General features: G+C 30.9%; 15 protein-coding genes across 15 annotated transcripts; 11 read left to right on the top strand and 4 right to left on the bottom strand.

The window, feature by feature from the left end:
• Positions 1-5,636: 5,636 nt before the first annotated feature.
• EAE97_012140 (uncharacterized protein) lies at positions 5,637-7,151 on the top strand (the record flags this gene model as incomplete). Its single annotated transcript, XM_038882654.1, has 5 exons — positions 5,637-6,191; positions 6,249-6,292; positions 6,340-6,392; positions 6,449-6,764; positions 6,824-7,151. The coding sequence occupies 5 exons, from the start codon at positions 5,637-5,639 to the stop codon at positions 7,149-7,151; spliced, it is 1,296 nt and encodes a 431-aa protein (XP_038726519.1).
• A 316-nt stretch (positions 7,152-7,467) lies between these two features.
• Positions 7,468-10,758, top strand: EAE97_012139 (uncharacterized protein). Its single transcript, XM_038882653.1, has 6 exons — positions 7,468-8,736; positions 8,800-9,594; positions 9,643-9,690; positions 9,739-10,018; positions 10,075-10,209; positions 10,276-10,758. Exons 1-6 carry the CDS (start codon positions 8,458-8,460, stop codon positions 10,407-10,409), a joined length of 1,671 nt encoding a protein of 556 aa, XP_038726518.1. The 5' UTR covers positions 7,468-8,457; the 3' UTR covers positions 10,410-10,758.
• A 366-nt stretch (positions 10,759-11,124) lies between these two features.
• On the top strand, positions 11,125-12,317 carry EAE97_012138 (uncharacterized protein; the record flags this gene model as incomplete). Its single annotated transcript, XM_038882652.1, has 2 exons — positions 11,125-11,370; positions 11,436-12,317. The coding sequence occupies 2 exons, from the start codon at positions 11,125-11,127 to the stop codon at positions 12,132-12,134; spliced, it is 945 nt and encodes a 314-aa protein (XP_038726517.1). The 3' UTR covers positions 12,135-12,317.
• Positions 12,318-14,916: 2,599 nt separating this feature from the next.
• EAE97_012137 (uncharacterized protein) lies at positions 14,917-15,429 on the top strand (the record flags this gene model as incomplete). The annotated part of the gene is made up of 1 exon (XM_038882651.1): positions 14,917-15,429. The coding sequence occupies one exon, from the start codon at positions 14,917-14,919 to the stop codon at positions 15,427-15,429; it is 513 nt and encodes a 170-aa protein (XP_038726516.1).
• Positions 15,430-16,095: 666 nt separating this feature from the next.
• EAE97_012136 (uncharacterized protein) lies at positions 16,096-18,474 on the top strand (the record flags this gene model as incomplete). Its single annotated transcript, XM_038882650.1, has 10 exons — positions 16,096-16,164; positions 16,232-16,255; positions 16,305-16,420; positions 16,469-16,683; positions 16,741-16,941; positions 16,991-17,292; positions 17,343-17,553; positions 17,721-17,776; positions 17,840-18,090; positions 18,141-18,474. The coding sequence occupies 10 exons, from the start codon at positions 16,096-16,098 to the stop codon at positions 18,472-18,474; spliced, it is 1,779 nt and encodes a 592-aa protein (XP_038726515.1).
• Positions 18,475-19,295: 821 nt separating this feature from the next.
• On the top strand, positions 19,296-21,234 carry EAE97_012135 (uncharacterized protein; the record flags this gene model as incomplete). Its single annotated transcript, XM_038882649.1, has 5 exons — positions 19,296-19,336; positions 19,388-19,416; positions 19,761-20,265; positions 20,344-20,908; positions 21,127-21,234. 5 exons carry the CDS (start codon positions 19,296-19,298, stop codon positions 21,232-21,234), a joined length of 1,248 nt encoding a protein of 415 aa, XP_038726514.1.
• Positions 21,235-39,019: 17,785 nt separating this feature from the next.
• On the top strand, positions 39,020-41,255 carry EAE97_012134 (uncharacterized protein; the record flags this gene model as incomplete). Its single annotated transcript, XM_038882648.1, has 7 exons — positions 39,020-39,217; positions 39,287-39,712; positions 39,774-39,821; positions 39,871-40,097; positions 40,224-40,779; positions 40,844-40,967; positions 41,026-41,255. The coding sequence occupies 7 exons, from the start codon at positions 39,020-39,022 to the stop codon at positions 41,253-41,255; spliced, it is 1,809 nt and encodes a 602-aa protein (XP_038726513.1).
• Positions 41,256-41,794: 539 nt separating this feature from the next.
• On the bottom strand, positions 41,795-44,029 carry EAE97_012133 (uncharacterized protein; the record flags this gene model as incomplete). The annotated part of the gene is made up of 8 exons (XM_038882647.1): positions 41,795-41,988; positions 42,052-42,235; positions 42,328-42,567; positions 42,619-42,762; positions 42,814-43,017; positions 43,070-43,245; positions 43,298-43,653; positions 43,710-44,029. 8 exons carry the CDS (start codon positions 44,027-44,029, stop codon positions 41,795-41,797), a joined length of 1,818 nt encoding a protein of 605 aa, XP_038726512.1.
• A 2,890-nt stretch (positions 44,030-46,919) lies between these two features.
• Positions 46,920-47,237, top strand: EAE97_012132 (uncharacterized protein; the record flags this gene model as incomplete). The annotated part of the gene is made up of 2 exons (XM_038882646.1): positions 46,920-47,069; positions 47,142-47,237. The coding sequence occupies 2 exons, from the start codon at positions 46,920-46,922 to the stop codon at positions 47,235-47,237; spliced, it is 246 nt and encodes an 81-aa protein (XP_038726511.1).
• A 767-nt stretch (positions 47,238-48,004) lies between these two features.
• EAE97_012131 (uncharacterized protein) lies at positions 48,005-49,110 on the bottom strand (the record flags this gene model as incomplete). The annotated part of the gene is made up of 5 exons (XM_038882645.1): positions 48,005-48,112; positions 48,183-48,487; positions 48,545-48,714; positions 48,794-48,932; positions 48,987-49,110. The coding sequence occupies 5 exons, from the start codon at positions 49,108-49,110 to the stop codon at positions 48,005-48,007; spliced, it is 846 nt and encodes a 281-aa protein (XP_038726510.1).
• Positions 49,111-51,172: 2,062 nt separating this feature from the next.
• EAE97_012130 (uncharacterized protein) lies at positions 51,173-51,676 on the bottom strand (the record flags this gene model as incomplete). Its single annotated transcript, XM_038882644.1, has 1 exon — positions 51,173-51,676. One exon carries the CDS (start codon positions 51,674-51,676, stop codon positions 51,173-51,175), a length of 504 nt encoding a protein of 167 aa, XP_038726509.1.
• Positions 51,677-53,355: 1,679 nt separating this feature from the next.
• On the top strand, positions 53,356-54,552 carry EAE97_012129 (uncharacterized protein). The gene is made up of 2 exons (XM_038882643.1): positions 53,356-53,476; positions 53,530-54,552. The coding sequence occupies exons 1-2, from the start codon at positions 53,474-53,476 to the stop codon at positions 54,268-54,270; spliced, it is 744 nt and encodes a 247-aa protein (XP_038726508.1). The 5' UTR covers positions 53,356-53,473; the 3' UTR covers positions 54,271-54,552.
• A 224-nt stretch (positions 54,553-54,776) lies between these two features.
• EAE97_012128 (uncharacterized protein) lies at positions 54,777-55,225 on the bottom strand (the record flags this gene model as incomplete). Its single annotated transcript, XM_038882642.1, has 2 exons — positions 54,777-55,112; positions 55,160-55,225. The coding sequence occupies 2 exons, from the start codon at positions 55,223-55,225 to the stop codon at positions 54,777-54,779; spliced, it is 402 nt and encodes a 133-aa protein (XP_038726507.1).
• A 1,052-nt stretch (positions 55,226-56,277) lies between these two features.
• On the top strand, positions 56,278-58,549 carry EAE97_012127 (uncharacterized protein; the record flags this gene model as incomplete). Its single annotated transcript, XM_038882641.1, has 5 exons — positions 56,278-56,413; positions 56,857-57,012; positions 57,083-57,253; positions 57,329-57,341; positions 57,400-58,549. The coding sequence occupies 5 exons, from the start codon at positions 56,278-56,280 to the stop codon at positions 58,547-58,549; spliced, it is 1,626 nt and encodes a 541-aa protein (XP_038726506.1).
• A 958-nt stretch (positions 58,550-59,507) lies between these two features.
• Positions 59,508-61,149, top strand: EAE97_012126 (uncharacterized protein; the record flags this gene model as incomplete). Its single annotated transcript, XM_038882640.1, has 5 exons — positions 59,508-59,652; positions 59,825-60,324; positions 60,390-60,529; positions 60,585-60,601; positions 60,818-61,149. The coding sequence occupies 5 exons, from the start codon at positions 59,508-59,510 to the stop codon at positions 61,147-61,149; spliced, it is 1,134 nt and encodes a 377-aa protein (XP_038726505.1).
• Positions 61,150-72,089: the final 10,940 nt, after the last annotated feature.

Below are 72,089 nucleotides of genomic sequence, written 5' to 3'. Positions count from 1 at the left end.
AATTTTATAAAAATAATATTTTGTTATAAATAATTTAGAAATTCATTAATAAAAAGTAATAAAAATTATTTTTTTTATAATTCAATTTAATTTTTAATAATCAATATATAATTGATAACCTCCTTTCTTTTTAGATATAAATATAATTGAAATATCTATTAAACTAATTAATCTTTTAATTCATTTTTTTTCTAATATTTTTTGAGGTATTCCTATAATATTAGAGATTTCTTTTTTAATAAGAAATAAATAGAATTCCAAAAAGGAATTAAATTAGATTTAAGGTTAATATAATATTCTATTGAATAGTAATTGAATAAAAGACTATTTTTATTCTTTGAGAATATTATTTTATATATTTTGAATTTCTTTAATATAATAAATAATTCTAATACAAATATTATATAATTCTATATTTTTAATTAATAGAATATACTATTATCTAGAAATATTATAAAAACTTAATTATTTTATTTTATTTTTTAATAAAATTTCTTTATCAGAATTATCTCAAAATTACTAAAACTAAAATAATATTAAAGAGATATTGATTTTCAATTAATATCCAAATTTATTATTTATAATTAAAATAGATCTAGAATAATATCTATCTTTAATAAATCTAATATAATAAAAATAAAGTTATAGATATAAATCCTTTTCTTCTCTTTATCATTCTTTATTTTTATAATAAATTTGTAATTCTTATATAAAGTAATAATAATATTATTTGCAAATATAAATAAAGTATTCTTTTTATTTAATATTTAATTCTATTTAATATATTTGCTTTATTAAATAATATTAGCTTATATTTCTGAATCAATAAGATATTGGAAAGCCACTAGTTTCTTATTTATATTGAAAAACATAATAATTATATAAATTACTTTCCCTTTTTTTTATAGGCCTAATATTAGAGAAATACTTATTATAATAACTAAATCTAAATGTTTTTTGAATAAAGAGTATTAGATATATTATTTAAATAAATAGAATCTTTATACTTTTCTTTATAATACCTATATATAATAAGATTTTGATATATAATAATATAATATTTTTTTTATTAATATTTATAACAAATAATATTTCAAATGTAATTTGTATATAATATTTTAGTAAAAGACTTTTCCAATTTAATTATTAAATCTTTTATTAATTGATCTAATTTTTGATTTTAAAAAGTAATATTTATAAATATATTATTTTATATATAAAAATGTTTTAAAAAGAAATCTAATTATAAAAAGGAATAAATATATTTGTATATTTATTATAATTTTCTAGTATTTCTATTTGAATATAATTTATTAATATTTTTTAATTTATAAATATACTTAATAAATTTGAAATAAAATTTAGATTGTTAAAATGACTTGAATATTCTTCAAATTAAACTAAATAGAAGATTTATTAATAATTTTTTTTTTTAAATATTATTCAGTTTTTATTTAATATTTTCTTTGAAATCTCTTAAATATATTATAAAGATATTTATAGTTTCATTTTTCTTTTATTTTATATATATAATTTTTTGAATTATTTATTATTACTAATTTCTTTTATTTATAATTATATTATATATATATTCTTTAAAATTTTCTTATTTTATTATTTTATTAAATAATTTGCTTTTATATTAATATTAGATTATTAATAATTATTTTTTAAAATATTAAATAATATACTTTATTTTTTTCTTATTTATTAGGAAATGATATTTATTATTATTTTGAAATATAATTTCTATTTAAAAGAAAAAGTCTTTAGTTTTATTAATATTTTTTTCTTTATATTATTTTAATCTTTATAATTTAAAAGACTTTTTTTAATTTGGAATAATAATTCTAGGAATTGTATATATTATAATTATAGAGTTATTATAATTAATTAGAATAATTATATATAATAAATAATTTATTATTACTTTATAACTTTTCTTATAATAATTATTTCTCTTTTTATTTCTTAAAATTATTAAATTAATAATAGATTCTTATTATTAGAAAATTATTATAATTAGATTATTTATATATCAATATTAATTTCCTTAAGAAATGAATTAATATTTCTATTCAATTGATTTAAGATTATATTATATAAATTATAATCTTTAGGTATTCTTTTTATAAAGATTATATTAATATCAATAGCTTTTCAATAAATATTAATCAATAAATTATTTTATTAAAAAATAAAAAGAATTATTAAAATGAATATTAATAATAAATCAATTAGGTGAAATATAATATAAAGATTTTTTATTAATTCTTTTAAACTTATGAAAACTATATAATTTATATATATATGCGGACTCCTTTCGGTATATGATAGGCCCGAGGGCTTACTATTACATGCCTAATGGAGCCCTTTAGTCCATGACCGTGATAAAAAGCTTTTAATATTAATTTTATATATTATTAAATCAGAAAAAATAATAGAGTATCTTCTTATTATATAAGAAAAAAATTCTTTATTTAAAAAAAAAATGAATATATAGTTTTTTTTAAAAATATTCTAATATTGGAATTAAGAAGTAATATTAAATCGATTTTATATAAATTTTAGATATTATATTTAATATTTTTAAAAAATAATTCCGGAATCTCATAATTTCTAAAATCAAGATTATTAAATTGATTAAGAAATAGAATATAAATAAAATAAATATAATAAAAAATTAGAAACTTAATGGATTAATAGTAGAAAGTATTAATTAAAGATTTATTCAAAAAAAGCAATCTGGATCTCAAATTTGAATCTTTTTTATAAAATATATTTTAATTAATAAAAAAAGTATTACTTCCCTTATAATATATAAGGAAAAATTAATTTAATAATAATAATTTCTAATCAATTTGATTTTATTTAAGGATTGGAATTTTATTACTACAAAAAATAAATGGATTATAAATACTATAACTTTAAAATAACTAAAAAGGATTTATATCTCTTAAACTATTTCTATTTAACTGGAAAATTTAAGATTTTTATTTTAAATAAATATAGAAATTATAAAATTATAATATTTATATTAAAGTATTTCAATAATAATATATATCTCTTATTTCTTTTATTATATATATTATATATATTATAATTACTCGATTTATCTTTATTTTTATTTTAAAAAGTATAGATCAAATTGAATTTAATAAATCAAATCTGTTATTCGATTTCTTATCAATTAAAAAATACAATTTCCTTTTTGCTATCAAAAGATTAGAATAGAAGATTTAATTATTTAAAATATTAAGTTTAAATAATAAATTAATAATCTTTAATTCAAAAATATAATTAAATCTTTTATAAATCAATTTTTATTTGAAAATAATAATAAAAAGGTTTTATTATTTAATCCTAAATTTAATAATAATTTTATTTTTTAATAGAATATATATTTATTATTTATTTAATAAAAAAATATAAAAAAGAATTAATATTAAAAATATAAAAATATAATAATTTAAAAAAAAAGATTGATTTATTAATATAAAATATTATTTTATAAAATTATAAAAACATATAATATTAAGAATTATAAACTTTCGAAATAAAAATAAAATTAAAAAGCTAGAATATTAATTAAATAAAGTATTATTTAAAAAAAAAAGATTATAATATTTTTAAATTTAAAATTTATAAAGATTAGAATTATAAGATATATACAAATTGAAATAAAAAATTATAAAATTAAAAAAGATAATAATTTTAATACTATAGAAAGTGATTTTACAAACGATTTATTGAAGTTCAATAGTTATTGAATTATTAAAGTTTTAAATATAGATAGTTAATATGATTTTTTTAGGTGGTTGGAAACAGGGGTGGTCGGAAAGTGGGGTAGTTGACTTAAGGGAAAATATAGTCACCTTTTGCTCCATGTAATATAGTATGTTCGACACCAAATCAATGATTTGTCTGTCATGTCAAGGTATGATAGCCTCCTGCTTGGGGTTTAACAAGCTTATAACCTGTCGAAGTATATGATCCATGCTTTTGAGCTTGTTGGATAGAGGCATGATTGAAATTGACTTGGCGAAAATCTAAGAAATGGGATGTATTGTATTGTAGAGGGGATGGATGTCGAGAGGAGGAAGTTTAGCTTTTATATTCTGAGATATGACTTGGTATGACGTAGGGTTAAATACCAGAATAAGCCATCTATAGCTAAACCCATAGTCAATCATGTAACAATATATCATTTCGTGATTGTACTAGTTATCTTGGGTAATCTTACCTTTGTAACTGCATGATCTCTCTATTCGTATCTTCTGTCTCTTGCCTGCTTATTTTTCTCCAGATAACATCCCATCTCTGATATTTAATTATTTCGCCAAGTAGATGTTCGAGCTTGTATTTTATAATATAAGATACAGTTGGTATAACAGATAGACTTTAGCCTGCGCTAATGTCAAATCAACCATCAACGACCATACACTCAACGCCTCAATGTCATTCTACGGTTTTGCTTTCAACTTTGACAGGAGGAAGCCCTCATCGGCATTCTGATAAATGCGAGAACCAACACGGAGCAACTTCGGTGAGAGCAAGCTCTGTGATAAATGTGAGATTGATGTGAAGGAATTTAGAATGAGTCATGTACGTGGCAGACAAGCTTATTGGACCTTTATCCTCATAGATTTTCTGTCGTTGAGAATCGAGAATATGAAATATCGGAATAAAATTTAGTTCGTGTAAAGATCTACGAGACTAACAAAAATCGTTGATGCCAAGGTCTAACCGATTACCACGTGATTAGCCACCCTTCATTTCCATTTACACTCTTCATTTCTATTCCCACTTATTATTCAATTGAAGCTATTTACAAATGAGTTCATGGAAAGTAAATACAATTCATCAATTTCATTAAGAGTAGGTTCAATTTCGTTGATTTAATCAAAGTAAGTGATTTAGATGAGGGTAAGATTTCGAGAGCCTTTTTTAATTCGCTCGTCTTCTCCTTTCCCCTTTCATTTTATTCGATATTTGATTCAATCTATATAGCATATATTCGATTCAGGTGACAGTGATAACGAAGTTTTCCAATCAATCTGCGGATTATTGAAGGTATAACCTATTGCACGGACCACCCAAGCGTCAACAGCAATACAGAATTTTGCTACCGTAGGGAATACACAAAGAGCGATAACTCCACTTGTCCACTTCCACACAAAACTTATCCCCGGCACCCAGGCCACTTCTCGCTCGGTCTTCGGCTGCCCGTAAAACCGAGCTATAATGCGACTTCTAGTATGCATACAACACGTACTCAACATTTTATAGTCATATATAAAATTTTACCTCGAAGCACTGGCCATTTGAACGTGGAGGATTAGATAATACGGGGCAATATGCAGTGAGGATGATTTGTAATGGTTCGAGGTCTCGCTCCGGACAATCGATAGAGATACCTCCGGATTCCGTTTACATGAATAGATCTCCAGTCGCCGGCCTTATATATATGAGCGAGAACCGGCATCGTACCGCTAGCTTGGATGGAAAAGTTGTAGTGTATGTGAAGGAAGATGATCCAGAGGTAAATGCAATAAATTCAAGCTTCCCTATCGATTCTCATTGTCCAGATTCGGAGTTTCCTTATTTTTCATCATCACATCCCACTACATCTCAACATGGGCTTCAAAGTTCTACAAGGCGGAACCGTCATCTCCTTTGACGATACGACGCAACGCGTTGTTGTTCTCCCCAATACTTCAATCTTCATTCAAGATGACCGCATCCATGCTATGACCCCAACCGACTCCACGGAGCTCCCACATGATGCCGAAATTATCGACGTTACTGGAAAGATACTCTGCCCAGGCTTCATCAATACGCACGTGCATATGTGGGAGACTGTCTATCGCACTCTTGGGCCTGATGTCGTTCTTTCGCGCTACTTCAGCGACTGGCTATGGCAAAATTTAAAAAAAACTGCTGAGGTATTCAGGCCGAATGATGTATATGTGAGTTGTTTGGAAGGGTATCTAGAAGGATTGAACGGGGGTGTCATATCTTTTTTGGACCATGCCCATAACAATTGGCACAAAGATGTGGTGAAACCGAGTTTTGATGCAGCAGTGGATAGCGGAGCGAGGGTTTGGTGGTGTTATGATGTTGCAGACCGAGAAAGTTTCCCTATGAATGAACAATGGGATGAATTAAGTGACATTTCCTCAAAGACGAGCGTGAGTGATCTGGTCCAAACTGGCACTTCACTCGATACTGTGTCATGGTAATTCCAGAAAGATAGTGGAACTGGGTTAGAGTATACACGAGAGATGATTAGGTATGTCTCATCACCTGATCCTTATACAAAGTGCTGACTTCTCGTAGAAAATTAAAGCTCAAGGCTCTGACTGTACACCACTTGGGCGGGCCGTGGCCAGGTAAGTTGCCTCCCTTCCCTAACAATATATCTACACGTTCTAAAACATCCTGCCAGCTGCAAACACATCTCCTGCAGAATTGTGTAGACTCAAATTGCACAGTGATGAATGTCCAATAATATTCTCACACGCACCGCTTATGACCGAGGAAGAGCAACACGCACTGCGAGAACATGATTCATTCATCTCCATTACGCCAGAATCCGAGTTCCATTTCGGCCACGGCCAGAAGACTGGCCATCTCGTCTCAGAGCAAGCTTCTCTTGGACTTGACACTAATTGGACATTTTCGGGCGATATGTTGTCGCAAGCGCGTTTATGGCTCCAAACAGTTCGATTGAACAAGTTCCACAGAACCCTGGAAGAGGGCAAGTTACCAAGAGAGAGTCCGTTCAGCGTTAAACAAGGGTTTCTCATGGCTACTCGTCAAGGAGTCTTGCAATGAAGCGGCGCGACATTGGTGTGCTTCAGGTTGGCGCTAAAGCCGACATTCTGGTTTTCAATGGAGATTCTCCAAATATGCTTGGCTGGAGCAACGCCGTAGCCGCGGTGATGCTTCATGCTAATATTGGAGACATCGAGCGTGTACTTGTCGATGGGAAATTCCGGAAACGAGATTTCAGGTTGGTTAATCTGAAGACCGAGTGGAGTGAGGTGAAGGATAGCTTTCTAGAAGCCTCGATACGCATACAACAGCTTGTTTCCGTACCGCCACCGATGCCCGAAAAGCTTTGGGCCAGGGGGAATCTGGGGATGTAGAAATCGTCACTACAATTAAGCCTAAATTCTAATACACTCCCTAATAAAGTTTGTAAAGATTATATATCACAACTACTTTCCACTTGAACATCTCCTAGGCTGCTACATACTATTTGCAATAAGTAGTGAAGTATAAAAGCAACCCAAAAAAGAATCCTTAGTTAGATGAAAACATGGTTCATTAATACAGGATGACTAATGACCAAATATTTCATTCTAACCCAATTAATACGGTATTGTTTTCATCCCATGATGAAAGTATTTCATTATCTATTCTTGCAGGATGTTGGTTCGAGAAATGCCGAGCCAATATTCTGCCTTAAGTAGAAGATTCGAACAGTATTTCTCGAGTGATGAGTCAAGATCGAGGATTAAAGCATTTTGGCATACTTGTAAAGTGACTGGTAATAATGATCTAATCTCTCGGATGAGGAAGTTTGGAAATCAAGCTACTGATTGATGATGGTTAATCTGAGGTATCCAGAACCGCACCTACTTATGCATATCAATTCAACTGTGTGGAAGGTTCAACACCTTGTGATACCAAGGAACTGCTGTTGAGTTCCATTACCTATGGCACTACCGGTAGATTGAGATTCACCGGATTATTTTTGGTAAAATCGAGTGGACATTGAAACTATGGCCTTTCCACCGCATTATCGGATGAAGCAACTCGGCTCTAAGAACTTCCAATTCGAAGTTGCATAAAAACCACAGGGAATGACTCAATGGATTCCCATCAAATTTGTCGTATCTCAGGGGCCTCAAGTTTCCCCACTAGGCTTGATTACCAATAGTCGCAAGATGAATGTTTGAACTAACCCATTTTTGATTAGTCGAATTAAGGTTTAAACTAACCTCGAGGCACTCCCGCCGCATCGTCGGACTAAATAATCTCGACTTTGTATATCTCTAATTCGAAGTTGTGCAAACGTATATATTTGAAGATTTTGTAGAATCCTATTGAACTTATTAGATGTCGGCAACTCGAGCTTCCGTAATGGCTCTATTTTGTACATCGCGTCAGGTTTATCAGTATGCCGCTTCTCAGTTATCGAAACCGGCATTGCACCATATCTGCTTTGTATACGGAGTGGTCGAAATGTCCGCGAACGTATTGATTAAACTTCGAGCACTTTCGGGCGAATCGAGCTGATATTGACTAACTCAACCATGATGCTTCTTGCGTTGTTGGGGTATAAATAGCCCAACTCCTGTTTTTGATTGCTGGCAGCTGAACTATCTCACTTCGCATATCTTTATATCATCCAGAAAATTCCAATCATCAAAAATCATTCATAGCAAAATGGCCGGAAGCCTTACAAACTGGAAAGCTATCGGGGATTCCAAACGCGGTACTCTGCTGTCGCTCATTCCAGAAGAATGGCGGATTGAACTTCCACTTCCGCCTCCAGCAATACTACCTGACGTTACAGGCCATATCCGCCAGTACATCTCTTCGAAGGAGGTAGAAAGCACGGAGACAGACGCAGTCAATATTGTTAGAAAAACTTCTAGCGGAGACTGGACATGCCGCGCAGTTACCGAAGCGTTCTGCCGTAGGGCAGCGTTGGCTCATCAGATGGTAGATAACCCCCTATTCCTTTCTTCAATGTCATGAAGGTTGATGGAGCTTATATGTAAATAGATCAATTGTCTTCACGAAATCATGTTTGCATCTGCCCTCCAGCGTGCCTCGGAGCTCGATGATTACTTTGCGAAACACAAAGAGCCAATGGGTCCATTACATGGTCTTCCCGTCAGTCTTAAAGATGCAATCCACGTGAAAGGTGTAGATACAAGCTCGGGCTATATTGGCTGGCTGGGAAAATCTCGAGCAGAAAAAGAAAGTCAAATCATCACTGATCTTCGCTCCCTTGGTGCAATCATTTACGTAAAGACTAGCGTTCCTCAGGGGTTCTCGTCTATCGATACACGTAACAATATTATTGGTTATTCACCTAATCCTCTTAATCGTCAGCTCACGGTGGGAGGAAGTTCGGGCGGTGAAGGAGGTCTATTAGGTCTGCGAGGAAGTTCTGTCGGACTCGGAACGGATGTCGGCGGTTCGATTCGTGTCCCCGCAGGTTGGAATGGCTGCTACGGGCTTCGTCCATCAACCGGAAGATTGCCGTACGAAGGGATTGCATCGACGATAGATGGGACTTTGCTCCCGTTCGTTGTTGGGCCCATGGCGACTCGGGTAAGTGGATTAGAATTGATGATGAGGAGCTTGTTGCAAACTGAGCCATGGAGGAGGGATCCCATGGTCCTTGAACTCCCTTGGAAAGAGGATAAATTTCTTGATATACGTGAAGGAATAAGTGGCAAGGAAAAAATGGCATTTGGAATCATGATGAGTGATGGGTATGTGAACCCACAACCACCTGTACAGAGAGCCATGAAAAAGGTCGCGGACACAATCAAGGCACTAGGTCACGAGGTATACATCTTCACTTCCAGGTGCCAAAGTTTCTGCTAAAATCATTAGGTCATTGAATGGAACCCGCCGAGTCACTCGGCTGGTAACGATTCATTTGTTTATGATCTCCGCCTTCTTTGTAGAACATGATTAACCCTCGTTTAGTTCAAAATTTGCTTTGCTGACAGTGGCAACGCTCACCACTCAGCAATTGCGATGTCTGGAGAGCCTTCAATTGAACCTATCTTCGGGTCAGAGCCGTTTCCAGATGTCAACGCCCTCCAAATCATCGAAGCAAATATTGCAGTCAAAAATTATCGGAAGAAATATCTTGACTACTGGAACAGCACCTCGGAGCTTACCGGAACAGGGAGGCCAGTAGACGCATTTATCATGCCACTTGCACCGTTTCCACCTCCAAAGGTGGGGCAAGCGCGATATGTCGGTATGAATTCCAAATCAAAGCAAAGATTGAAGTAAAGGCTGACAGTACTTCTCAAGGCTACACAACCATTATCAATGCCCTGGACTATACTTCATGTGCTATCCCGGTGACAGAAGTTAAAAAAGATATTGATCAATACCCGGTGGAATATTCCAGTCTAAATGAGGTTGACCAAGCTATTCATGATAATTGTAAGGAGACTCCCCCTTGATATTACTCCATTGTTTAAGATGCATAATCCTGTGCTAATTTTATAGATAATCCCGAACTATCACACGGTGCACCCGTAGCTGTGCAAATCGTTGGTGGGAGATTGCAGGAAGAGACGGTTCTCGCATTGGCAACAGGAATAGTCAACGGCTCAAGAGATGAGACTAGCATTTTGTTGTAGTCGCAGGATAACGCTAGAAAGCTATTATTGGAATACATGAATTACAAGCCATGTTACATATCGCTGTTTAAAGGAATACAGCATGGACGCAATCTCTATACACAGCGTAGGATGGGGACTCATGTATTATAGCATTTGTTCTCTATCTGAAGAGTTTTGATAGAATGTAATAATGACTTATCTCTTCTTTGTTTGCTACCTCCACTGCCCCTGATAGCTACAAGTACGTTGCCTCTTCTTAGCCTGGGCATAATCGGAGCAAGAAAGGCATAGTGAACAGTAGCAAAGAACTATAAAGAGGGAAAAACAAGGATAGGTAATGGAAAGGGATGTCAGTGAGGAGAAGAAAAGGGAGCTGTGTTCGAAGTAGAAAGCCTGCTTCGAAATTTCGATTCAATGCAATGCAATCTACACCTATTCTCCAATGTATTGAATTCTTTTGGCAAATAATACCTTTCAAATAAGAAACATGTCTTCCCAACTCCCTCAATGTACTTTTTTCGATTTATTTTCACATATTTTGTCAAAATCAAAAAAGCGTGTCCGAGCACCGGCGGAATCGGCGGAAGGATCTGCATTAGCGCCATGGGGGAGACAACGTCATAACATATAGATATCCTGCCCTATTTTCATAGCTTTCATATCAAACCACAAGCATTCTTCTTTTCAAGATCAGACCACCTCCGCCTCATCTTCAAGCATAATTTCAAACACAATGGCTCCTACAATTTTGATTGTTGGTGCCACAGGCAACACTGGCCGAAGTGTTGTGGAGACCCTTTCAGAATCAATCAACAACAACAAAACACTTGCAGGGTATCAAATCATTGCCCTAACACGAAATACGGACAGCCCTACTGCCCAAAATCTTGGCAAACTTTCAAACGTCACAATTGAAGAAAAGAATTGGGTTGATATTAGCCCTGAGTGGTTGAAGGAACGCAATGTTGTCAAGGCATTTGTATGAGCGCTAAACATGGTCCAAAGACTTCAACTTTGTGAAAAGTATGCTAATTCCGACTTTAGATTGCTTCCCATAATGAGCCCTCTCATTTTGCAGACGAATCAACCTTCCATGTTGCTTTACTTAATGCTGGCGTCAAATACGTTGTGCGCATCTCCACCACGGCTGCCAATATCCATCCCAACTTCCCAGTATACTATCCACGCCAACATTGGGCTGTCGAAGCCTTATTGAGCTCTCCTGAGTTTGAAAATCTTCAATGGACCTCACTTCAGCCAAATGTCTTCCACAGCTTCGCTCTTGGACCTGCCTTGGAGTTCATCAAACAATATCGCAAAGATGGAAAGCAAAATACACTCCGCTTGATGGCTGATGGTGATGCACCTCTTGGATGTATTCACTCTGACGAAATCGGTCGCTTTGCCGCTGTACTTCTGGCTCAGGAGGATCACTCCATCCACAACAAGAAAAAGTACGAACTTAACGGACCAGTGGATATCAACGGAAAGCAGATTGTCAAACTGGTGGAGCAATATATTGGAACAGAAGTCAAGGATGTCAAGTTCAGAGACATGACTTTCGTTGACACATGGGCTGATTCGGTCGAAGCTCACAAAACTCTCATTCGATCCATCAAGGGTGCTCCTACTACAGGCTGGGAAGGGAAGTGCTCGACTGCAACGACGAGTAAGGAGTTCTTGGAGTTATCTCCACCAAAGATTACACCCGCAATGTGGTTGAAATCTGCTCTTGAGGAATAAAGGGACGAATCGATCGAGCGGCACTATTAATAAAATGCTCATTTCGAATCTTTTTGTAGCACTCTAAATGATCCGAGATATGTGAAGTAGAACTCAGCTATAAAAGTTCTTGAGCTTTGTGACAAGTATTGACTGAAGAGTAGTATTATTTTTGATATATCGACCGCTATGATACCCTTTTTCAGATTTTTACAATTCGTGAGATCATTAACTCACTAAAAGTATCTATTTGGTTACCATTTCTCAGCCGTTTGGTTCAAATCTTTTCTGAGAGTTTAAATTGTTATAAACCAACGCTAGTATGACCTGCTCGTTGAGAAACCACGTCATACTATCATTCATTTCAAGATTATGAAAGTGGATTGATAACAGATAGGCTCTATGTAAGCAAAAAACAGGCGAAGATTAACCTTTCGAAGCTTATCTCAGTATCACTTGTTCACTGAATTATTGACTCCATTGTAAATAGATTTTACAATTCGACAAGACGAGACGAGACCTTGAATCTTTCTTATTGTTTAGTAGTAAATTAATAATGATTTCAGTTTTATCAATTCTATCAATTTTGTAAAGATAAGTAGTTCAAAGTAAGTTTAGGCCTTGAAAGCCCTCTTTCCCTTTCCATTCGCTTGCTTCTCTCCTTCCCCCTTTATTTCATTCAATATTTTAACCAATTCACAGTCTTCAGTCTTTGGTGACAATAATATGTGAAACTAATTCTTCCTCTCCTTCGAAAGGATTAGAAGAGCTAATAACAGAGCTAGGAAACGAACGAGAGATTCAATCGGGAGAGAATTGTGCTTAGTCATCCATATTGTATACAACGAGATCTCAGTGTACTGTATACGAGGACTTTATGCTGACTAAGGGGAACAATCTCTTTAACAAGTACAGGAATAAATACGGGAAAACCCCCCGTATCCAAGACCCGTATATTATGTATGATACTTCTGGTTTTGTAGGGATGTCACCCATCACCCTCACTCCACCACCTCTCACCAGTCGTGGGGCTGGCCGGGTGGAGAGCCAATATCACGTGATGATAAGTATCCGACCCACTGTGCGGAGCTCTATCATGACTAAGCCCAGGCATTGAGCCCAAGGTAATGGCTCCTGTCGTAAAATATGTCATGTGCTACTTCGGACTTCTTGTAAATGGGGGAACTACGACTGGTGGAACATCTGCTTGGAGCGAAAGGTACCACATTAATGTCATTGAGTGTTCTCCCTTCGCTCAAGCATAGCCCATCACAGTCTACTTAGCGCGCTATTGGTGCACGGACCTCTGCAGCGGGTCATAGCGAGCTCCGTTGGTGGACTGATGTCGGCAAAACCATTACAAGATTTTTGATGTCTAGAACGATCTCGGCGGCTCGAAAAGGCAGATGGATGAGGGAAGTGAAGAATTGAGAAGTTCCCGTGAAGCATTGACTCGATGGGAATTTGTCCTATCTATCTTGAGGGTATACTCAGTTGTGATGTTGAGATTGAGTCACTTACCATGAAACTCTGGCATAACAATCCCTACTGAGAATAATCTCCGGGGCGACAGCTCACTTTGCAATACCCTTCAAGTTCCAACATTCCGCAGATGAGGCTTATAGATTAGGATAGGCGGGGTTTAGAGAAAGCTTAAATTTTAAGGTTAAGCATCAAATTTAGAGATTGAACTTTAATTGTTTGATCGCATTACTTTCCAGAATTTCTTATATAATAGGCAGGTAAATGCGCAAATATACTTTCCAAGGGTATCTCGTATAACTATTAGGTTCGCGGTACATTATATTTACTCATTTCTAAGGTATAAAGAAAACTATTTCTTGACATAATATACGTATTAATGAACCTTTTTATACTCTTATTTATGCATTGTGTATACTTAATCGTAATCGTGTGCATGTCGAACCAATCTAATTAGCTGGAAAAGGCTCAGACTATAGGAATTGTTTAGTAAGACTACCGTAATCGCGTGATAATCAATCCATAGATCAATTTATATTGTAGAAATTTTGTAGTAGTATTTGTGCATTTTTCCTACAGTGAAAAATTTAGTACTTTACAAAAGCAGGTTAGACCTCTTTTTTTAAGAGGTTTAAATCACTCCACAAATATAACCTCGAAAAATTCACTACAGGTTTTATTTCTCCAAGCCATTAGTATTGTTATTAGACATTGATGAAGACTATATCATTGATAACAGCGTCTGTACTCTGTAGTCTCATTAACAAATTGGATTCCGAGCAATAGAAAAAGTCAGATCCTCACTTGCCTATGTTCATTTAAAATTCTGATGATGCATTATCGTTATGTGGGCTTTGTTCGACTAGTACATTGTAATGCGGTAGAACAGATTCAAGGTTAAGTAAGCGAGTTAAATGCAATTCTTCGGTTATTCTTCTGCTTGACAGAGGACAACAGATGATCTATTAGCCTATCATCAGAGAACATGATCATCAGAAGCTCAATTAGAAATCTTTCGTCGCTAAATTAGGAGGGGGGGACAGTATGTGCAAAGTTGAGAGTTTTGTGGATATCATAATTATACGAGCAATCTTTAGTTCAGTGTTTGCGGACTTACACCGGAGACAGTATCTTTGTGTGAAGCAGATATGTCCTTCGAGACGGTGACAGAAGACTATATAACAGTGGCTTCGTCCCATCTAAAGCAAGAACAACAGACACTTCTAATTATTCAATAATCTCTCTTACTTTGACAAACCACTATCATCTTTACACTTCCACCGTCTCTTCTACACACACCTCAAACCACACAACAACCAACATGTTTGCCTCCATTCAGAAGCTCGCCATTCTGGCTCTCTTCTTCGGTCTTTCCGCTGCTGCACCGGCTCCTGCCACAGCTTCTGATGCTATACCCCAAGTTTCCACCGAAGCTTTGACGGCCTTCGGCCTCACTGAGGATATGGTCACCGCCGCCAACATCACCAGCCGCGACGTTCTTGAAGCTCGCACCGTCCTCGCAGCTCGCGTCGCTTCGTGCGATCCTCCATTCATGCCCCACGACGCCACTTACGGTGCATGCGCCCTTCCTTTGGTCGAGGCGGCCCGCGAGGGGAACACCATTTACATGCTAGTTCTAGCAGAATACTTAACCAAGCATATGGCTTGCCCAACGGATGGCATTTGGGGCGGGGCTGCGCGTCCAGTCACCAAAATCCTTGCTCATCGCTGTGGGGGCCCAGGCCCGGAGTATGTTGATCAGGGAGCGCAAGGGTGGTCTATCAATAGTTCTTTCAACGAGGAGCCTTGTCTTCCAGGTGACAAATGCGCTTAGTGAGTTACTTGCCATGTTTGATTCTGGCATGCGAAGCTAACGAATTCTATAGGATGCAGCGCCTGTCTTAAGCAGTAACACAAGTCTCGATTGCGAGTCTTTGAGTGAGGCACTGAAGCACTGAGCGCATAAATGCATTCGAGTTATTTATTCGTGTTTCTTTTGTCTCGGCACCACTCACTACTCGCTAATAACGTGTTTTTAATGTTTTGGAAAGGTTACTACAGGTTGTGAGATGACTGCTTGATACAGCCTTTTGAAAGCTGGAGTTGATTTGAATCTGTTCATGCTCTGGCTTTCCCGTGGGCTTAGAGAGGGCTGATAAGTTAAAATACATACTTTACTTTATTTTAAAACATAATTCAAGTCCATCCATGAGATACTATATATAAATATGAGAGCTTCATCATTAATTGACTAATGACCTACTGATATTATGATTTATTAATGAGTCAAGATAATGTAACGTGATGAATTTTGGGCATACACTAAAAGGGTCACGTGCCAATCTAACAACGAAGCATCACCTCAGGCCTCAGGCCACAAAAGCCGGCTTTTCGGGGTCCGCGGAGCACCGTGGACTGTTATATAAATACGCGCATATATGCTGTCGATAGACTGCCTTGTGCGCTACCTAGTGTTAGAATTGTCGACGAAAACTTTATTATGGAAGCCACCACGGAGCCACAGACTTCGCAGTCTCTTGGTCATACCGCTACGCATCAGTCTCGCGCTGTGAGTTTTACGACGCTATTAAAACCTGGTAACCTTAGAGACTGCCAATCGTTGTTCTATATTTCAGTGTGAACAGTGTCATCGAAGAAAGGTAAATCAAGAGATTGAACATGTCACATGGCCGATTGCTGATCATTCAGATTCGTTGCGACAGACGATTTCCTTGTTCGAACTGCCAAACAGCCAATCTATCATGTCGAACTTTGACCCGGCGGCTTGTGTTGGCCCAGGCGAGACCAAGCACTAGAAATAACGAGTAAGTTGATTTCTGTTTTGTGGATACCCAGAGTAACGAACCTTTCAGAGACATCAGATTTACCCGGCTTGAGGAGCAGCTTTCCGATATTCAACAGACTTTGTCAATGCTACAAAATAGTCTCGTGGAGCTAAAATTACCCGGTCATCCTTCCAATTCAGCAGAAATGAGAGAGAAACTCGAGACCACGGGTAAGCAGCATACTGCAGTAGTCATGAAAGACGGCTTAAGCTTGCCGTCTCCAGAGATGATCGCCTATGAAGGTGCATCATCTCTGAGTGTTCAGTCGCATCTTGCAAGCGAGATATTTTGAGACCTAGTCAAAGGGAACCCAAACGAAAATTCGACCCCAGATATCAGCATGGAGTACTCGCAACTCGACAAAGCTTTGAATCGTAATGACCCACAGTCACTTCTTTACGACAAATCCTTCCCAGAGATAAAAACACAGGAGAAGTCTGCAGGGAATATCGTAATGCCCCCCTTAACAGATATTGTGCTGCTCTTGAAATGGACCAAAGGTGACTATATATACGAGATCAATCTAATACTCTCGCTAATTTAATACAGGCCCCACAAATCCGACTTTGTTGTCGTTTCTTCCCCTTGTCTCGATTTCTGAGCTTGACAGCCTCTGCAAGAAGGCTTACTTCGAAATGGAAGAATGCACCACCTCCGACTTGATTATTATCAATGCGTGTTTACTATTCTTTATGCCAGAATACTGTATTTCACAGAGTAAGGATGACTCTGTAACAGCAAGGTGCCGTCTCAATAGCCTTCTTTGCCAGAAAAATCTGGAACTGGCCATGAGTCGTTTAAATTTATTCATGAATTTGTCATTAGATAATACAAAAGCTTTGATATTGGCCGTGAGCAGCAACACATTCCCTACGTTTTATGATTCCGCTGATCAGGATAGTCAATGTACGCCGTAGGTACGCATTCCCTTGGTATGGCTTGGACATTGATTTCCACTGCAGCCAGACTCTGTCAAAGTCTGGGTTATAATCAATTGACCGTCCGAAAGATCACGGGTAGCAGTGATGAGAATGCGAAGATGGCGTTGTTTAGATATGTCTACAATCTAGATCAAACGCTTTCCTTGAGACTTGGCCAGCCATCAAGTCTCCGTGAGTGCGACCTCGCAACAGACGCCCTTCCTAACATTTCGACTTCTGGCCTACAGGTATGGGACATTATTTGGTCCCTGTAGATAGAGGCAGCCCAGCTTCGTGCTTGGACATTCGAACGCCTCTATAGTCCTGAGCCATGGAGCTATCACAAAGTGTGCGTACAGAAGCTATGAAAAATCTTGCTTTCCTCACTCTTACTGCGAAATCTAAAAACTCCAAGGTAACTTCACATCTTCATAAATGCTTTGATGATTATGCTACTACGGTCACTGATCTTCCACAGCTCGAAGGTCAGTTCTGTAAATCTGGGGCTAGTCAACATCAATACCTTGGTTTTGTCCAGCATGCGAACGATGTAGTTTTTCTGTCTCTTCTGACGCTAATTTACCGATCAATCCCAAGCGAAAGCTCTGATACATTGTCTCCATTCAACCAACAATGTCTCGAAGCGGCTCAGGCAGCACTCGCAGCACATCATTCCTGCTATCTGAACTACATGCATAAGCACAAATATATATGGACGATATATCTGCAGTGGTTTTTGAATTCCAAGCTGCCCAGAAATGACTGACAATGGATTTAAGGACCGGTCTTGCATGCCCAATCATACCATTTCTCGTCATGTTCTGTCATGCTGTCACAACCCTTTCTCTTGAGACCATGGAAGATCTAGAAAAGTTCGTCACCTCCCTCCAGCCGGTCAATCAAGCCTATATTGCCGGCTACAAAGCTCATGCACTGTGTCAACGGTTCTATGAAGCTGGAAAATCCTACGTTGAGACGCAGCTGCAGCGGAAGAGGGAAGCAAACATGGCGGACACGTGTCGAGATCTTGGTGCGAGCATTTTTACCGATATCATACCTGAGTTCTGGCATGCCCTGATGGTACCAATTACGATTCGAGCAATTATGAACTGAACGCTCCAGGAAGGCAACAGATGCAATTGAGGCAAGAACTCATGTCAGAAGAAGATGCTTGGTTTTTCGGAGATCCAACCATTTTGGGACTTGCTGACGATATTTACCATAATCTCGATAACAGGTCGGTGTAGTGTGATCTAAAGAAGTAGACTGCGCCATAGATACGTAAGAAGATAACAGGCCTTGTAAAAAACCTTAGATTTCCGTCTGCATAGTAGATGATCGAGAAATCCACTTAAATAGTTGCTTGGAAATTCTAAAACCAAAAATAATCTACGCTTGAAGTTATGTTAATATTACGTTACCTTGTAAAGCACAGAATAGCTCTCATAACGAGTTTAAGAGGCAAATAGAAGCTTCGATGGCTTACCAATAGAATGGACAACCTGCAGGGTACCCATAAGCATCGGTGTTTCTTGCGCGGCCCGTAAAGAAATTAAAGATGATTCGATGGCTGTCTACAGACGTCTCTAGATGTTTTGTGCTTGTCTTGGTGTAACGGACTTCCGCGGCATCTAGAATCGAAGTGGAGCACAATCCAAATTTATATGGACCGAGCCCGGGATTTTATTATCCACGGTGTCCCATTGTCCGCGGTAGTCCGATGCACAGCTAGCGTTCAATCCCGTTCTTTGGTGTCTCTTGGGTTCAGACGAAGATGGCTGGTGGATTGTTTGCTTGTACGCAATTTCTCATGTGGGTCTGGTTGTTCTTATGAGACGATTTGGTCGGAAATATAAAGTGCGAAGCTTTCCCACCGACGTTCACTTCTCATGTCTATTGTGGAACTTTACTTTCAATGCAAAAAAGTGGCCAGCATGACCCAATATCAGAGTGTTGATCAAAAGAAGAATAGGGAGTATGCAGCGCCCGCCATAAAACGGTTGTTCACTTGCTAATTATCTCTTAGGATCTCAAACCTGGGAAGAAAGGACGGGGGTATGAACGAGCGTCAAGAGGGAATCATCTCCAAGAAAGTGGCCCGGCGTCCTCATCATGCAGCACCATACAAGATGCGATAATCGATGATCGCTCGGTGAATTACGAGTTCGGTGGCCCCTGGGGAACGGGCGCAATGATGGTAGGCTTCCCACTGCTGATGTATTACATGTGGATCGGTGCGACATTTTATGGCGGCTCGTTTCCGCTTCCCTCAGCAGGGCAGTCTCTGACCCACTTTATCATCTCCCTCATTCAACTGATTTATAAAGAAGCATTCCCGTCATTATACGCTTGTAAGATATATTGGACGTTCATCATCTTCCAAGCTGTGTGCTAGGTAGTTCTTCCTGGAGCTTGGAGCTATGGAAAGCCACTACATCACCTTGGTGGCAAAAAATTACGATACTATTGCAGCGGTCTGTGGTCTCTTTGGGTATCCATCATCGTCGCAGGGGCGCTGCATTACAGTGGTATTTTCAAGCTCTACGAGCTCTTGGACGAGTTTGGGCCGCTGATGTCCGTTGCGATTATTTCCGGTATCGAAATTGCGACCTGGGCGTATCTCTTGGCGTTTTTGCGAAGAGCTCAGCATAGAATGAGCGGTAATCTCATCTACGATTTTTTCATGGGTGCAGAACTCAATCCGCGCGTGGGAATTCTTGATCTCAAGATGTTCTTTATGATAAGACTACCGTGGAACGTCCTGCTTGCACTTGCTTGTGCCACAGCCGCCAGGCAGTATGAGTTGTATGGTTATGTTGGCGCGGAGGTGTGGTTCCTGATCCTGGCACATTTCCTGTATACCAATGCGTGCGCCAAGGGAGAGGAGTGCACGACGACTACATGGTGAGTAATCTTCGAGCTAGCCAAATTATCGATATACAGTAGATGATTTTTGGAAGTGTGCTGATAAGTTGATAACAGGGATATATACCACGAGAAATGGGGCTTTATGCTAATCTTCTGGAACATCGCAGGTGTGCCCTTTAGCTATTGCCATGCTATTCTCTACTGTGCCAATCATCTTTCCACTCTAACTGAATGGACCTATCCGTCCCTCCGGATGCCCTCACTTGTCCTTCTCTTCACATCTTACCTCTTTATCTACTGGGTCTGGGACACGATTGGTAGCCAAAAGAACAACTTTCGCGCCCAAGAGCGCGGCACTTTTACAGGCCGTAACGCATTCCCGCAGCTACCCTGGCGCACAATCGACAATCCGAAAGTGATCAAGACGGCAACAGATGACAGTATCCTTATTGATGGTTGGTATCGATACGGTCGCAAAATCCACTACACTTGCGATATTTACTTTGCGATTGCATGGGCGCTGGTGGCCGGCTTCGAGAGTCCTTTTCCCTGGCTCTATCCGGTGTTCTTTACCTTCATGATTCTTCATCGTGTTCATAGAGATATTCGACGTTGTAAGGCAAAGTATGGACGTAGTTGTTGGGAATATGAGAAAGCAGTCCCGTATATTTTTATTCCGGTAAGTTTCATTCGCCACATCCTGAGGATTAAATTTAACAGTTGGCAGTACATCTTTTGAGGTAAGTGCTTCGAACCGTGGGAGTTTATGTTGTAAGAACAAGAGATATCACGGTTAGATATGGGATATTATTTGGAAGATAATGAGCAAACAAGGGATAGAAGATGCGGATAGAGGGATTATGCAGTTACAAAAGGAAGATTACTAAGTCTTTATAGACTAAAGATTTTGTGGAAGGTGGGAATCTCGATCAGACCATTCGTCTTAAACCCCTCAAAAAAAGTCATTCGGGTCATCATGCTAGTCTTTGGGCGGACGATCGTTGATCGGCACATTTCCTTCTTATAAACAAGTTTTGAGGGATTGAATTACTGACATATTCAAATCGGCTGATTGTTTTATTTGTCTCACAAGTGTTTCATAATCGATAATAAGTTTTCATAAATAGAACCGGTGGTGTTGATCGGGAAGTTCATCCAGACAGCCTGATTTTATCAAGAGCGGAAGTTTGTGAAAGGCACTTGATTAGTTGCATTGGAATATAAAAGTTACATTCGACCTTGCAACGGCGTAATGAATGAGGAAGAAAAAAGTGGAGCGAGAAAAAAAAAAGAAAAAGATGGAGAGAGATGTCTCTTTCATATTCGAGAAACAAGTTCAGTGTGGTTGCTCAACGCGCTGACTCTTTCTATTCCTATTCGGGTTAGACAATCCCCCATTTTTAAAGTCCGGGGTAATAGATGGAGTTCATGCCTCACCCAAAAAAGGGGGAAGACCAATGCAAGTCTTCTTTGCACAAAATATGCGCACGGTATAGTCACCATGCACTTCTATTAGCCGAAACTCTACAAAACGCATTTTTTCATGCGTTATACTCCCACAATTATATTTTATTATTTTAATTATGCTTTCAATTTATAATATACAATATATTAAAAATACACAAAATAATCCTTATAAATATTTTATTCCATATATATATAACAAAATAATTAATAAAATAAAAAAAAGGCCTCAATTCCTATTGAATTATAAAGAGCCTTAGATTATTTTATAGAATTATACAATATATTCTTTTATAAGATCTAATATATAATAATAATATATACCTATTATATATTAATTAATCTAAATTATATATTAAATAAAACAAACAAATACTATTATAATATATACAATTATTTTCAAGAGTTATATATAAATAGATTATTCAAAAGGTTAGATTTGATTATAGTATTAGAATTATCAAGAGGATTTTAACCAAATATAGTATAATCAATTGAAAATATAAAAAGAAATTAGAACTTATATTAATATATATTGCTAAATAATTTAAATAATATCTAGCTTATAGAGAATTGATAATTAAAGAATAGAATCTAATTATATAATCAGATGAATATTCTATAAAACAAAAAAAAGAAAAAAGATTAGAATAATATTTTTATACTAATTTTCAGAAACAGAATTCAGAAATGATTGAAATATATAATATAAATAAAAATATAAAGATTATATATTAAAAAAGCTTTTGGAATATTAAAAAAAGTAATTTATATATAATGAATAAAGATTTTGAGAATATAAAATATAAATATAATGCTAAATCTTATTTCGAGATTCTTGAAATTAGAGTAGATTCTATTTTCGAAAAGTTTAATTTAAGATATAAATTTATATAGAATAATATTTTTATTTATTATATCTATAAAATACAAAATTGATTTCAAAAAAAAAAAGATTCCTTTATTAAAGAATTAATCTTCTTATTCTTTTGATTTCAATCCTATAGAGTATATATAATGAATTCTAAAAATAAAAATATATAAAATATTTTCTGATATTGTTATTAATAAAAACAAATCAGAATATATTTATTAAAGGTTAGAGAATTGTTTACAAATAATTTGGAATATATTAAATAAAGAATTATTTAATAATTTGGAAGCTAATATATATTCTAGAATTGAGGCTTATATTATAGTGAATAATTGATATACTAAATATTGATAGATTGAAAATCAATAACAAAATAATTTTTATATATATCAATAATATAAGAATGCATTATTCATTTATTCAAATTTAATAATTTTATAATTCTTGATTGATTTAATATTTAATATTGAAAAAGGGTGGTACAATATGTAACATCATAAAATAAGCGGGGGGGCGGAGATAAGTGGCCTAGTACTGTATGATTTATGCCTTGTTCGTCTTTATTGAGTTTGGCAGTAGGAACAAGAAGGAGAATCTAATCACAGGCTTTCGCTTTTTTCTACAGAAGTGAGAATGGTGGTAATTCACTTCTGAGTAACAGTTTCCCCTCTCAAACACCGGAACCGGAGCGGAAGATGCCAATGAGATTCACCTATCAGAAGGCAATGGAAATATACGCCGCAACTATCAAGCCATGCCCAGGTGCGCGTCAATATCCCGATTGAGAAGGCATTTGCTGGGATAATGTTTCTTGATTCGCTACATTCTAATAAAGCTATACTCCTCCCGAGGTTTCGCTCAGTTTCAAATATCCGCTTCAAACTCATGTACAGTGCTTCTACCCCGCTCTCGATGCCTAGACTTCAATCCAAGTAGGGAAGTATGTCCCGTCACGCGCACATCCTATGCTGTTCTTCCACTCCCGCTATTCACTTCCCCACTCCCCTTAGCCGACATCGCTAAGCAATATCTAGCTACATAAGAGTCCATATCTCCCCGTATATTCTACCAATTTCAAATCGTTACAACGTCAATGTCATAAGAGAGGATTCTGTAACCACAGCGAAGAGTCTTTTCGCATCACCAAAGGTTATGATGAATGCCACCACCAGATTAAAGAATCGAAAGTGTAGACACAGACTATCTGAATCACTTGACTTGAAGTCAACTACTGCTTTGGATCCCACAAATGAAGAAGGTCAATCTTTCGGTGCTAATGAACACTCATTAGAAGGAGATAGTTGTGCTAATCATAAACGACGGAAGCTAGGTTGATGCTATTCAGCCGATCGGAGTTAAAAAAAATTATTCACTAATTTCTTTTCAAAAAGATTCTTCTTTTTAGTCTTTTATGGGGAATTTCAGTTGTGTTTGGGTTCGACGAAGGGGAAGGGTATAGATTGAGAGAAAATGAGATGAGATAAATCACTCAACATAAGACTTAGTTTAATTTATTTTCCAGTTTCTCAATCCTGCATTCAAGAAATCCTTTTTCTTTCGTAGCTGCACTATAATTTTTAAGGACGAGACAGTTACAAACATGAAGACCTTTGCCTTCAAATTATGCGTCGTAACACTCATTTACTTTCTTTCCTCGTTTGTTGCATATTCTGTTCTAAAATATTTAGTTCGGTCATTCGCTTCATGACCCTATCAGTGAATCCAGTTAGTAACAAGTTTGAAAACCGCACCGATGTTGACCATTTCCCAAAATATATCCAGTGACATGGATCATCAGTAAGTCTTTGGACACTTAATGTGCTCACTTGACCGTATCACTGCTACCTGCATTTTTACCACCCCTGTCTTTTCGAACCTCTTTGATGGCATTATAAATGAAGTTGGATGTTATTGCATCATTAAGGATGGTTTGGCTACGAGATGATATTCATATGAATGTAAGATTTCCGAAATTATTTAATAGGAATGACTGTGTAAGAAAGTTGTAAGCTTTGTGTCCATGTGTGCTCAACATGATAAAGGAAATTGACAGTAATAACTTTAATTTAGTCAATGATCAAGTGCTTCTGCCTCTGGGCACCCAACCCGTCCCTCACTTGAAGACGGAAAGATAAATGCTCCGCTGTTATGCCAGCATAGGCATTTGTAAAGAAACCAAATTTACTTTTTCTTGAGTGTTCCGAAGATTTCTATCGAAGAAATACTGTAGGGTTAGAATATGAGCACTTCATTCCAACAAAGTCAGCTCGAGGGTTCGGATGATATCATCAACCAACAAATGCTTGATTACGGCTGCGAACTATTCGCTTAAGAAGCGAAGTGAGTTTGGTGTCGTTTGTTGTCGTTCACTAGAGTGTGAGGGGTGCAGGTTTTGGAAAGTCAAGATGATTTGTCAATTCTACACAACCAGTATAATAAAATGTCTAAATCGGTGTTGCAAATAAATCTAATAGCTTCGAAAATACTGAGCAGGTAGCCTTGCATATGGAATGCTCATATTGAGTATAAGATAATTCTAAGTCATTTATTGACAAAAGTGATGGCTTAAGTACGTGAATATAAGAACGTCGGGTTTCGTATGTAATTTCAATCTAGGAAACTTGATGTAGCCCATAGCCAAGATGCCCTTCCCAATTTGAGTATTAATACCATGATTGTTCAATATTTCAAGGATTTTTGACTCCTTTCGATCATCCTCAGTAGCGCGATGCGCCTTAGAATTTCTATAGAATAATCTGGAAGTCATTTGCCTGATTTAACGACACTCAAAGCAGCAGGGGAGTGCAACTTGGGTATCTAGAAGAATTTAAATCAGAGAGGGATATCCAAATTGGCCCTTCCCTTTAATCGCGATTGAATGAATCTTGGTTCTGATGAGGTGATTTCGATACTTTATCTGATGACCATAGTATTTATACCAATATAAGATAGTATAATAATGACGCAAATTAAGCTTTCTATATAATATTTCGTCTATATATAAAAGGGGATTATATCACTTTTGTTAGAAACATATCGGAATATTGAAATTGGATTTAGAATCCGGATTTCAAGTTCAAAATGAATTAGAAAGTTATGAATATCGCTTAGAATTATTATCTTAAATCTCTTTAAAAATAAGCATTTTAGATTGAATCTTATATTCCTATATCTTTAGTAATTTATAGATTGAAATCATCTATATAAGTATTTTCTGATAAATAAATATATATTACATTACTATACGAACTAATATACGAAATAAGAGTAATACTAGTAAGAATACTAGATGATCGAGGCGCTGAGTCCTTGTCGTGGTACGGGTAAAGACTTATATTATATCATAAGGGTAGAAGAGCTATGGAAAAGTAAGATCCTACTTATAAGAAATAGGATATACTAATAATCTATATTTAAAACACAAAGACAACTATAGAATATATAATTGATATTATAATAATATCCTTTACTTAAAGTAATTAATTTATAATTATAATCAAAATACTCTAATTTCTATTATTAAATTAAAATAAATTTTTTTAGAAATAATAATTAATTAATAAATTTTTTTAGATTTGCTTTAATTTTGTTTTAAAAATATATTTAGTATATTTGATATAAGTATTAATAAAGAATTAATAGAATTAGAAATAATAAATCTTTTAAAATTTATTTAAATTAATGGATTTGGTTTATTTAGATTTATTAAATAAAAAAAAATAATTATATTTTCTTAGTTATAAAGGTTTTCAATAGATTATTAAAATATTAAATGATATTTTTATTTGATTTGATAATAAAATCTGTTTTTGTTATAATAATTAAGGATTTTTTTGAATTCTTATTATTCAATTTCTTTATTTATTTTATTATTCTTTTTGAAGATTTAATCTTTATTTCTATATAATTTAATAATATTAATAATATCTTAGTCTAATAATTCTAATAAGTAATAAAATAATTAAAATAATAAATTATGAAATATTAAAAAAATCTTGAAATTAATTAAAAGTTAGAATAGATAGATATATTTATAAATCTTAAAAACTTTATAGAAACTATTCTATTTATTATTATTCTTTTTTATTAAATAATTAATTTTTATATTCTTTATATTTATTTATATTTATTATTTTTTTTATATAAAAAAATATTGATATAGATTTTATTAATATAATTTTTATATTTCTAAATTAATTAATTTACAAATACTTTTAATTTAATTAAAATAAAATTAAATTGATTTATAATCTTATTGATTTTAAGAAATTCTTATTTTTTTTAATATAATAAATTTAATGAAATAAATATAAATAGTTTAATACTGAAATATAAGTAGAAATTATAATTAATAAAAAATAGGGATATATTAATAATTTCTAATATAATATTATTTAATATAAATTCTATAAATAGAAATTAATTAAATTAATTATTTTAATAAAAGTTTATAAAAATATAAAGATATTATTTAACTATAATATTAATTCTTTTTATTTGATTATTGAATTTGGGGTAGAATAAGGAAAATTGTTTCAAAATAATTAATAAATATTTAAATAAATATTTCCAAAATTTAGAAATGAATTATAAACTTTTATCGAATATAACATTATTAGATATATTATATAAATAATAAATGTTTTTAATAAATCAATTTACAAACTTTTTTGTAAATAGCTTTATAATTAATATAAAATATTACATTTTAATTAGATAATAGATAATTATACTAATAATTAATACTTTTTTTATAGTATTTGCTAATTAATTAGAGTATAATAGAATTAATAAAGATATTAAATTAAAAATGAAATAATATTAATAATAATTTAAAGAATTTAGATATAATGAGATAAAAAGCTTTATTCAAAAACAAAATTAATAAGTTTATATAAATATTTTAATCTCCTTTACATAGTTAAATTATCATATATAACAAAAAACAAACTCAATAGTTTTAATATATTGAGAATATTCCATAATATAATCTATATACAAGTTTAATAAAAAAAAGAAATAAAAAAGTTAGTTATAATAAAAATCTTGTTATTTATTAATTTATGATTTTATAAAACTATTTAAAGATTTTTTTGGATTTTCTAATAATTAATAACAAATAAAAAGACTTCTAAGTATTATATAATAATAATAATTAATTTGAATGATTTATATACTTTATTAATAAAATTATTAATTGATTTATCAATATTTAAGAATAATTATATTTATTAAGATTATAATTAGATTTAAATCAGTATTTACTTATTAAATAATATCTTTAAATATAATAGTATCAATACTTTTTTAGAAGAATTATTTATAAACAATTTTTGATTTAATTATTATTAAAATCGATATATACTAAACAATCTTTTATTTTGTAATTCAAAATATTAAAATGAATAGCTTTATAATTGAATTAATATATAATATAAGAATTAAATTCTAATAAAAATTTAGTTTATTTAATTTATTATTAATTCAATATTTTTATTAATATAAAATATTTGAGATTTTTATAATCAATAATAATCTCAAATAATTTCTAAACCCTATATAATTCTAATTTTTATTTTTTTAATAATTTTATAATAATTAATAATTCTTTATTATAAATCTTATAATTATATTCAATAATATTATATTTTAATAAAAAATATACTATTAGATATAAATATTCTTTATTATTATATTATAAAAGAATATTCCCTATAATTTAATTAGAAATATTAATCTTTATAATTATATAATAACAATAATCAAATATAATAAAAATTTAAATAAAGAAAAAAGTAATTTTCAATATCTTAAAAGCATTTTTTTAATTAAAAATCCAATTCTATATCTCTTCCTTTTTTAAAAAGTAATTAAGAGATTTTGTAATCTTGAAAAAATTATAAATAAAATATTAATAAAAATTAATAAAAATTAATAAAGCTAAGAAAATATTGAAGATTTTTGAATTTAATTAATAATTTTTAGTTGAATATAATATTAATTTTTTCAAATTTATTTTTATTTCTTCTAAAGTAATAATCAAATTAAAATACTTAGTTTTTTTATTTCGAATTTATATTTATTGATATCAATTTATAATCTAATATTAATTAATTATTAAACTATCTTACAAATATATTTTCTATAATTTGTAATATTTTTAGAATAAATAAGAATATTATCCAAATATACTATATAAATTCTATTTAAAAAATTAAAAAGAATATAATTAATATAATTCTGAAATAAGATAAATATATTACAAAATCCAAAAGATATTATTAATAATTCAAATAAATCAAAACAAATAATAAAAACAGTTTTTTATTTATAATCTTCCACAATCCATAGTTTATTGAAAATAATAATAATATCAAGCTTAATATAGATTTTTGTATAATATAAAGTATTAAGAGTTTTTTTAATTAATAATAAAAGATATTAATTCTTAATAATAACATTATTTAAATCTTAATAATCTTAACAAATTCGAATACCTCCTTCAGATTTAATAATTAGAAAAAGTAAAATAGTCAATTTGAAATAAAACTCTTAAATGAATCCTTTGTTTAAATTATTATCAAATTATTTACAAATTATTTAAAATTCGATTAAGAATATTGAATAGTTTTTATTATATAATAATTCTTTATTTAATATAATCTCAATCTTATAATTCCAAAAGCATTACAATAAAAACTTATTAATTAAAAAAGATAGAAATCCTGAATATAGATTATAAAATCAAAGAAATAACTTATCTTAAATTTCTATTATAAAAAGAATAAATCGATTTGTTTTTTCTACAAATTTATTAATATTATTATTTACTAAACTATAATACAATTAAATAATATCTTCTATTACTATATAATATAGCTTATAAACTCTATTCAATTTATTCCAAAATACTTTTATAATATAAACATTTTGGTTTTTATAGAATTATATAAAGTTATTAATTATAAAAAATTTTATATTCTATATTTCGGATTGAATATTTCATAAAATATTAAATAATTTATTTAAAAAACCTAATAATAATAATAATAATAAAAATAGAGTATTTTTACTCCATAATAGTTTTTTATATATTCTAAAATTAATAATTATTTAAACTAAAATTAATTTCAAAGTTAATTAATTTGGAATTATTTTAACTCAAATATCCATTTTATTATTAATATAATAAATATAATATAAATTTGATTCAAATAATACTTTAAGATTAATAATATTAGAATTTCTTTGAATATTTGAAATCTTAATAAATTCAAGGATTGTAAATTAATTTTGGAATAATAACAAAATATTTTCAAAGTTTTTATTAATAATTTCTTTTATAAAAATTAATTTTGAAATAAACTTTTATAAAAGTAATTTAAAATCAATTAATATAATTTTGTTATTTTTTAATAAAGTTATTTTTTGATTATTAATTATATTAAAAACAATAATTATTATAGAATTAATAAAATAATAATACTTTAAATAATATATAAATATAAACTTGAATATTATTATTAATTAATTAATAATAAAATTATAATATTAAAGCTATAAAAAACCAAGAATTATAGAATTTATAATTAATAAAATAATAATATAAAATAAATCAATTTCTTTATAATTATTGATTTATATATTTAGAAATATATATTAAAAAAGAATATCAAAAAACTTTTTATTAATTAAAAATAAATAATGAATATAAAGAAAAGGATATATAAATATATAAAACTTAAAAATAACTTTTTTATTAATAAAGTTATAATTTATAATTTTATTATTTATAAAATTAATAAATAGAATAATTATATTAAATATAAGGGAAATTTTTATCAAGATTTTAAGAGATTTATTATTTATTAATTTAAGATATAAAGAATTTTTAAATATAATTAATCTTTTAATTTATAAAAATAAATTTCTTATAAAAAATCTTAATTTATAATTATAAATTAAGATTAATCTTTTAATATATTTAATTAGGGAATTAAGCTTTTATTTTTTTTCAAATAAATAAATCTTTAATATATTTTTTTAGATTAAACTTTTAAATAAGATTAAAGGGAATTAGAAAGATATAATATAATAATATAACTAAGAAATGATTAATAAATAGAAATGAATTCTAATATAAGAGAGTAATAGTATAATAATAAAATCTAAGGCTTTAATATTAATTAGTTATAAAAAAACAATTAATATAAAAAATGTATTTTGTATTAATATTAATATTAATATTAATATTATATTTTATATTATTAGCTTGTTTTTTCTTATAATTACTTTTAATATAATTGGGCTTTTTGTAATAAAAATAAAAACTAAAATTAATATATTGCTTTTAAATATAACGAAATAAAGAATACTAATCTTATCAAATAATATCCAATTATATAAAATTACTAAAAAGATTAGATATAGAAAGAATTGTAATAATAACTTGCTTTTTATTGAAAGATTTCAATTAATTATAATTAAAGTTAGTACCTTGATTTTTTTGTTAATTATTGAAATAAATCTTTTCTTCCAAATTATTATAGATATTTTATTACCAGATTGTTTATAAATTAATATCAATAGTAAAGGATTTATTAAAATAATTAACCAAAGTATTAATCAATTCTTATAAAACCTTAAACTTAAGATCAATAACTTATTATTCAATGGTTTTCCTATACTTGATAGTAAGCTATTTGAATTTGATAATAAAGTTATTAAACAAAGTCTTCTTCATTTTATATTTATTATAATCTATAAAAACTTTATATAAAAAATCAAGGATTTGATATTGTTTATTCAATTCACACCAGATATTTACTATAATACATCATTTAGAAGATTAGAAATCAGAATCATATAGATTATTAGTAATTATATTAAAGTATATCTGATTGTTTATATAAATAAACCAGAGAATAAATTAGCAAGGAATATAATCTTTTAGAATTCTAATTTATTTTTGTAATTTATAATTAAATAATAATTAATTGTATTATAGAATATTATATATTGATTCTAATATTTTATAATATCTTACTTATTATTACTAAACTTTTTGAAAACAATAAAATATTTTCAATAGAATAGGGCTTATAGATTATTACAAATAACAATTTTCAATATTTCAATTATATTTTTCAATTCAATAATCTTTGAATAAACATTAGCAACTTAGATTTATATTATAATAACTTAGATTTATAGTAAACTTGTAATCAATTTAATTAATTCAAATATAATTTGAATAGTTATAAAGTATATAGTATTTGAATTATTAAATAAATTTATAAACAAAAAGATATCAGCTTTAATAAAATTGAAAATATAATTTAAGAAAAGAAATTATAAGAATAAACCAGATATAGATATTTAATTAGTTATTTTTGGGATATTCCTACAATTATAAAACAATTTTATAGAATTCCTGAATAATAGTAACTAGAATATACAGCAAATCAATAATAAATATAATTAATATAATCGAATTATAACTTTAATAGGAATTTAATTAAAATAAAGCTATAATAGTTTTTATAAAGATAATATAAACTATTAAGATATAAATAAAGATTTATATTATATTATAAAGATAGAAGAGCTATGGAAAAATAAGGTCCTACTTATAAGAGATAGGACATACTAATAGTCTATGCCTGAGGTATAAAGGCAACTACAGAACATATAGTTGGCGCCGTAACACTTATAATAAAAAGCAGATTCTTATCGCACCTCCTCCTATACCTAATCTTTTCAATAATTTTATACAATTAGATATTATTTAATAAGATTAATATTCCTTATCTTGTTATATTCGAAAATAATATATTAACCTTGATTTCTATCTTTATTATAAGAAGTCTGATTATATTAAAAACAATTATAAGAAAAAAAAAGCTAATAATATAAAATATAATATTAATATTAATATTAATATTAATATAAGATATATTTCTTATATCAATTATTTCCTAATAATCAATCAATATTAAAGCTCTAAATCCTATTATAATATTATTATTCCCTTATATTAGAATTCATTCTCATTTATTAATTATTTCTCAATTATATTATTATATTATATCTCTCCAATTCTTTTTAATTTTATTTAAAAGATTAATCTTAAAAAATATATTAAAAAATCTATTTATTTGAAAAAAAATGAAAGCTTAATTTTTTAATTAAATATATTAAAAAATTAATCTTGATTTATAATTACAAATCGAGATTTTTTGTAAGAAATTTATTTTTGTGAATTAAAAAATTAATTATATTTAGGAATTCTTTATATTTTAAATTAATAAATAATAAATTTTTTGAAATCTTAATGAAAATCTTCTTTATATTTAATATAAGTATTCTATTATTAGTTTTATAAATAATAAAATTATAAATTATAGTTTTATTAATAAAAAAATTATTTCCAAATTTTATATATTTATATATTCTTTTTTTTATATCTATTATTTACTTTAATTAATAAAAAATCCTTTAATATCCTTTTTTAATATATATTTTTAAATATATAAATTAATATTATAAAAAGATTGATTTGTTTTATGTTATTATTTTATTAATTATAGATTCTATAATCCTTGGTTTTTTATAGTTTTAATATTATAATTCTATTATTAATTAATTAATAATAATATTCAAATTTATATTTAATATTATTTAAGATATTATTACTTTATTAATTCTATAACAATTATTATTTTCAATATAGTTAATAATCAAAAGATAATTTATTAAAAAATAATAAAATTATATTAATCAATTCTAAATCATTTTTATAAAAATTTATTTCGAAATTAGTTTTATAAAAGAAATTATTAATAAAAGCTTTTGAAAACATCTTATTATTATTTCAAAATTAATTTATAATCCTTGAATTTATTAAGATTTCAAATATTCAAAGAAACCCTAATATTACTAATTTCAAAATATTATTTGAATCAAATCTATATTATATTTGTTATATCAATACTAAAATAAATATTTGAATTAAAATAATTCTAAATCAATTAATCTTAAAATCAATTCTGATTCAAATAATTACTATTCCAGAATATATAAAAAACTATTATAAAACCAAAATATCCTATTTTTATTATATATATCAATATTATTAAGCTTTTTAAATAAATTATTTGGATATTCTATAAAATATTCAATTCGAAATATAGATATAAAATTTTTTATAATTAATAACTTTATATAATTCTATAAAAACAAAATGTTTATATTATAAAAATATTCTAGAATAAATTAAATAAAATTTATAAATTATATTATATAATTATAAAAAATATTATTAATTATATTATAATTTAATAAATAATAATATTAATAAATTTATAAAAAAAACAAATTAATTTATTTTTTTTATAATAAAAATTCAAAATAACTACCTTTTACTTTATAATCTATATTCAGAATTTCTATTTTCTGTATTAATAAACTTTTATTATAATATTTCTGAAATTATAAGATTGAAATTCTATGAGATAAAAATCACTATATAACAAAAACTATCTAATATCCCTAATCAAACTTCAAATTATTTATAAATAATTTAATAACAATTTAAATAAAGGAATTTATTCAGAAATCTTATTTTTAATTAATCATTTCATTCCTTTTAATTATCAAACCCAAAGAAAATATTTGAATTTATTAAAATTATTAAGAATTAAATAATATTATTATTAAAAACTAATACTCTTTATTATTAATTAAAAAATTCTTGATATTTTTTATTATATCAAAATCTATATCAAATTTAATATTATTGCTATCTTTAATAAACTATAAATTATAAAAGATTATAAATAAAAAATCATTTTTATTATTTGTTTTAATTTATTCGAATTATTAATAATACTTTTCAAATTTTATAATATATTTATTTTATTTTAAAATTATATCAATTATATTCTTTTTAATCTTTTAAATAAAATTTATATAATATATTTAAATAATATTCTTATTTATTTCAAAAATATTATAAATTATAAAAAATATATCTACAAGATAGTTTAATAATTAATTGATATTAAATTATAAATTGATATTAACAAATATAAATTCGAAACAAAAAGAATTAAATATTTCAATTTGATTATTACTTTAGAAAATATAGAAATAGATTTGAAAAAAATCAATATTATATTCAATTAAAAATTACTAATTAAATTCAAAGATTTTCAATATTTTCTTAATTTTATTAATTTTTATTAATATTTTATTTATAATTTTTCTAAGATTATAAAACCCCTCAATTATTTTCTAAAAAAGAAAAAGATATAAAATTAGATTTTTAATCAAAAAAATGCTTTTAAAATATTGAAAACTATTTTTTTTTTTTTTAGTTTTTATTATATTTGATTACTATTATTATATAATTATAAAAATTAATATTTTTAATTAAATTACAAAGAGTATTCTTTTATAATATAATAATAAAAGATATTTATATTTAATAATATATTTTTTATTAAAATATAATATTATTGAATATAATTATAAAATTTATAATAAAGAATTTCTAATTATTATAAAATTATTAAAAGAATAAAAATTAAAATTATATAAAACTCAAAAATTATTCGAAATTATTATTAATTATAAAAACCTTAAATATTTTATATTAACAAAAATATTAAATTAATAATAAATTAAATAAATTAAATTCTTATTTGAATTTAATTTCTATATTATATATTAATTTAATTACAAAATTATTTGTTTTAATATTTTGAATTACAAAATAAAAAATTATTTAGTATATACCAATCCTAATAATAATCGAATCAAAAATTGCTTATAAATAATTCTTTTAAAAAGAATATTTAATATTATTATATTCAAAGATATTATTTAATAAACAAATAATATTTTAAATCTAATTATAATCTCAATAAATATAATCATTCCTAATATTAATAAACTAATCAATAATTTTATTAATAAAATATATAAATCATTTAAACTGATTATTATTATATATATAATACTTAGAAATCCCTTTATTCATTATTAATTATTAGAAATTCGAAAAAATCTTTAAATAATCTTATAAGATTATAGATTAATAAATAACAAAATCTTTTATTATAATTATTTTTTTGTTTTTCTTTTTATTGAATTTTATATATAGATTATATATCGAATATATTTAATCAAATTAACTAGATATTCTGGTTATATCAAAACTATTGATTTTGTTTTTTATATATATTAATAATCCAATATATCAAAAGAAATTGAAATATTTGTATAAACTTATTAAATTTGTTTTCGAATAAAAACTTTTTGTTTTATTATATTCAAATTCCTTGAATTATTATTAATATTATTTTATTTCTAATTTGATATTTTTATTAATTATATCATACTATTATTAATTAATAAATATTATAAAAAGAAATATTAATATATTATTATAATTATTTATTATTTAATCAAAATATAATATTTTATATTAATTATAAAGCTATTTATAAAAAAATTTGTAAATCAATTTATTAAAAAGATCTATTATTTATATAATATATTTAATAATATTATATTCAATAAAAGTTTATAATTTGTTTTTAAATTTTGGAAGTATTTATTCAAATACTTATTAATTATTTTGAAACGATTTTTTTTATTCTATTCCAAATTCAATAATCAAACAAAAAGAATTAATATTATAATTAAATAATATCTTTATATTTTTATAAACTTTTATTAGAATAATTAATCTAATTAATTCTTATTTACAGAATTTATATTAAATAATATTATATTGGAAATTATTAATATATTCTTATTCTTTATTAATTATAATTTCTATTTATATTTTGATATTAAATTATTTATATTTATTCTATTGAATCTATTATATCAAAAAAAACAAAAGTTTTTTAAAATCAATAAAATTATAAATCAATTTAATTTCATTTTAATTAAATTAAAAGTATTTATAATTTAATCAATTCAGAAATACAAAGATTATATTAACAAAACCTATATCAATATTTTTTTATATAAAAAAATAAAAAAATATAAATAAATACAAAGAATATAAAAACTAATTGTTTAATAAAAAAAGATAATAATAAATAAAATAGTTTTTATAAAATTCTTAAAATTTACAAATATATTTATTTATTCCAATTCTTAATTAATTTCAAAATCTTTTTAATATTCTATAATTCATTATTCTAATTATTTCATTATTTATTAGAATTATTAGATTAGAATATTATCAATATTATTGAATTATATAGAAACCAAAACTAAATTCTTAAAAAAAACAATAAAATATATAAAGAAATTGAATAATAAGAATTCAAAAAAATCCTTGATTATTATAACAAAAATAGATTTTATTATCAAATCAAATAAAAATATTATTTAATATTTTAATAATCTATTAAAGATTTTTGTAATTAAAAAAATATAATTATTGCTTTTTATCTAATAAATTCAAGCAAACTAGATTTATTGATTTGAATAGATTTCAAAAGATCTATTATTTCTAATTTTATTGATTTTTTATTAATATTTATATCAAATATATCAAATATATTTTTAAAACAAAGTTAAAGTAAATCTAAAAAATTTTATTAATTAATTATTATTTCTAAAAAAGTTTATTTTAATTCAATAATAGAAATTAGAATATTTTGATTATAATTATAGATTAATCATTTTGAATAAAAAATATTATTACAATATTAATTATATATTCTATAATTGCCTTTATATCTCAAATATAGATTACTAGTGTGCCCTATCTCTTATAAATAGGGTCTTATTCTTTTATAGCTCTTTTACCCTTATAATATTATATAAGTTTTTACCCGTACCTTAATATATTTATTATTATTAAATTTTTTGAAAATAATAAAATACTTTTGATAAGATAAGACTTATGGATTATTACAAATAGCAATTTTCAATATTTTAATTATATTCTTTAATTTAATAATCTTTAATTGAATATTAATAATTTAAATTTATATTATAATGATTTAAACTTATGGTAAACTTATAATTAATTCGATTAACTCAAATATAACTTAAATAATTATAAAATATATAATATTTGAATTATTAAATAAATCTATAAACAAAGAGATATTAATTTCAATAAAATTAAGAATATAATTCAAAAAAAGGAATTATAGGAATAAACTAAATATAAATATTTAATTAACTATTTTCGGAATATTTTTGTAATTATAAAACAATTTTATAGAATTCCTAAATAATAATAATTAGGATATATAGTAAATTAGTAATAGATATAATCAATATAATCAGATTATGATTTTAATAGGAATTTAATTAAAATAAAGCTATAATAGTTTTTATAAAAATGATATAAATTATTATAGTATAGGTAAAGATTTATATTATATTATAAAGATAAAAGAGCTATAGAAAAATGAGATTCTATTTATAAGAAGTAGGGCACACTAATGGTCTATGCCTAAGGCACGAAGGCAATTACAGAACATGTAGTTAGCGCCGTGACAGTCCTACCTCAGAAAATAAAGACTAATAGTAAATGGAAACTTACTTTCTAGATATTCACCTAACGTAATTTAACACCGAGTAGGCCATATCACCGAATGAGTCACTTTGAAATATATTAAAATTAATGCTTTTTTAATATTTGTATTTTAATAATCAATCATTATTTTTAAAAAAAAAATTTATATAAAATAATAATAAAAATTTAGCTCTTTATAAATCTAGTTTTGATATAAAAATTTCTTTTATCTTCTAAAAAAAAGTAGAAATTATTACGATTTTTATTACAAAAGAAATATTTCTATAATAATTATTATAATAATTTGAATTTCCAATAAATGATTGGATTTTTATATTATTTATATAATTGAATTTTATGATTTCAATTTTTAGAAAATTCTATTCATAAATAAAGAAAGTGTATAGTTATATATAGACGAATTTTGTATGTAAAAATAATAACTCACTTAGTAATATAGCCCACTCGGTGTTAAACTACGTTATATGATTCAATTTTCATTTTGAATCATTCATACTGAAAACAAGCATTTCTTCTTCATTTTTAATTCAATCAGAATTATATATTTCACTTCATATATAGCTTTAACCTTACTCCTATATTAAATTTTCACACCTCCTTTTGCTCTTCCCACCCTCATCATCGAGGTCTCTCTTTGTAGGAGCCCATTTCTGTCTATAGTCCAAGCTACTTGAAGAAGATAATGAATTTCGATATTTGATGAATATTAACACAGATAATAATATCTCTGCGAATCAGACCTCAAGTCGAGGTCCGAGCAGATTAATATCACGTGATCAAGTCTCCACCTTCTTTTCCAACTCTGCCCGGGCAGAATTATTCTTGTATTCACGTACAATTATTGATCTTTTGGAGTTTGCTTCTCATGATCTTAAATTATGGCCATGGTATCTTCTAAAGCAATTCAGGACTTAGTCACTATTCTACGCCACGACTTTACTGTCGAATTGAACGCTTCATTAGCTTCGTTGCCACCTCAGTCTTCCACTTTTCTGAAGATACATGCTGAGATCTGCATCGATCAACCTGCGCCACAGGATCAGCTTGGAGGACACAAGTCTCAACCAATTTATTTAGTAAGATAGATTATCTACTTCACATCTGTTCAACCATTCAATCAGTAATTTTTCTAAACAGAGGCCTAGGGTTCAATTTCACTAGATCAAACCGAGTCACATGAACATGTAAATCAACAATGCACAATACCTGTGACTACAGGTCCTTCTCTGTTGCGTGATGATACGATGATGAAGGGGGTTGAATCGGCTCATAAAGTGCCTGAACTGCCCAGCATTCACCAATCCTCCTCCCTTGAGAAGAGGCGAAAGACTATCGGAGGACTAACGATCAGAAGAGGCGGTTGTGATGAGATGCCAGATGACTCTAGTACATCTTCTCAGGCAGGAAATTCAACTGTTAGACAGTTACAGACAGAATCCCGAGTGTTCCCTCAAAGAAAGAAGAGGAATGACCATGGCGTTCATCAATTGCAGCCATCCTCAGTTGAAAAGTTTGTTGCTGGAGTATGGAAACAAATATACAGTAACGTCGAGCTTGCACCCATTTTGCTGGTACTTCCGCCCTCAAATCACCGATTGATATGCTTGAAGTCTAGGCTGAAAAGTTTAACAGGATAGTGACTGTGTGCCAATGATCGCACGCGGCGGACCTAATATCGAGGTTAGTTTGGTGATTTAATATCCAATTCAGCTGCCTGACATTTCAACAGACGTTTCGAGCCATCAACTCACTCTGTCTAAAAATCACGACAGTAGCACGCCGGTGTCGCTCCTTAGAGACAATCATTCAAGCTCACTGGGTCGACTGCTTTGATTATCGAGTCAAAGAAATCGGAATCCAGAACCCATTTCTATCCAACACAGATACCAAAATGCTTGCTCTCCGAGAGGCTTGTACAATCCTTAAATGGTCAGAAAAGGAGCTGAGGAACAGACTGTGCGTATTACCTATAGTCTGGAGTTCCAAATCCAAGATCAATCATTGCATTGTATAATTACTCACTTAGCACCAATGAATCACCAAATCCTTTAATATGACGAAACAACAACTGATATTTGGCAGAGCAATCTGGCGAGGATACAAAGAAATTAAGGATGCAGGTGGCTGGGCCTGCTTAGCCTTTGCCGGCTCTGGAGTTTACAGACTCTGCAAATATCGCGTGGGCTTCGAAAAGAATCTCACAGCAAGACTTGAACGACTCCAATCTAGTCTAGAAGTAGCAGCCGATACAATCCACCCAGAATGGCGGAAACTCCTAAAATTCATAGGCATAGAATGTCAACCGGCATATACTGGGCATCCACATGACTGGGTCGTCTGCGACACAGCGAAACCTGTTACGCTCAAATCCACATACATGCAGTGGGACCTGGATTTTGAATTTTCGCACCTTGAGGAGTCCGTGATAGATCAAGCTGCTTGGGGTATTGAAGATCCGCGAATGGTGGAAAATTCTAGTATTGTATCTTGTCGTGATTGCGGACGCTTGCAATCGAATAACTCTTCTGTCAATGAATGCCGTTGTTTTCCAGAGTTATACGGGTGCTGCAAAGCACCTCCTCCTGTACAGGTTTTTCGTACTCCACGGGGAATGAACAACGGGATCATCGCACGTTGCGTAAGTACCGTGCTAACATCATCTCAAATTATTTAAAGTCCCACTAACAAAACATGCGCCTTAGGAATTTGGTCGCGGTTCAGCAATTGGCGAATTCGTAGGACTGGTTACTAAGGGAGTGGAAGGTAAAGATGTAATGCAAAGCAAAAGCACTGAAAATCAGTATCAAATTTACCAAGGACGAATGGGTTCGTTAACCATTGCCTCAACTCTTCCCTTCTATATCTAATATATTTATTTCAATAGGTAACTACACGCGCTTTGTAAACCATTCCTGCGCACCGAACAGCCAATTCCAGAAGTTTTACTGGCTGGGAATTGAACGTATTGTTTTGGTCTCTAAAAGGATTGAGGCTGGAGAAGAAATCACGGTAGACTACTCACATGAGTATTGGAAGGATCTCGATAAAGATTGTTTGTGTGGAGAGTTATGTTGCCGGTACGCAAGAAGGAGGGCACGTCCGTCTGCCACTTGATTTGGTTTACTCCACTCTTCATTACTATATAGGGATTGGATTCATTAGAGGTCAAAGTTTAGATCTTACGCGTGAATTTTTGTTACGGATTTGATCACATGTTATGTTGATTAAGAGATGCCCTTTCCAGTGTTTGTCTGCGAAGACTTGAGGGAAAGCCTAGATTTCTTCTTCTCCTCTTTTCATTCCAACCTTAGTTTCAAATTCTAGGGATAAATTACAGTTACCAATTCACTTCGTCACATGAAGATTTCTATTTGCTTTGTATTTTTTCTATTTTCAAAGTCAATATAGAAGCGAGAAGTTAAATTGACCTAGAGGCGTGCAAATATCTGCCACTACTGAGAAGTCTGTCTAAAAAAACGTTCCATCTTATCCTAATCTCATTGCGGATAACATGCAAGATGGAAATCAATTGACCAATTACTTTCACCCTTCAACCCCGAGAGCTATCTATCTCACACACTCTCTGAAGCATTATTCGTAACCTAACGACGATAGCTACCCTCCATCTGTCTTTGCATCCCGCTCATCTTTTTTCAAGATCTTCTCTCTAAATTATATTCACCAGGCGTCGGTTTCCCAGTAAGTTTCGGAGCACCGCCTAAACTTGCCAGAACGACTTTGTTATTAGCTGTTAGATCGTCCATGACCTCGAGCTCTTCTACAGTAAAAAAACGTGGCATTACGGCCCATCGGAAGGGAATGAGAATGCAGACCAGTATTGGAAAGCCTGTATAGAAAGATTGTTGTTAGTGTTTTGAAGTCTCTTGAATATCGGGTGATGGAAATATACCAATTGCAGCAATAGTTAGTGAGATTGCTACTGGGGCAGCTACACCAACAATTTGACACAGTAAATAGAGCCAAATCTTGCGCCTCTTGACTTGGAGAAGAGGCTCTCCTTTCTGAATGAAGCGACGTTCACTAAAAAGAAATAGTAGCTTCTGCGTTATGCCGTTGGTCTCAATTGAACCCCACTATTGGTATTGAATCTTGGTTAGATATCTTAAAATAGGAAGGGAAATTTTGAAGGGGAGGGAGTTTTTGTTGAGAGAAGAATGTATCTTACACCGACGACAAAAAAAACACCACTAAATAGTGCTCGTGGCATCGTGTGCAGCACGATTAGGAGGGGTCCAGTCATGGTGCCAATTATGCCGAGACCCATCAAGAAATGCGAAACGCGCTGCTCGACTACACTTGCGGCTTTAACGATTGGGCGACGGATCTCGTTATCCGAGCCTTCTTCGGTAAGAATAATCTTTACTTCGGTTTCGTAGACTGTGAGTGATTCTGTGTGTACAGGCGCCTTCCAATAAGGTCAGAGATTGATGTCTTCAAAGGATGGAATCTGATTTACTTGTGGCACGAGGCCATTTGGAAGCGGTATACCTAGGATACCTGCAATAAATGTTGTGCAGCCAAGCAGGAAAAAGTCCCAGTGAAAGCCGCCTGGTTTCTTAAGAGGAAATTGCTTTGCTTGTGCAGTCAAGCTACTGACGTTCTATTATAAAAGTTAACTCTGTAAGCCAAGATTCGAGGAACAAATACAAACATGATCGTAATAGAATAAAAGCATGACTAGGAATCCAAAGGGCATAGCGGCAAATACCCATTTCGCATCGAGATTCCAGAAATCGATAAGCCAACTTCGAGGCTGCGTGGGATGGAAGGAGCGATTAATGGGTAAGACACTGATATTTGCTCTTTCGATGGTCCCTGGAATGTGTGAAAATCCAACCCAAAAGATAGTCGCGATCTGGAAACACTATTAGAAAACGACTCAAGGTGATAAGTTTGTCAAAACTTACAGGGTATGCATAGTCAGCAAGTATTCCTCGAGCCCATGGCTTTGCCAACGTTCCACGGCCAATCTTCTCCAAGGCATATACGGTACCAAAATACAGGATTGCAACAACACAGCTCAGATATCCATCCACGCTTCCGTATGAATCAAACAAGCTGACCAGCTCCTCGACTCCTTTGACTATATTACTTTAAGCATCAATTTTGGAAGAAGAAAACACCGGAAAACTCACTCATATAGACAATGCCGACATACATGCCAAAAGCTTCGCTAGAAAAATCGGTGACATAACGCACGTAATCACAAAGATTCCAGATAGCGACTAACCAATGCCAAATTGCAGCCCAAATGGCGGTCCAAGCCATAAACTGAGGAAATATAGAGACATCATACATCTTTATAATATCGTATATAGTGTAATTGAACAATGAGATCAAACCGGTGATACCAACGATAGTCAAAGGCTGTGCGGAAATGGTACTGAACACCATTGCCGCAAGAGCGGATGAAAAAAGTGCTTCATTGATTCCATAGAAACCACCAGTTCGGCGGTTCATATCCAAAGTGTAGGCTAAGGCGGGAAGCAGGCTTTTTACACACTGTCAGCAAGGATTTCTAAAAAGGGATGTCTTAAGGGCTCGAACTTGACAAAGTACATTCGCACAGTACTTGCAACAGTGCGGTAAGTTACAGCGTCTGCAATGTCACTTTGGTAGTATGGTAGTCGACGGCGAATATCATGATACATTCCTAGACCAGGACGCAACATTCGGAATCGCCTGCATCCTGTTGAACCATCGAATCTGTAATTGTCCGAATGTTGAGATGAATTCGAGTTTTGCTGCTGTGAATCAAAGCACATTTTCTCTTCGCTAGGTAGTTTTCCGGTCGCTATGTCGCCTGTCGAGCAATCTGGCCCGCTACTCGAAAGGCCGTCGACCGATGTAGCATTAGATCTCTGCATTTTGGAACAATTCAGAAGCACAGTCGAAGTGAAGGAAAGTAATGTTCGATAAGACTAAAGTCGGAAGGAAAGAATGATGCTTTATAAGTAAAAAAAGACACCTAGGCTCAAGTTATCAGGGGAAATGACTGAATGCCAAGCCGCTAAGATCTTGACGGGCTCTTCACTACCTAACCCAGATACATCATCCACACTCGTACCCTCCATCTCTTACTACGAGTCACAAATTAATCTGCACTATATAATTGTGAATTAGAGTTGATTAGGCTAAATTATGTGTTTCGAAAATTATTAGTTCCCATCCGTGATGGCAGATGAAAATCAGAAAACCACATAAAAACGTCATTTTTCTGCTTGGGCAGAATGACATACTCGCTTACCGGTGTTCTCAACGGGCAAAAACAGAAAACTTGATACAGATTTTTAGCAGGTATCATATTGGCCTTCGGAGTACTAACACGCTTACGGAAAGCGTTATTACACCAAGCCCGCATAGGAGTTCGTTATCTCACTGGAGAAAAAATCTTAATATGTACCGGTATTTTACTATTACCAAGCATTTCTTGCGCCCAGGCGAGCTGGGCAAGCAATGACCCTAAAAGATAGTTTCCGATCTACATTACCACTGCTTCTAAAAACACAATCGCTCATTAAAAAGCGCAGCAACTCGCTTTCGCTCTGGGTGACGAATTAATGTATATAAGAGTCTTAATTATTTTTAGAATTTACTATCAAGGTATAAGAGTCTTACTCTAGGGGTTCTACATAACGAATTACTTATTCTTATCATCTTCCTAATGCCGGAAAGTGAATTCCATACGAACACTAATGGGTGGCGCTATTTGGGAAGACATAGGCCAACTGAACTTAGATAAGGGCGCAACGTTTCTCCACTTTTTGTCTGAGCCAAATCAATTTGATATATCTCCAATTCCTGAAAAGAAACCCATTGCTAGCGAGAAACTATTGGACATTTCAATCCTTTAAGCGAGCATGTTGATATCTTGGTCAAAGTTCCTGATATAGTCCGCTCACTCACGAAATACATTACTTAACCTGACTGAAAAGAAATTGTTAATGTAATGATGAGTTAAAATAGAATGTAAAAATTGATATAAAAGTGTGGATGAATATTTGCGAGAAACCAAATAAGAACGTGGCGATAGACAAATGTTGGGAAACCCCTGAGGAAAAAAATAGAGAAAAAGGGGGTGAATAAAAAGCACGAAAGGAAAGTTATAGAGGAAAACCGAAGCAGTAACACAGCAAAGGCATGGAATTTTGTCGAAGTTGACATCTTGCTTGCTTTATTACTTACCATATGTTTTGAGTAATCATACTATTAATGATTCCCCGTGAGGTGACTAACTGTTTGATGGAGGACAAAAAGGAAAGCTTTACCATTAAAATACAGGAAAGCCTGGGGCCAAATTTGTTAGGCCACCCCGTTGCCTACAACCATTAATTCATTGAAATTTTACAGAAAGTCCATACCGCCATAGACCTTCGGAATATGGAGGCTTAATTGAAAGACGTCTTCTTCGAGGACGAGGTGTTTGGCAATCTAGGTCAATATGAACTCTCTCTTAAATACATTGGTCTTCTCTATTAAATCTGTTGAGAATATTACTTCTCCGTATGCGATTGAACAGCAGCTCTCCATCTACCACAAAATAAAACTGCAACTTTTTAAGAGCAAAAGATAACCTTGAGTACATAAATATGCTGCACTCCTACTGGGATATTGCTTTCAACACCATTCGATATATAATTTCCGCGGACAAAGATCAGTAACATTTATAAGCATTCCTATCATGAGATCCCTTCACTCATCCACACTCACGTGCACATCTATGATGACCAAAATCTACTGTTATTGACAAGATCTTAGTCAGTTATTGTGAATCAAGATGGGCACTCGTAGCATGTTCCTCCGAACTCGCTACTGGCTGGGTCGCTGCAATAGCTGCATCATAATGTCTCCTTTTTTCCCCCAGTAAAGATCGAATCGATAAAGGTAAGCTTTCACAAAGATCAGAAGTATACGATATGATCTCATGATATAGCTGAAACTATGCAGGTACTCAGTCATTGTCACATAAGCGCAGTCTTGATTCATTTGTATGCTGGGGAACAAAACACGTTTACCTGCAATCACGCTCAGAATGCTTCCTCGGGCAGCGCATATCAATTTTCTGGATGAATACGAGAAATGAAGGGTGATCATCCGTACACGTTCCATGACTTGATGATCACTGGCTCCACCGTGAAGTCCTTGCATGTATAATAGAAAAGTCAGCCATTTCTTTGATCTGGGGGTTGGTATTAGGAATGCTTCGGGGTCTTTGAAACCTTCGATGACAAATGAAGAGAGACCATTCCTACAACAAGCCGGAGATGTTTTCCGATCTTATGCTACCTCCCTTAACTCATTCAAGATGAGTTTATCGAGAACTATTCTATAGTTATGTGAATAGTAAGTGATTTACGCTGAAACATCACTATAACCCATCAGTCGTATGTGATACTCGTTTCCCCGGCGTGAGCATTTTTGTGGTTCATCATTGACTGTTTTTGAAATTAGATCAGCTTTAAGTTGAACTTTGAGTTAAAAAGATGCGCTTTCTCATTAAGAGATTCGTATTCATCGTGATCTTCGAAAAATGAGAGAATAATGTTGTACTATCATGAGCACAACACAAAGAATGCAGAAAGCTCAGAATGTGTGGAAGAATGTTTTAATTTCACGAGTTAAGGGATAGCAAGCCAGCTTCCCCTATATATATTTCAAGCTTTTCGCTTTTACTAGCCATCAATCACACAATCCTTGACCTCGATCACACAATTCATATCAAAAGCCATTCATTAGAAACTCAGCCCTAAATTCAAAATGCAATTTTACATCACAGTTGTTTTGGCCTTTCTTGCCGGCAGTACTACCGCGCAAATTAGAAGATGCCCCTTTAATGGAGGCAGTATTCCATTTGGTCAATATATCTGTTCAGGACCTCGCGTAAACGGATTTCCGGGAAATGGCATTGTAAGTTTTATTCAGTCATAGACAGACTCTGTCTTTCCTTGATAGATCATCAAATGCTGACGAGAAATCTAGTCACAATGTGCTATAAACGGGCAGATTGTGCAGATTGGTAGTGGGCCATGCCCTCATTACTGCAACTACATTTCAGGAATCCCATATTGCTTCTAAAGTAAGATGTCATTCTCCCCAGACTTGTGAAATTTGCTAATTGTTTGCAGTTTCTTATTGGCTGCAATTCATCAATATCTTGATGGTTAAAAATGGATTCGGCGGATGCATGGCCTGAACAGCGTTGTTTTATTTTTCATTCTCAGATTGAAGGTGGATTTCGTTCGGTATGGGACAAGTGAAGTAGGAATATCAACGAAATGGATTTTTTGGTGGATTCGAGTGAATCAGTTTGGGCAGCTTCTAGATGAATGTTGACTGACTCCCATCTCGCTTGCTATTACAAGGTGCTCGATTAACCATGAAATGTGATTCATTAGTCTGCCCTGACAACAATGGGTATTTTGATTCGAATGAAAGATAGAATGCATAGCACATTAAGGGGTCAAACATTGCTACAAATGGGAAAACGTACGAGAGATCGCTAGTGAGGTAATTTTAGTAGCATTGAATGTAAAGGCTTGGATAATTCACAAAACGAGAGGTGATGATTGTCAAATTTATCATACATAGTGTAGCGGCAAATTATACTGCTTTCCTCTTGATCAGAGTGCATCAAAAGGCACTAAATGTTCCAGAAAAACAGATTTGATATTTATTGATCCTTAGGCAGGCACGATAGAATTGACAAATATCTCCACATAGTTTTCGTTGCTTTCTCGCACCAATATGAACCGACAAATTTCGAGACAGGGCAGTCGAGGTAGAGACATCTTCTCAAAATTCACCATTGAGTATTCTGAGGCTGAAATACGGAACACCATATCTCACAAGCATTGAGAATAATAGGAATTTGCATACTTGCAAGTCCCGGATGCACAGCATTGAGAACCCGTAAATCCAGCTCCGCCACATTGGCTGTATAGAGCACCGCACTAAATCACATCGTGTATCAGTAAAAAATCTTTGGCATTCTCCAATTTTTAATCATGAGATAAAACTTACGGTGCCACCTGGCGATGTTGTAGGAGAAGAAGCAGGAGCCGTGGTAGTAGTTCCACTCCCGCCACCTCCTGTTGAACTTCCGACGGTTATATCGGCTGATCCACTGGAGAAATAACCTTCTGTTGCGACTATCATATAATCAAAAGAACCCATGTTCATTCCTAGTGCTTTCCAAGCATTGAAATGATTTCCGGTTGTTACGGTACCACCAGTTCGTTTTGATTGGCGAACAGACCAATATTGATAAAAGGTAGCAGTACCAATAATGGATGGTTGATTGACTCGTTGGGTCTGATAGATTTTGTCTGGAAGTTGTCATTATCAGTAATTGCGTGGCTAGGTATGAGACTACATTGACTTACAAGTTGCTCCGTCGCTAACCACGGTACCTTTCAAGGTAGCTCCAGTGCTTGGATCATATGTACCGAAATTCTCGACAACATAATATTCGATAAGAGGTGATGTTGTCCAGCCATAAAGGGAAAGATAACTGTTGCCACTTGGACTGTACGTGCCACTATAGGTGACTTCCCTGAGGGTAATTGAGATGAATGTCAGCAAATTCAATAGTCATAGTCATGGTAGAAGATCAAGAGAAGATTTGCACCAACCTAGCACTTCCAGGATTCCACCCCTTCCCACCAACAAGATTGCCATTTCCTGACCACTGTATTTTATACTCGCCAGCAGCACCATTTGTGTAAGTAACATCTGCGCCACCATCTGTCCAGAAGGAATAGTAGTATCCGCCTAATCATTAAGGTGAACATGAGGAGACTTACTCGGGGTAAGAGGAGTACAAACCACTGGTTCCAGTAGAGCTAGGTGTCCCACTTCGATCGACGAGTTCAACACTTGAGTTGGCTGGATATGCCAAGACCCTCGTAATAGCTGCAAGAGTAATAAGAAGAGCTTTGTATGATAACATGATGAACGTGAAGGACAATAATTTGATGATTAAAAGGTTCGAATGGTTGATGTTGAGCCTTGGACTTGATGGGGGAAATTATCTTCCTTTATACGTTGTGATATCGGCGACGGAGGCGAACTATCAGCCCAGTAAATACTAAATGTCACTCCATTTATCAATGAACGAATTGGGTGATATTTCACACAGTCCATTTGACCGAACGAAATGGGATATAGGCGTTATTGCATGTTCCCCGCAGGTGAGAATCATCGACAGTAACGTTTTTGAAGTTTACTAGTCACAAGATATTAGTGTTTTGGGTACAGCGTCAGTCATGCACCCCGCAATGCAGTGAAACGATCAATTATTACCTATTAAAGTAGATTAGACCCTACATAATAAGGATTGTATTGCCTAGGTAGAATTGATAGCAATATCAAGGCTCTTTGGATAAATTAGGCGGGTAAATGCAACTCTGCCATTGCCCGCAAAGCCGACTGTGATTGCGGATATTATGAATGCTGAATAACTCATTGCGTTATTTTCTGAAACGGAAGAAGAAAGTTTATTGGCATAAGAGGATTCATTCACGACCTAAAAACACAGAGAGATGTGTCGTAGCTTCTTGATTGGCATGCCTTGCCACCAAAAGCTAGACAAAAACAAGAGGTATGATTAATGAATCGCTGATGCCTAATCTTCACCTTGAAGGATAGCATACCACTTGATCACTCCGAGACTCATCAATGTCTTTGCTTAATCTGGATTGAAGCCTTCATCAAAGCCTTCATCACGGCTTAGAATTTCTTCATCGAATGCCATGTGGCTAATAAGTGGCAGTATAACAAGAGCTCGTCCTTTTCACCGCGGCCATAGAGAGATCGGCTTGAAAGTGGGAAAGACATCTTGGATAGATCTCGGAGACCGGCCAAATGAGTATCAAGGTTGACTCTTGAACGTGACTTTTCTCTGGCAGTGAGTGATAGAGCACCTATTCCCGTACACGCTTGTCTGGCATTGACTACAACCCGGCATTTCACAATACCACGCAGAATACATAAAAGGCCAGCCTTTGGAAGGAGCAGTTCCTGAGAAGAGAGAGAGCAGACGGCAGGAGAGGATAGATTAGTTAGAAGGTCTTCGCAGATATTCCAAAGCGCTCACTATTCTCGTGCTCAGGGCAACACGCGAGATTCAAGTGTTTCCATTACTAAGATCTGAGTGAGGGTTGCCAATCCATGATAATTAATTCGACTAAACGAGTAGAGTCGACTCACAATTTGCGTGCCTATCGCTAATGTTTTGCTGCATCTTCAAAAGTCTCAACGTCCCCCCTCAACTTTTTTCCTAGAAGAGCACCATGTGACAGGGGTGAAATGTTGTGAGTGAATCTTAAAGGGATGGGTTGAGAATGATGGTCACATTGCCGTACTCGTATCTTGAGTCAGGCCAGTTTCTAAGGTTACTTGAAAAGGGAAGATTGATGTAGAATAACCGGGAAAGGTGATGGACAGTTCGCTCCTGAACTGGTGTCTAAAATGCTGACAAGCTATGTAACGATCCAAACACTTGCCCAGAAACTGGTAGCCCGTTTAGAGGCCCAAATCACCGAGAGCCTAGTCTCGAATTCATAACAGTCGAAAGTAATCAGAAGTCTGCATGTAGCCACAACGGTCATTCAGGCCCAAGAGATATGATGTCCTTCTCCGGTTTTATACTCAGCCATTGAATTCTTGGAGTGGTTAGTCCATCTAAATTTGACGTGTATACCAAGCATAATTTTCGGCGAAGAATGCCGTCGTTCACTTTCCAAGAAGACAATCGCAACAGAAAGATAGAAAATATCGACATGGATCGAACGTGATAGGTCATGCTTTATTCTTAGGTATCAGCTCCAATTTAACTCCCCAATGCATATTCCCTTCAACCGAAGAAACAACAACACCAAACCGTTATGAAATCGTAAGAATCGTAACAATCATTTCTACTAACCCAATGATTTTGCCTAGTTTTGCAGTTTCCATCTATTGCGTCCCTTCCAAAAACGCCATACCAGCCAGGTTCGTAAAAGTTTTCATCGTTATACAATGATCTCCTCTTCGCTCGTTTCCGTCGTATTCCCATCACTAGCTTCCAATTCTCCGTTATGTCGTCCAAGGTCTGCCTTTTCCAACATACCATTCTCTACTTCACAAATGCCATCCAGCCCATTTGTTAGTTTGGCAGATGTTGATTCGGCCTCAGCCATAGCACTTCGTTCTCTGCGTGCTCGTTCCCTTTCTATCCTGCTTGCTTTGGCATCTTTCATCGAGATCCTGTTACCACTAACCCGACCAAATATCCACATTTGGATGACTACCATGACAGCTGTATATCTCCAACATAACGCATCATCTTCATGCATATCAAGTGCCCATTGCGAACCTGGGAGTGGGCCAAGACTTTCGAAGATCGGATGTGGAGAAGTTGACATTGTCGGAGGAGGTGGTAAGAGATGTGAAACGAAGGTATTTATGAGGTGTAATACGAAGGCGGGGTTGAGTAATATCCCGGGTATGAGATAAGTCGTCGAAAGGAACGTCATCTTGATTTCGAAAATGGAGGGAGAGGGAGAGGCTCTACTTTGGAGAAGTCAGTAAATGGATTCTCTCGGAAGGACCCGGACAAATATACGTTTTGCGACCACTCGTATTGGAAGCCCCACGCACTCAAGTACCTCGCCGTGGCTTGGAGTGCTCAAAGATGGGAGATACGTCGTCGTTGTACAATATCAGGATCCAATGACGAAGCAAAAGCAAAGAATTTTCGGGTTGTGCAAGTCGGGAGCTGAATGAGTTCAGTACATTCACTCGTTTTGTGAGAGGATATTGAAGGGATGGAGCAGATCTTTCGATGTTTGCGATGTGTGCAACTGGAAACTTTTGGCTTTTTTACCTCTCTATCCCAAGATCAAGAGAGAATTGACGATATGGGGATAGGCGACAATAATGGTATTGTGGAGGTATTTTGTATTCTCATCCGTTCGAATAAAATCAGAAAAATCAAGAATCTAACAGGACTGTAAGAATGATTCTGTAATCAATACAATATCTAGGGAAGAAAATGAATGAATGAATGAATGAATGGATGGATGGAAGAGAAGGGAAAGGAAGAAGGTTGAGGTGTTGTACAATTGATACAGATAAGTCGATTGTACTAGGTAAAGTAGGTAGGTAGCATGTATTTTTTTGTTTTCGAATCAAGGAAAGTACCAACCTACATAGGTATACCGTATCATATATAACCTTGGAACTTGATGTGTACAACTTTTGAGATTTGAGGACTTTTCTTAAAAGCTTGTAGAGTTCAGATAGAAGGAAGGGAGTAACAGAACAATTGAAGGTATAAATGTGCAAGGGAAAGGGAAAGGGAAAGATAGTAAGGAGGTAGAATAGATACGTAGCAGAGAAGTGTGTAATGGCCAATTTCCAAGTAGATATCAACTCATGTCATAGTAATAATACTGGGTATATACACAACGAGTTTCCATCTTCCGTATTCCACTCATATAAGGATTGCCAAGTACAAGTACCCAAGGATGTAGATATGGATGAGTTCAGTCGTCAATCGTTCTTCTTTTTCTCCCGTTGCACCTCCCTCTCGTAATCTATTTATGGTCTTGTCGTTTGTACATGCGATAGTAGGACCTAATATAAAAATGAATCAGTTGTGGGATTTGATGATGCATACTCGTATTTTGAAGTGCGCCAGTGGACAATGAATCCTTAGTAATAACATGTGGTGTCACTGGTATGTATGGACCGAGGTTTGCTCGATACGCGTATTGGATATTGTATACGATGTACAGGTTCTTCCCGGCATTGCTTGCTTGTCTGTATTACCGAATGAGGAGGTACCGGTAGTATTGTATGATTGCATACTCCGTATGCTCGAATAGCTTCAATTCTGTCATAGTCAAATCTGTCTAATTGAAATGAAAGACCCCTCATGTTCAAAGATTTTCGTCTGATTGATCAGATTACAAGTACTTACTAATGGATGGACCCAATGTACACGGACGGACCTAGGTAAACTTTGTACAGGTCTGAAGAATAGTGACAAGGTTTAAAAAATCATTGTTCAGCCTTGTACTCAGCCTTATTTGACCCTAGCCTAGCCACATTCTGTACTCACTTAGCACTTAGCACCGCCACATTGAAAGAATTCGATTGGACCTCTGGAGCCACGTTTAACTTTCAAATAAGGCTACTAGTCTCATCATTATTGAATCAGCGCAACTGTAATTCGGAAAGCGCATCACGCACTTCTTTTGACTACCTACCTAGGTACAGTTAATTACATTCAAGGGCCTTCGTTTCTTTCACTCATCAAAACCTTCATCATGGTATGTACATGTGTTTCTCGATTTACTTCAGAACCTCAGTCTAACAATCTTAGAACACTCTCTTCAATACCGCACTCAAACAATCCACCTCCCTTCGTCGAGATCTTTCCTCTCTCTCTCCACCCGAATCGCAACCCCTCACTCCATCTCTCCTCGGTCAAATATCCTCATCTCTAACCTCCTTTTCAAGAACTCTTGATTCTTACGCTTCCCTTCAATCGGCCGAACTCAATCCTTCCAAAAAGGAAAAGGCCTATGAACGATTAACTACCTTCCGTTCTGAACTACAAGATTATCGCTCCCAGTTTGCAACTCTCAAATCGCAAAATGAAGATCATCAAACACAGATAGATAGGAGTGAATTACTTGGAAGGAGGCCACATCATGCATCTACGCCCGAAAATCCTTATGCAAATACAACCAGTGCGGCCGCTGCTCGGGATAGTCCATGGAGACGAGAGGGTGGACCTGGTGGAAGTCAGCTGTCTATGAATAGTGGGGATTATACAAGGGAATCGCATGCTTTACGGGAACAATCCTTCTTTCAAAATACCCATAGTGCGTTGGATGAATACCTAGCTCGTGGACAAGCAGTTTTAGGCGATTTGGGACAACAAAGAGAAATGTTAAAAGGGACACAAAAACGATTGTATAGTGTGGCAAATACCCTGGGCGTATCTGGCGATACGATTCGCATGATTGAGAGACGTGCGAAGCAGGACAAATGGATTTTTGGAATTGGGGTGGTGATATTTTTTGCCTTTTGTTGGGCTGTCTTACACTTCTTGAGGTAACGTATTCAGTGCAATAGGGTCATCATCGGCAAGGGAGGAACAATCTTGATAGTTATGAATTTAGGTTTGGGAGTGTGTATGAATATTTGGCAACTGTCGTTTTCTTGGTAATATAAGCGTGGAGTCTGGAGTATGGTTCGGCTCAAAAAGGGGCGGCTGTTCGTGCGACGGCGAACGTCAAGCATCTCAATTTTGATATGTATAACGGAATATTCACGAATGGCTTTGACCAAGTTCTACAAACAGTTTCCTAGCTATGTCAGTGTCTTGGAAATTTCCTCGAAAGGTCTTCTATGTCTTTGGCTAACGTTCATGAATTGGAGTCATGAGATATCTCATAAACCAATGATGGAACGTCGAAATACAGTTCCCTCACCCTTTTTCACTTGTCATACTTCTGCTTCTCTTGAACACGCCCATTCCGTATACTAGCATACCTCGACTACATGTCTCCATGTCAGTAGTGACTGCAGGTCCAATTTGGAACCATCTCAGCCTCTTTCATTTTACGCTGAGTTTTTACGCCGCGTCGATTGATGTTTCCTCCAGGTCGTCTCGTTAAGGTCTTCGGTATCCGCCATTTCGCCTTCGTCAATGTCCTCATTGCCCATACTAGTCAAGATATTTTTCGCTATCTTTACACTTCCACAAGGATTCACATCCTTCAACTTTTCATGATTGCTTTTGCATGGCTCAATTCTCCAAGCTGTTTTCATCGCCTTCAATGTCGCTGCCGTTTGTATATCCATCGTGTCACATATCGTTTGGAATCCTCTAGAGCCATGCCTGCCATGCCTTGTCCCAATTTGAGGGTTATATTCACCAACTCTGTCGCCAAGTTCCTGCTGTATATTAGCTGGGAGAATTCATGTGGGGTTTAAATGCATACATCCTGATAGTACTTCCGTTTTTTTGGTATATCCATAGGCTTCGACATTCGTTCGTCTGAGATCATTATTGTTTGTGGTGACACTTAGTGGAGAGCAGAATTGTTGGATTATGTCTTGACTTGAGACGACGACCAGTAACGGCAAAACGCTATGAGCTTGAATTTCCACCGACCTTGCGGCCCGCATTTTACCGTGCATTCTACGTGTTTATGGGGAAAAGTTTATCGACCCAAAGCGTTGGTAGACTTCATGATCCTCTGCTCGTATCCAATATTTAAGCGCCGACCCGAGGGAACGGTAACAAATCACAGTGCTTATGGGATGTCAATTTTATATTGCTCCTGCACTAAGCCCTGATTTAGGAAAAGATTAACATGATATAGCGAATAACACTCTGAATAAACAAGACACGGGACATAGTGACTAGGTTATAGTTCCTCAGGATCCTGGTCATGATAAGAGTGCAGCTGGCGAACAGCGAGGTTAGCATGATCAAATTCATAACCCCTCAAAATCGAATTATACCGGGCGCTAAGATTTCTAGTATCTATGTGCATCGCGATCAAGATTGTTTTCAATTAGTTAGCTAACTTACCGCTATACCTATCACATTCAATATCTTATGCACAAACCTTTCCAATGACTGTGCATTAAACGCATTCCGGGCGGTTATTTTCTTTCGGTATGGGATCCTCATCTTATACGCACCATTATGATTGTGTTGTCACTTCTCATTTAGCTCAGTGATTGAGTCGAGCTCGGCGGTCAGAGTTGCTTGCTTCGCTATGCATATGAACATAATACCGCATGGTTGATTGAGGTGTGGAGTTCAGCCTCTTGTTTGATGTTGCGTGAATGCAACAGTTGGGTGGCTTGAAAATAAACAAATCCATACAATGTGAATGATTTGTTCAGGTCTAATGCGAAAATTTATTGAATAGGGAACCAATCGGAGCATTCTGCTTACTGCATTTCCTACTAGGTACCTAGGTGGTCGTTTATATATGGCAAGCGGGGATCCCAATTTTGTGCGACCATATTCTTCTTCGCTTTGAAACTTATTACCGTCGTCCAAATTTTCTGGTTTTCATTTGTGTTTAGAATAAATTAGATCAAAATGAAGATTGGATGTCTTCAATTTTCACCAGTTTTGGGCGATGTCGACAATAACTTAACTCGAGCCGATGCGGTCCTAGCTAAGGCAAATGTCCAAGACTTAGACTTGCTTGTACTGCCTGAATTGGCATTTTCGGGTAAGCCGTTTTTTGCTTTATCATAATATTGCCTGCTTTCTCTTTCGGCCTCGACTCTCGCAAAAGAAATCTTCAACTTGACTGCCCTCATTTTTACTATGACTGCATGTCAACGACTTTCACCGGCAGAGAAGTATTCTGTGCCCACAGACTATATCTGACAAGCACCGCATATTTCTGTTTACTCAAACTACGTTATAAATTATAGTTGCAATGAGAGAATTTAAGGCCGCTTACCGGTTGCCTACTAGGCTATCATCGCCCATCGTCAGTTTCAGCCATTGGGTGAACTCAATGTGAAGTCTGTCACAACTGCCATCTTTGAGTCGAATTCTCGCTCTTAAAAGTTTCAGCTGAACGCAATTCAGACATTTCTCTTCTGTCAAAACACCCATCATACTCGAGATCAGTATTCGTGTGATTCCGACGCTAATCAGGCACAGGATACAATTTCAAATCGCTTCAACACATTTCCCCATTTCTTGAACCTACTACATCAGGCATCTCTTCACTCTGGGCCCGGACTACGGCCCTCAAATACGAATGTGTGGTTATCGTTGGGTATCCTGAAAAGGTTGACATCAGCCCAAAATGGCCAGGTAGGCTACATTTTCTACCAAAATATCACGCTATCGATCATGTTGACCCGCTAATCATTCCCAACACCAGCTTCTCCCGAGTATTATAACAGTGCAATCACAGTCAATAAAGATGGAGAAACGATATCGAATTATCGAAAGTCGTTTCTGTATCATACTGATTCCAAATGGGCTTTGGAGGGCCCGGACGGCTTTTTCGATGGCGAGATTGATGGGCTTGGCAATGTTGCTATAGGAATTTGTAAGTGGCCAACCAAATCATTTGAACGTGAGTAAAATATCCGATAACACAAGAATCTTGCTAACGTTCTTCAAGGCATGGATCTTAAGTAAGCACTTTCATTTCTACCTTGATATGTTTGCTTCTGCTGACATTGCTCAAAACAGTCCATACAAATTCGAAGCCCCTTGGAGTGCTTGGGAATTTGCCTATCATATTATCCACAAGCAGGCAAATCTTGTCGTACTTTCCATGGCTTGGCGAACACGAGAAGATGTCCGAAGTTATAGTAGGCAGCCGAAGGAACCCGATATGGATACGCTTGCCTATTGGCTTGCGAGACTCGAGCCTGTCATTAGAGCGGAGCAAAAGGGCGAGATCATTGTGGTATTCGCCAATCGAACCGGTGTCGAGGATGATGCCGTTTACACTGGAACGAGTGCAGTGCTAGGAATTTGCGGTGGAGAGGTCAAGGTCTATGGTCTTCTAGGTCGAGGAGAAAAGGAGCTTCTTGTCGTCGACACCAGTATCAGACCAAAGGCCAAGCTCGTTGCTGACCCCAAGCCATCGTCTTCTGAAAAAACAGATTCAGAGACCTCAAAAGGTTCCCGTACCGCTTCTCCAGCGTCTGCTACACCGAACACGAAAGTCAAGTCGAAAAAGTCGGAATCTAAGTCCCCGCCAAGACTTGATCCGAGAATTCGAGACAAACGCGACAATTCTACCAATTCCAGCATCGACGAGATTCTGAACACTGTAACGCCAATCTCTCCAGTCGAGCCGATGTCTCCTCATGCATACTTCTCTTCGCTGGGAAAGAAAAAAGACAAATCGTCTGAGACACCACCAACCATCAAACCACCCGCAAAACTCGATACTTCTGTCTCAGGATCTGCTTTCGATCGAACTCCTACACCATTCCCAGATCCAAAAACTGCACCGAAAGATCCAATCAAATCTCCAATGCCTATACCGACACCAGTTATCCCTTCCAAATCTTCTGCAACTTCAAGTGGTCGACCTTTGACTCCACCAACATCTCCATCTGTACCGACACCTTCCAAAACATCATTTCGTCCTGTATCGCCAAAATCTAGGAATGCTAGTCGAACCAGACCTATAAAAGAGGAGCCTACAGTTCTCACCTCGCAAGAGGTCGCTCAAGATCCAAATATCATGTCATCAATCATAGGTATAATCGAAGAGAAGAAGCTCAAACCTAGTGTCGTCGTGGATCAATCCAAGGTACCTCACACATTGTCTCCAACTCTCAATAGAAGAAGTCTTTCTCCTCGGCCAAGCAGTACAGTATGGTAACCCATGTGACGACAGTGTGGGATCATGATAATGACAAAGAATTTATGATTTTAAATTTGGCTATGGGACATCTTGCATTATCACATGGCGACATCCGTTTTTATATCCAGTTTGCGAATCAAGTTACACGAATTCCCTCTCATTGCCGGCCGGAGATTCTAGTAACATGAAATGCTACATTTTCATTTCTATATAATACTTGTACATATTTCTCTTATCTTTCGTGTTCAAAACATTAAATTACTCTCTTATCATGATTACATACTTCATTCGCTATTTAGCATTGATAAGAACATTTGAACTACGTCCGTCTTGCGTCATAACATATATACTGGTAAAACCCCTTGATAAGCCACAATACTTTTATACATACGAAGCTCATATGCCACGAGAGGCAAGAAGAATACTTGAAGACACGTGGAACCCCATAAGAAAATAGTCTGGGGAAATCGTGGCTTTCTCTTGGATTAGGTTCCGGCTAATGAGCAGAGGGACGCTTGACAGAAGCTAAAGTTTAGGATTTCCCTAGTCATTACATTTGACAGATGATTGAAAGGGTGAGGAACACCCAAGGACGTTCACTCATGAACAATCTAGTCATACTATAATAATCAAAGTGCTTGAAACGTACAGTCCAAGTAAAAATTGACAATTTGGAACTCTCGAATTGATGTTGTCCGGTTAGACATATCCCATTTCAACTGACTCGTCATCGCGGCGTAAAATTTAAAGGGACTGAAGAGACCTAAGAAGCACTAGCTCGAACCATAACATCATGAATTATCTGAGTAGATTGTTAGTTCGAATCTAGATTAAGGAAAGTGTGATTTAGGGCAGTCCAAATAGGAATCCCTAGAAAATAAATATATATTCCCATGCCTCAAATATATTCATTCAGAACAATCAAAAGACCTAGACTTAAGAACTAACATCATCATTCTTCAAAACTCCATCCAATATGGTTATCAAAAATCAAGCAATGGGTAATCAGAATGCCTCTAAGGATACTTCGTCCGCCGAAGATATAGTTTATGACCCCAGGAAATGGCGAAATTCGCCTTATACTCGAGCTACTTCAGCTCCTTCTTTGACAGCAAATACTGGTGAGTTTTGAATTTAAATTTATCTTCCTATTCTCCCTTTCGGCGTTCCACATCAAGCTGTTGAATGAACATATACATGCCGTTCTCTATCTTGTATAGATTCAATCATACCAAGTTACTCTAATTTTGCAGATGTCTGTGGAATAGGCTTGCTGACTTCCCAAAATCGTAGGCGCGAACCAGTCGTCACTTAACGTTGGCGGGTTCGACTCAGCATCCAAACCTCAACCTCTGAAAGGAACAACTCGACGCTGCCCCCGAAGACAAGCTAAACTGCATCCAGGTTCGCATCTAACTACCGTCAAGCAAGGTCGTCTCATTAAAAAACCATTCGACCAAGATTATAAACTTCTTAGGGTTATTGGTAAAGGCGGTTTTGCATTTGTATGTTCCACCGAGGAGAGAGCTACAAACAAGCTATTTGCTGTCAAGATGGAATTGAAACATTCAGAAAAGGCATCATTACACCGAGAGTGGAATTTGCACAAGAAGTTGAATCACGCATCGATTCTTCGTGTTTATGATTTCTACACATACGCAGACGAATGCCCCAGAATGGTGATGGAATTAGGGCAGAAGACCATGTTCGACATGTTTGGCGAGAAAGAATACATCGAAGAGACTCGAATGAAAATTTACTTCAAGGACATTCTATTGGGGCTCGAATACTTGGTAGGAACCCCGACACAAGAAAGCCAATCCAGAAGTCGAAAAGAGTGTGCTAATTACATTTATAGAAATCTAAGAATATCTTGCATCGCGATATAAAGCCAGGAAATATGATTCTTGGGCGCGGCTCGGGTGGATGTATGATGATAGCAGACTTCGGCTTGGCAGACCATTTGGTAGGTGGCAGAAGAAACAAGAAAACCTCAAGGTGAGTACAAGATACCATACAAAATCTCAAATGTTATTTGCTAACTTTATCATAGAAAAGGAACATTGCATTGTAAGTTCTCATCCTATCCCATCTGAAATTGAGAAGATATCAATATTTGAAGGCACATTGGTGGTCCTAGTGAATCAAAGATTTCAATTTGATACTACCCCTATTTAAAGAGAGTCTGAACCGTCGAAACCCTGCCTTAACCCCCGTACCTCTGTACTAGTTGGTTACCAACTAGGGCACTACACTTGCTTTTGGTTCATCCACTAACTTATCAAGATATGGCACCGGAATGCTTCAACAAGGAACTTCAAATTACTGGTTTAGGATTCGAGGTAGACCTTTGGGCAGCAGGGGTCTCCCTCTTTCAATGCCTAGTGGGCTATCTTCCTTTTGATTCCGTTGAACCAGTGGATGACGAGAAACAACAGAGGAAAAATACGAAGTTGATGATTGAAAACGGCAAAGTGTCCCTAGATTTCGAGAGCGGTACGCTGGGTCAGCCTATCAGTCAAGAAGTAATCGATCTTTTGGCGGGAATGTTGGAAAAAGACTTTGAAAAAAGATTGACAGTTGAGGACTGTCTTGAATACGAGTGGATGTCCGGATAAATTTACTAGCATGTTACATAACACAACTTGAACAGCGTATGGTTAGGCTATCAGCGTTAAAAGATATCATTTAGAAACAATAAGAAGGCTTCATTAAAGACTGGTACATTGTACTCAAATCTTCATATTATTTTCAACAACTTTAACTTTTGAATCTTCCATCGTAACAACCGCGGAGAGTTGCCGCATTTGAAATATTCATATTGGGGCTTGATGACCCTAAGTACTATAAGTAGTTACCTCTCTAATGCCAGCCATACTTCAAAGTTGGAAGATACTCTCCTGCGTGGCCCGTAGGTTTATGGTGCAAAGACAGTAGTGTGAAATATTATGCAAATGGATAAATCTTGAAACAAATGGGTAGGACCTTCTCAACGATTGCAACAGCAACTCGGGAGCAGTGTGAAAGATTTTTGCCACTCAACTATAGAGAAAATTGAAGACGGATGGAATTGAAATCTGAGCGACCCAGATGAAACTCAACCATTGTGCTGCAAACCAGGAAATTCGTAATCGTGAGACAAGAAAAGGCGAATTGGATGGTTGGATTCTATCAGAAGACACTTAAATTCTGATACTTTTGAGAAACTCTTCTTCAAATTAATCCAATTGGAAGTAATTTTATCTTTATAGATCACTAATCTAGTTCATCTATTATTTCTCATAAGCTGTGTCATCTGCGTTGAACCGGAAGCATGGATCGGAGTTCTCAATTGCGTAAGACAACGCAGGAGAGAACAACAATAATTGTACCGAAAGTTTCTGATGGCTAATTATACCAAGTATTAGAGTCAAAAGACGCAACAATTCGGCCCGGACCGTGATCAAATCAAGACTATCATATTTAATGCTGTTGGACACTCATCCAAATGGATTGCTGATAGATGATTGTTCATGATCCGATTCTTTTGGGTGATAGTGAACCAGCCAGGCGATTATTTTGTTTTTACTTGTATATTCGAAAAGGGGTTTGAAATAAGAAGAGTGAAAACTAGGAAAGCGAAGAGATATCACCAAAGATTATTCGTGAGCTTCTTGGGTTCTTCTGAATCGAATCAGGAGGCCAACCAAAAGGTTTAACTTCGCGATTGTAAAGTTATCCAGTGCCAGCTATCTAGCAGTTGCTTCTTATATACGTACGTATATACATAAATATACATACCAGATGACTGGAAGCAGGATATCAGTAACGATGATCTGTATCTTTGATGGATGATTACTTGCTACCTCATCATTGCACATATTCTGATTATCAACACGCAAAGTATACAATGTTCACCTGTGGATAGTGTGTTTATATATTTGACATCCACGTAAAGCGTTGTGCCTCTCCAAAGGTTTCATCGTCAACATCGTATCTGGTTCAATCTCTTCACATGCTCATGACGTCGACAGTCACGTGAATATATATATATATATATATATTTAAACACGTGATCAGAGGTGGTGACATGGGTACTTGTTATCTCATCCTCAGACCATATAGTGATTACATAATTTTTTTGATCTTGATTTTGAGGCAGGAGCCTTCTGAAGGTTTATTATTATAGAATCTAAAACAATTTGATTCTAGTTTTGATAGGAAAATCAATAATTCATTATTTTTTGATTTTTCGATTAAAGATTATAAATTATTTAATAATTATATTATTTTAATATAATTTCAATATATAAAAATAGATTTTCTTATTATTTTAATATATTTTTTATTATAATAACTATTGAAAGATTAGATGGAAGAGGCCTCTATATTGACTATTTTTCTACGCATATAAGCATATTAATCCTCCTATAATATTATATAAGGGAATTAATATGTTTATCTATAATTTATTTAATTTAATCCATTTAGGTAATTGTATTATTAATCACTATATATATTTAGTATTAATAACTTCTATTCCTTTTAATACTTTTTTATAGAAATTATCATTTTTGATCTTTTCAATTTTTTGTATTTTTATAATCTCAATTCCAATATATTCTTAAATCTTTTGAATATTATTTTTATTAAAGATTTAATTATTCTATTTATTATTATACTTAATATATTAATATAACTAATTATTACCTTTTCCTTTTTAATAAAATTCTTAATAAAGTAATAACATATATTAATATACTTTGATTATTTATATAAATATAAATTCTTAATTAAAGCTATTATTCCTTGATTATTATCTAGTAATTAAATAATATCTCTATATACAAATATGTATTCTGTTTTTCTAAAATCTTTAAGTATTTGAACTAATTATTTCTTTTATTTAATAAATATTACTATTAATATATATTTGAACTTAATATTTAATATTATTATTAAATTCTGTTTTTTATTAATATATAATATTAATTCTTTATAAAATATAATAATTCCTTTAAAAATACTTTTCTAATTATATTAATTATTTACTCAATTTATATCAATAAAAACTTTTATAATATCTATATTACAACGGATTAGTAACAGGCTGTAGAATCACTAACTTATAGGCTATAATGATATTATAAACCTTAGTGATTCAGCTATAGTATACTAAGGAATATTAGGTATCCAAGAAAAGCCTTAAGTATATATATAATATTAATTATAGAATATTCTAGAAATCTAGAATATAATTCTTAGAATAATAGATTCTAAAAAAGATTAAATATAATAAATAAAAAGGTTTTATTAGAATTAATAATATTCTAAAGAATTAATTTTAGAATAAAAGAATAAATTAGAATAATAAAAATTATAGAATAAATATTATATAATCAAAAGCCAATTAATTTATCTATTAAATTATTAATTGATTTATTAATTGATTTCAATATAAAGATTTATATAAAAAATAGGTTTTATTATAATATAAAGCTTTATATTTAAAAATAATTATTAGTTTTATTATTATAGTTATAAGAATTATAATTAATTATAATCTTATTGAATTTCTATTTGAAATTTAGTTTAAATTATTTTGAGAGATTTCTAGATATTTTTATATAATTTTAGAAATAGCTTTTATAATATTTTAAATATTCTTTTTATTTCAAATATTAATTTAATAATCTATTATTGAAATATAATTATTAGAAATATTCTTATAAGATAATCTATATCAATAATAAATATTAATAATATTGAGATAAGTAATATTTTATAAAAGATTATTATTAATAAAATCCTTAAAATTGTTTTATTAAATAAATATTAAGATAATTAATAAAAACTTAATATTTTCTTTTTATAATTAGAAATCTATTTTTTGATTTAATAAAAATAAGTTTATAGCTATAGAATCTAAAAGTATATAAATTATATTTTATTTCAAAAAAAAAGTAAGTAAATGGATTTAATTATATTTATAAGATTATTTTGAATATAATAAATAGAATTATATATAATTTATTTAAATAATTTTTAATAATTTTAAAGAATTTAAAATAGAAATTTATAGAATCTTTAAGAACTCCAATAAATTAGAAATAATAAAAAATAAAATCTTTAATTTCAAATAAATAAAATTAATATTAAAATATATTATAGAATTCTAAAAATATATAGAAATAATAAAATAAAATGAAATCACTATTATAAATTATTATTATAAAAAACTCAAATCAAAAATCAAATTGGAATTAGAAAAATCTATTAAAAATATAAACTTAAATAATCTAATCCAAAATTTTATTAAATCAAATAATTATTTTTATTAATATCAATAAGATTAGAAATTATATAAACCCTAAAAAATTAAAAACAAAAATATTATTATAAAAATAAGAATAAATTATATTATGATTTATAAAGATATAGAAACCTTATAGAATTTAATACTATATATTACAAAAATAGAAATAATAATCCAAAAAAGAAATAAAAATAAGAAAATAATTTATATTTTGAATATGGAAAAATAGAGTATTAAATAACAGAATATCAAAACAAAAAAATAAAAAATAAAAAAAGCAATTTTAAGAATAAGTTTGATAAAAGTCAATTTAATATTATTTTCATATTACAATTATATATTATTAGTATAATAGAATTAGTTATATCACTATTAGCTTACAAAAAAAAATTCGAAAAAAAAATCAAATATCTTTTATAAATAAATAAAAATCTATAATTAAAAGAATTATAATTTATTTAAAAAATTGATTAATAGAATTATTATATTTAAAAATTTAGAAATATAAATAAAGAAATTATAAATAAGGATCTTAGTATAATAAATGCTAAAGAAAATAATTATATAAGATTTGATATATTAATTAATATTAAATTCTATAATTTGGGATTATTATAAATATATTATTTATAAAAAGAATTAATATCAATTATCTTTAATAACTAAATAAAGAAAAAACTATAGGAAGTATTTTATTATTATATATTTAAAAGAAATAAGAATCAGATTCTATTTTTATATAAAAAAGTAAAAAAAGAATATTGAATTTAAACTTAGATTATAATATCATTACTAGTTTTGAATACAATAATAAAAGTTATTTAAGGGAATTATTGATATATTCTATAAAGAGATTTATTAATAATAAAATTAAATCAAAAATAAATATTATTTATTTAAAAAAAAAAAAAGAATCTTAATATATAATATTTACAAATAAAATTATTCAGAATAATAAGAATAAACAAATTATATTATAACTGAATATTATAGAACAAATAGAATAAATATATTATAAAATCAAAATAAACAAATAAATATAATAAATTATATAGATTTAGAGATACTAGAAAATTTTATTATATTAGAAACTACAAAATATTTAGAAATTCTATTCTAAAGAAAACAAAACCTCTATTAATTATAATTAATTAATAAATAACTAATAGAATTTAATAAAAACATTTTATAAAAAAATATAATTAATATAAATAAATATAATCAATATTCAAAGATTATATAATTTAAATATTAATTTAGTAAATTAATAACAGATATTTTAGGAATATTCTAATGAAGATACATAATTCTAGAATAAATTGATTACAAGAAATAATAATATTTGATTAATATAAGAATAATTAAATAATATATTTAAAGCATTTACAAGATAATAAATATATTAAAAGAATTGAATATAAATAATATTAGAAAATAGAATATTTAATTTAAAGGTTTTTATTAAAAATAAAGATTAATATATGTTTTTTACAAAATAAAAATTATAATATAAATAGGAAATTTACAATGAAAATGGAAAAATCTATAAGATTAGAATAATATAAAAAATACAAATATATTTTTAAAGAATTAGAAATTTATAAAACTTTATTAAAATATAAGCTATAGAATTATAAAATAATATTAAAGGAAAACAAAATGTTTATATATATCCCAATTTATTTAATATTAATTAATAAATTAAAAACACTTAAAGAATATATTAACAATAATTTAATTAAAAAATGAATTAAAGAATTCATATCCCAAATAACTAATTCAATTATATAAATATTTAAGAAAATAATATTAAGAGATTAATTATGGATTATAGAAAGCTCAATATATTTATAAAAAAAGATTGATATTTATTTTTATTAACTATAGAATTAAAAGATTAATTAAATGAAGTAATAATATTTATTAAAATGAATTTATAAAATGAGTATTATTTAATTAGAATAAAAGAAGGCAAAGAATAAAAAACTATTTTTAAAATAAAATATAAACTATATAAATATCAAATTATACTATTCAAATTAATAAATATATTAATTATTTTTATAAGATTTATAAATAATATATTATTATAATACTTGAATATTTATTATATATATTATTTAAATAATATTCTAATATATTTAAATAATAAGATTTAATATATTAAAAATTTTAATAATATTTTTGAAAATTTAATTAAAATTGATTTATTATATAAATTAAGCAAATATGAATTCTATATTATAAAAACAGAGTTTCTAGGATTTATTATATTAAATTAAAAGCTTAAAATGAATAAAAATAAAATCAAGGTAATATTTGAGTAGAAGTAGTTAAATATGATTAAAGAGTTATGATTCTTTTTAGAATTTATTAATTTTTATTAAAAATTTATTAAAAAATATTTAGAAATTATAATATTTTTAATCAATTTAATTAAAAAGAATTAAAAAAGTTTTGAATAAATTATTAAAATATAAAAATTATTTGATATATTTAAACAAATAATAATAAAAAAATTAATATTATTAATATTTAATTCTAAAAAGCTAATTATAATAAAAACGGATTCCTCAGATTTTATTATAAATACAATTTTGAATTAATTAGATTAGAATAAGAAATAATAATTAATTACATTCTATTCTCAAAAACTATTATTAATCAAATTAAATTATAAAATATATAATAAAGAATTACTAATAATAATTGATATATTAAAGAATAATAAGTTTATTTAAAAGAATTCAAATATTTAATATAAATATATATAGATTATAAGAATTTGGTTTATTTTATTATAATAAAGTAATTAAATAAATAATAAATTAGATAATTGAAAACTATAACTAATTATAATTTCAAGATTTTATATATTAAAGAATTAGAAAATACTAAAATTGATATTTTTAATTAAAAATCAGAATATTAAGAAAATAAGTTATATAAATTATATATAATATTCAAAAAAGAAAACAAATCATTAATTTATAATATATTATAGCTTATAGCTATTTATATATTGGAAAATAATTATTTCAAAAACTAAATCCAATTATATTATAATAAAAATATTATAGCTATATATATATATAAAATAATAAAATTAGGATTTATAATAAAAAACGAAATTATATATTTTTATAGGAAAATATATATTTTGAATTAAATGATTAAGGAATTTATAATAAAATAATATAAATTATTAGTATATGGATATTAAGGAATTATAAGGATATTTATAAAAATCTAGAAAATCAGTTATTTTTTATAAATAAGAATAATAATTGAAAAAGTTATTAAAAATTGTGATATTTATATATGAAATAAATTATTATAATATATTCTATATAATTAATTTTAAATCCCAAATATATCTTTTTAGCTATAGAAGTTTATTATATAGAACTTTATAGTTAAACTACTATTTTCAAAAGATTTTATTATAAAAATTGAGTATAATATAATACTTAATATAGTAAATAGACTAATCAAATTTATATATATAATATTATTCAAAGAAATATAGAATATTAAATAATTAGTATATATATTTCTTAGGATTATAGTAAATATATATAGAATATTAAATAAATAATCTCGAATTAAGATAAGCTTTTTATTTCGAAATTTAGACTATTTTATTAATATTTATAGATATTAAAAAAAAGCTATTAATAGTCTTTTATTTATAAATAAATAATCAAATAAAAAGGATTAATTTAAATAATGAAAATGTATCTTAAATATTATATAAATTATTAATAAAATAATTAAATAGAATTATTATTTATAGTATAATTTATATATAATATATTAAAGATAAAATTATAAAAATAATATTAATATATGTTAATTTTAAATTTAATCCTAAAGTATATTAAATATTGATATTATAAGAAATTAATATCGAATCAGTAATAATATAAATCAAATAATTAAAGGATTTACAAAAATAGCTTATTTTTGATTTAAGATTTATTTTTTTTAAAATAACAATTTATTATAATATAAAATATAATATAAAATCTATATTTAAAAAAAGGAATAAAGTTTATTTGCTATGAAGAAATATCAAAACCAAAAGATTAAGTAATAAACTTAATTACAAGAAACTAGAATTATTCAAAATTGATAAAATAATAGAAATAATTAATTATTAATTAAAATTATTAGATATAATAAATATTTATTTAATATTTTATATATCCTTATTCGAATTAATATTATTAAAAATATTTAATATATTATTCACAGAAATCGAATTAATTAATTTAAAAGTTATATATAATATTAAAATAATATTAAATTACAAATATATTAGAGGTAAGATTAAGTATTTAATTAAATAATTAAATTATTTATATTCAAAAAATATATAGAAATTCAAGAAGAATTTTAATTATTTTGAGAAATTATAGGTATTCTATTTGAAATACTTATATTTGCTAATAAAACCTTAAATTTTATATCAAACAATAAATATAATAAAGAATCAAAAAAACCAAAAAAGAAATTATTAGAAATAGATATAATAATAATAATAATTACTTCTTTCTTTATACACTTCTTTTCCAATTTTTTCTTTTCTAATCTTTCATTTTCCTTAGTTAAATTAAATTCTTCTAATATATAAAGATTTTAATAAATCATTTTCTTTTTATATTTATAAAGAAATTCTTATTATTTATATAATTGAAGAATTTAGGTATTAATTTTCTATAATTAAGCAAAAATCTTTTTTTTTTTTAAATATAGTAATTCCTATTATTATTTTAAAGATTTATAATTTATAAGTATTTCTAATCTAAAATAACAATAATCTTTTTTATAATAAATATATTTAATATAATATTATAATAAACTATTATTAATAATATAATAATAATTGAATTTAATATATAAATCACAAGAATCTTTTTTAATATTAAAATATTTAATATAATAAATCAAATTAAAAATATTATAAACAGAAATTGTTTATATAAAAAATATATTAAAAAAAAAAAATATTATAATTATTTAAATAAACAAAAGGAAAGATATATTAATATAAATACTTAGAATAAGTATTAAATTAAAAAAGGGATAGTATTATAATGAATTAATAATAGACTATAGAATTACTGATTTATAGATTATAATAGTATTATAGGCCTTAGTGATTCAACTATAATATACTAGGGGATATTAGGTACTTAAGAAAAGCCTTAGATATATATATAATATTAATTATAGAATATCCTAAAAACCTAGAATATAATTCTTAGAATAATAGATTCTAAGAAAAACTAAATATAATAAATAAGAAAACTTTATTAGAATTAATAATATTCTAAAGAATTAATTTCAAAACAAAAGAATAAATTAGAATAATAGAAATTACAGAATAAATATTATATAATCAAAAACTGATTGATTTATTTATTGATTTGCTAATTGATTTATTGATTGATTTTAATATAAAGATTTATATAGGAAATAGATTTTATTATAATATAGAGCTTTATACTTAAAAACAATTATTAGTTTTATTATTATAATTATGAGAATTGCAATTAGTTACAATCTTATTGAATTCCTATTTAAAGTTTAGTTTAAACCATCTCGAGAGATCTCTAGATACTTCCACGTGACCCTAGAGGCAGCTTCCGTAACAATCTACTAATAAATTATATTCCTTTGTGATTTAATATTATACTTCCTTAGATTTATATTTGAGTTTCTAAATAATTATAGTTCTTAGGTATTATATTAAGTTCTTTACTCCTATTTTATAGTATTTCACTAGTTTTGTTATATATTATAATAATCAGTCTAGTATAAAAAAGATATCTAATTTTATATATATTATTAAATAAATGAGACTATTTATAGCTTATTGATATTTAGTAATATTAATTAGTTTATTGTTTTTTATAGTTGATTATAAATATAAATAATCAGTAATAAGTATTTTTTTAGTATAATATTAAATATATAAGATTCTGAATTTTATAAATATAACTTCCAAATATTCTTTTTGATTTAATATAAATAATCTATTTATTCGATCTCTTATAATCTTAATATTTAGAATCTTATTAATTTCCTCTAGATTCTTAGTATTGAAACACAAGAAAAGTATTATAGAAAACCAATTGAATTGATTTTTTGAGATTAAGAAAATAATTATATTATTAATATAAATTAACAAATTAAATTATTAAATAATATAAATATATAAATATATAAATATATAAATATATAAATATATAAATATATAAATATATAAATATATAAATATATAAATATATAAATATATAAATATATAAATATATAAATATAATTCAATAAAACTTTGAATAAAGCCCCAATTAATTAACTTAGACTTTAAAAGTTGATTTCAATTTTATTTAATTTATTTAAAGTTATATAAACTTTATAATATATATATAAAATATGTTTAACGTGATTCATATGCGAGTGGATCATATCACCGAGTGAATCACTTTCACCTCAAATATTCACCTCTCAATTCAACACACATTTTATTAATTAATTAATATATAATCGAATAATAATAAAACTCAAATACTATTAGTTATTGAGGTTATATATAAAGATAAAAAACTCAGTATTCAATGATCTATTAAGCTATATAATATATTATATATAATATTATATTATAAAATAAATGGATCTATTTCTTATATCAAATCTCTATTTAATAGTAGTAATCTTTCGAAATTAGAAGAAAAAGTTATTATTCAATATATAATTAATATAGATTTGAGAGGTTTTATATTTAAATATAAGGAAATAGAAAATATAACTAATTATATTCTTGATTTTAAAAGGGGGAAAAAAATTGAAAAATAATAGATATATTGATTTATAAAATGTAATAAAAAGCTAAAAATATGTTTTAATTATATTTATAATTTTCAAAAAGCTTTTTATAAGAATTCTAAACTTATTACAGATTGATTCTGATTTATTTCAAATATATGAGATAAATTTGATATTCTTAATTATAATTTATAAAGTTTTGATGAAATAGGTTTTATAATAGAAATATAAATATTGATATAATTATTATTAATTCTAAGAAATCCAGTAAAAACAAGATTATATAATTAGGTAATCAAGAATGGGTAATAGTAATTATATATAGAAATAATATAAAAAAAATTATATCTTTATTTCTAATAATACAAAAATAAATATATTTTTCAAATTAATATATAAAAAACTAATTTTCTTACAAATTAAATTATTAAA

The sequence above is a fragment of the Botrytis byssoidea genome (genome assembly GCF_014898295.1).
Source record: "Botrytis byssoidea strain MUCL 94 chromosome Unknown BBYS_052, whole genome shotgun sequence".
Lineage (NCBI taxonomy): Eukaryota > Fungi > Ascomycota > Leotiomycetes > Helotiales > Sclerotiniaceae > Botrytis > Botrytis byssoidea.
Note: the sequence above shows the minus strand (reverse complement) of the source record. Positions and strands in the feature narration are given on the sequence as shown.

Bases quoted from the DNA above. Each gene is read 5' to 3' on its own strand.
- EAE97_012139 (XM_038882653.1), top strand. From the start codon at position 8,458: ATGGCCGGAAGCCTTACAAACTGGAAAGCTATCGGGGATTCCAAACGC. The intron at 8,737-8,799 runs GTAGATAACCCC...ATATGTAAATAG, and splicing joins CAGCGTTGGCTCATCAGATG to ATCAATTGTCTTCACGAAAT. The intron at 9,595-9,642 runs GTATACATCTTC...TAAAATCATTAG, and splicing joins TCAAGGCACTAGGTCACGAG to GTCATTGAATGGAACCCGCC.